This window comes from Arvicola amphibius, chromosome 11 (assembly GCF_903992535.2).
Source record: "Arvicola amphibius chromosome 11, mArvAmp1.2, whole genome shotgun sequence".
In the NCBI taxonomy this organism is placed as follows: domain Eukaryota; kingdom Metazoa; phylum Chordata; class Mammalia; order Rodentia; family Cricetidae; genus Arvicola; species Arvicola amphibius.
In genome coordinates, this window is record NC_052057.2 from 67,383,716 (window position 1) to 67,455,804 (window position 72,089).

The 72,089-nt window shown below is 38.5% G+C and overlaps 1 protein-coding gene across 1 annotated transcript; it reads right to left on the reverse strand.

Moving 5' to 3' along the window:
• Nucleotides 1–4,987: 4,987 nt before the first annotated feature.
• On the reverse strand, nucleotides 4,988–36,328 carry Crispld1 (cysteine rich secretory protein LCCL domain containing 1). Its single transcript, XM_038348010.1, has 14 exons — nucleotides 36,071–36,328; nucleotides 20,175–20,293; nucleotides 19,745–19,877; nucleotides 18,859–18,974; nucleotides 18,076–18,176; nucleotides 16,774–16,914; nucleotides 16,327–16,387; nucleotides 16,159–16,225; nucleotides 15,832–15,962; nucleotides 13,895–13,938; nucleotides 13,733–13,805; nucleotides 10,508–10,583; nucleotides 7,250–7,380; nucleotides 4,988–5,098 (listed from the first exon to the last, which is right to left on the reverse strand). Exons 1-14 carry the CDS (start codon nucleotides 36,326–36,328, stop codon nucleotides 5,047–5,049), a joined length of 1,503 nt encoding a protein of 500 aa, XP_038203938.1. The 3' UTR covers nucleotides 4,988–5,046.
• Between the last annotated feature and the right edge of the window lie 35,761 nt (nucleotides 36,329–72,089).

Sequence of the window (72,089 nt, forward strand, 5' to 3'; positions counted from 1 at the left end):
GCATATTATACTATTGATTTGCTAGGCAATGTGCCTAATGGCATGACAGTGGTAACACTTACTATGGTAGTAAATAACTTCTCTCCTCATTTAATCAGGCATATTCCATAAAAGGAAATTCATCCTAGTTCTGTAGCATGGTCATCCTGGCTAGGGAAATTATCAGTCATAGGGAAGAATCTACTGATGTTGACTTTTCTGAGTATCTTTGTTGTTGTCAAACTGTTTTCTACTAAATATTTGTGTTTACATCTACAGACTTGTACTGCTCTCTGTAACATGAGGGCTAGCTTGCTTGTTGGGGTTTCTGTCCCACCCATTCCCCCAGCCATTTAGTCCCAGAGAAAATCACACAGAGTGCTCCATAAGTTATAAAACTGATTGGCCCATTAACTCATGCTACTTATTAGCTCTTGTAGCTTATATTAACCCATTGTTCTTATCTATGCTAGTCACACGGCTCAGTACTTTTCTCAGCCAGGCAGATTACATCTTGCTTCTCGGTGGTCTGGGCAGGAATGAGGGGAATAGGCTTCCTCTTTCCTAGCATTCTCCTGTTTTCATCACCCCACCTCTACTTCCTGTCTGGTTAACCCACCTATACTTCCTGCCCAACCAATCAGCATTTATTCAAAACATGATTGACAGAATACAGACAATTCTCCCGCACCAGCTCTCAACCTTGGTTGGCCAAGTTTCTTATTTTGGAGAGTAACAGTTAACACAAGACTTGTAACTATTCAAAGTGGTGCAAATAAGGGACGATGCTACTCCCCAGATGGAATCTGTGTGTCAATCCTGTCCCAGCCTCCCAGGCTTAGGGAACACTGTAGAAGATGGAAGGAGAAGAGCCAAAAGATGGGGAAGAGTGCTAGAACATGCTAGCCTCTGGATGTGACAAGACACAACAGTGGTTATGGGAACAGACCTTCATAAGATCAAGGAGGGGGCAATAGGTCCTTCATTTCCCAACCCTATTTGAGAAACTATTGGCAGGTGACAGCTGCTGATGAGAGGAAAGTCACTTTGCTTTGGTGTGCAGGTCGGGGGTGGGGATTGGTAGACTGTCCTGCCCCAGTGCATGACTCCACACCTATGCCTATGTGCAAAGTGCTAGCTGCATTTAGTGGGTTACGTAAAAAAGAAGATCTGAAATTAGAAAGATGTGTTGGAAAAGATGTGCCCAGGGGAGCTAGAGAAAGCGACTAGGGGTGGCTATGTCCAAAATGCACTGTGCGTGTACATGAAATTTTCATTGAATACAATATTGAAAGAAATAAATAGCCATCAGTATATGCAAATAACCTAATGAATTGGGAGAGTGATTTGCTTTCATTTAAAATACACAGGTTATTTTAGTAAATGAAGAAATATAAAGCAACATGCTGTCTAGTCAGATTTACAAGCTCCAACAGTGATATTAACACTATTCTATTAACATTGAAATCTAAATACAGAGAAATGGGCATATTAATTGCCATAATCCTTTATTTTTGTGTTGATGTCTAGCATGATGGTGGGAGACAATATGTACTTATGGTGCCGGAAAAAATGAGGAACCACTGGAATGTCCATGCAGTTGAAAGCAGTTTTTATCTGAATAAAAATCACCTGTAGAATTTTACTATTTGGCAGAAAATGAGTATGAAAACTGTCATTCTCAAAGCGTTCATTATTTAAAATGAATGTTATTAAAATTTTTCACACATATGCTGTACATACTAACACCTCTCAATCCCCTCCCTATGTCTCCCACTGCCCTAAAAGAATCTCTCATGTTCATGTCTATTTATTTTGTTTTGTGATCCATTGAGATTAAACCAGAGCCATTTGTGTGACAAATTTTTAGAGCTATTCACAGGAGTTTAGTGGGCTCACCAGTAGATACACAACTAAACATGGTGAGTCACCTCCTCCCAGAATCCATCAATAGCTAGCAGTGCAGAGCTGTGGGGGTTAATATTTTTCAATTTTATGTAAACTAGAGTCCCCTGGGAAAAGGTCATCTCATTTAAGGAATTACCTCTATAAAATTGGCTTGTACATATGTCTACAGGGCATTGACTAGCATCTCATCTTGGAAGACCCAACTCACTATGGGTGGTTCCACTCTTGGTAGGTGGTCCAGGATCATATAAGAAAGCAAACTGAACAAGCTTTGGAGGCAAGTTAGTCATGGTTTCTACCTCAGGTTCTTGCATTGGCTTTCCTCAACAACCTGTAAGACAATTAGCTCCTTTCCTTTCAAAGTCGCTGCTGGTCTCAGTAAAAGAATCCTAACTAATAGAAGAGGTAAAAGGTAAAGATTCATGAGCATGCCTCCTTTTCTTGACTGAGTTTTGATAAGGCATCCTTGTGTGGGCCCAGTGCAGGTAACTACAGTTTTTGTGAGCTGATGATTGCATGAGTTGGATGAGTATAAAGAATGGTGTTTCCTAGCCCAGGACCCCCTCCATCTTCCAGTACTTCCTGCTTCCTCTTTCACAATGTTTCCAGAGCCTTACAGGAATAAGTGACTTGTATAGAACTGGCCCACATCTACCGCTTATTCTAATGCATCCTGGACAGCCAAAAATCTCATTAAGTTTAAAGAACTATATATAATAGGAGGCAAATCTATAACACAGACAAATTAAAGGGTGCTATAGGAGACAGAATTTCAGGAAAATTTATGCAAGAATAGGACAAAAAAATTTCAGGAAAATTTATGTAAGAATTCCTGTTTAGTGAGGCATCCATCAGAGAGTCAGTGAAACGAGGACAGTGAATGCAATCTTCTGGATGTAATTAACTTTAACATGTTTCTGGGAAATTAATAAGTTCACCAGCAGAAAAAAAAAAGTAGTGTGATATGATAGGTGAAGAGTTTTCTAAAGGAAAATAAAATAAAAATAAGTTTGGTAAAACTAACATATGCTGGTGGCATATTGCAGGTTTGATATTCTCTTCTATCACATAATATATAATACCTCAATTCTTAGCATTATCATTGTATGTATTTATTTACAGGTAAAGTGACAGAGATACAACAGAGCTAAGTAGGCTACCAAAAGAAGCACCTTATGTATTAAATATCTTATGAAAAAGCAAATGCTTTTACAAGAGGTTTCAATTTCTCTAGGCGATGAAATTTTAAAGAAGAGAGCAATCCTATTTGAACATGGAGGATGCACTGAAGAGCAAAAGGCGTGAGGTCAGGAGCAGATACCTCCACAGTATGGAGGATCCATAGTGGAGCTATAGACTAGGGACAAGTCTGAAGAACCTAATGCCTGTCAAAAATGATGGGCATTCTCCAGGGAGAACTGTAATCAGAACACAAATGAGAGGAAAACCACACACACACATATATATATAATGAGGGAAATTATAATTACACACCTGTATAAAATGTCCTTATTAAATCTAGCTCTCAGAACAAGGAATACACCCCAGTAAGGAAAAAAAAAAAAGATAATGTGTATTTGGGGGTAAAATTACCAGAAGATTATGCTTTATAAGTCGTGACTGCACTTTGAACAATTTAACTGTCTTCCAATCCTCAACAAATGATCAAGCAATTTGACTTATTCACAAACTACTTTTCTGAAACAATCTTTAAGTCTCTGCGTTTTCATTTTTTTGTATTACCCAGTTTTCTTACTTGCTCTGATCCCTGCATGCAAATTACCCCCATTTTATCTAAGTCTAAACACCTACTCATTTAGAAATATTTGAAGTATTTACAGCCCATTCAGCTCTTTTGTAATTATAATCATTACCTTGCTGTCTGATACTTTTCTTCCCCTATATGAAATTCATAGCTCTCCTCTTATTCAAAGATTCTCTTGTTATAATATTTCTAAATAAATGATCATTTCCCAAAACAAATAGCTACATGATTAGGTGGACTCTGTGAGTTTCTGCTAATAACCACTTACTTAAACTGATATCAGAGAGTCAAATTTAGAAAACTAAGGTTGACCGTGCTCACTCATTTAGAAGAATCCCACAACAAAGCATGCACATAAAAGTGAAATGGTCTTTTAAAATTGATTGATTTTAATACGTTTATGGGAAACCAATAAGTTCACCAGCAGGAAAAAAACATACTAACAGTAACATTTTACAGAATTTAGGTTTCAAAGCACAGTACATTTTCACAGAAACAAATACATCACCACCGTAGGATGACACTAATGGAAAGTTTATACACAAAACCATTTGCCACCATGAACACCAGTGGTAATAAAATGTAACGCATCAGTTCATCCTCATTGGACTTTTTATTATACTTCCTGGCCTGCAGGAGTACTTGCCAGGATACAAGAGAAAGCCATGTGAGCTCAGTCCTAAGAATGCTAGCAAGCTCAGGCGGCCATGCTATCCTCTAGCTACTACATGGTCACCAGGCGTGTTCTCAACAACACACTTGGACTTTACCCCACATACGACTGAGGCCGTTCCCGGGGAACTAAATATTTTCACTTGGAAATTAAAAGATTGTTTGATACAAAATAACAAGTACAACTTCAGGACTTAATATTCTGCATAACACCAGTTAACAGAAGAGAAAAACTGCCCAGTCTTAAGGGAAAGACAGAGATTTCGAGTAGCTAAGAATGTACAGTGGACTGGCAGAAGAGTGACTTAAATGTTTCCTTCGGTTTTAGGGTTGTTTGCTTTCCAATGCACCAGATAATTCTCTAAGGCCATTCACATTCACTGTTTGGAGTCACTTTATTAGTGGCATATACAAGCACCATATAATATAATATATGAAATGTAGAACATTATGACTATGTAATAAACTGTAATAATAACTGCTAAGAAAATATAGCAATATTCAACACAGGATTTCTAAAACCATTAAATGTTCAATACTTTCCCCAAAGCTAATGTCCCATGTTTTATTTTATAAACTTTGCCTCTCAAGAGTGACACGCATTTGCACTCTGGGGGTGGGCTGGCAATACTGGCTTTCTTCTGTACAGTTACAGTTCTATATAAAACTCAGAATCATGGCATGTGACACAGTCTTTCCAATTCCTTTCCAAGAGTTTCCTGTCACACAACAGCAAAGACCCGGAATGCCTTTCCTCCTGTAGGGTTCTGTAAACTGCAAGAGCACAAAAGATACATTGAGGTCATCTGTGCATATAATCCTCCCCATCAATCATTCTCGCTGAGGACAGGCAAGCAAGTAGCCCCATGAATCCAGATGGCCCAATTGTGTCAGACTGCCCTAATTTACACTTACTGGGAAGCTCTGGGGAGGATGACATAATCCTCTAGATCTTGCTTGCTGACTGTACTGAAAGTTTACTAAAGAAACTTGAGATGCTTACAAGGAAGGAGAGCAGCCGCTATACAGTTCACAGGACCTGGGGCATGTTTTCATGCATCGCTACCTTAGACTCTAATACAGCAGAGTTAGGCTACTATTTCCTTCTGTTGTGTGAATATGGAGACCTGACTTACAATTACTTACTAGCTTATTATCACTTCCTTACTCTATGACAATTATAGATTCTAATGCCATCACACAGTTTAAATCATAGCATCGATAGTTCTCAAAAATTTTTTTCTAATGAAATTTAAAGTTCAAATCTGGAAAGCCCTAATATTTCCTCACTAAAATGGAAATAAAGTCTCTCTCTCTCTCTCTCTCTCTCTCTCTCTCTCTCTCTCTCTCTCTCTCTCTCTCTCTCTCCCCAGTGCCATTTTGAGCTACTTTTATTTTAAAGCATAGTAAAAGCAATACAGAACAAAATATTTTTATTCTAAATACATATCTTATTCGTATTTTACATGAAATTTTGTTTTGTAATAATTAAAATAAACTTAAAGATGAACACATTGAATATTGCTAAGGACAAATTACTCACACAATGAGGAGGGAGAGGACCTTAGCGGGAGAAAACGACAACACTCGCGCAGATGACCACACAGAACGCACCCACGTGCCATGCCAGGTGTTCAGACACACACAAAAGCAATCTAACACCACCGTTCCTTTCTCAGGACACAAGCTAGAAGCCCTGGGAAGTGTATGTGCCTGAAGTGTGTCTTTGTCGATAGTAATATCCTGAGCAAATCTGCATCTCTAAACTTACAGAGCAAGAGTTAATCGTAGGGATTGACTGTTACATGACCTTGGGTATAATAATTACTCAACCAATTTGAACCTCAGCAAACACATATATAAATTATGGTTCAGAAATATATTCTTCAGGTTAAATATCCAGCAGACACAGTGAAAGTGCTAGGATATTCACAGTAATTAAAAATCAAATGCTATCTTAGTTCGGGTAGGCTATCACGTTAAAACAACAGTTTTAAGTGTGAGGACTAAATGAAGTTCACTTAGACTGGAAAAGGTGTGTTGGATTTTATAAATTGGGGACCTGTTTTTTATGTTCCACCTGCTTAGGAAGGTCATGAGCCAAGCTGTAGAAAGTCACCTTCTCAAACATGGTCTCCTGGTATCATCCCATTGGAAAGCAGACGCTCAGTGTGTGTCTGAACTGGGGATGGCAATCTGGACTTTCCTGTCTTAGAGTTCTTAGAGAAACTACTCGAGACCTGAATCTTCTGCTATGATTTTAAAACATGATTCAGGAAATAGCTAAAATGTAGACTTCTGCACAAATAAATGGAACTTCACATTTGTTCCATAAATATTGATGATTTTAGAAATTCATCGAAAGCTCATTTCTTTTAACATTTATTAATAGTTCATAAAATGAATAGATACATTTTCTCAAGTTGTAAAAATATGTCACACTAATGAGCTGAACAGCAGAAAACAGCCTGAAAGAATTCATTTACATCACACTAAGTATTCAAGTTCTAATGAAAAAAAGGAATTTATTTCTAAGGAAAACAAGACTTATTGTTTTGGTCAAATACTTTGTCAGATAACTGGATTAGAGAAGTACTCAGTGCCTTGCACACCTAGAAAGAATTAAATATGAAAACTAATCTAGAAAATCTGAAAGAGGATGAAGGAAATTTCCCTTTTATAAGATCAATCAACAAAAGAGCAGTTCTCTAGGTAATCCGATTTTTATGTTGCTCTTTCATAAGCCTGCAGGAGACAGCCACGTCTGGTACCTCATCCCAGAAGGACCAGCAACCATGCCAAGATTCAAAGGAAACACGCTGTTTAGCCACTCAGACACCCCTCGAAGAAGAACTATAAACAAGCAACAAACAAGACAGACCACCAACTGAAATGTAAAGTGATCCTTATCTTGCTTGACCTTACCTTTCTGAGAAGATTCCATTTTGAAAAGAAGCAGTGTACATCTTTCTCTTGTCCACAGGCATGACGTCCACATAACCGCCATGGTTTCGAACCACCCCAGCATGCACTGCTGCTCTGCAGATACTTGAGAGCTGCAGAAGCAAAGACAATACAGCATTAGGAAGAAATCCTCTGCTGGACTTGCCTAGCCCATGCTTCTAGTCTGAGGTCTCCAACATCTATGTGTGCAGCCAGTGAGCAGCTGATGCGTAATGTTTCACACACAAAGGAGCGTTTGGGAAGTCACACATCAAACCAATTCTCAGCAAGTCTGAATGCAGAGGCTAAAAGGAGCTGGCAAAGTAAAACCTCTCTACCACTTAATATTGGAAACACCTGCCCTGTCCCGGAAACAGAGTTTTATAACCAAGGCAACACAAAGCAAATTCACTCCTTTTCATTCTTTAAGTGCTATTTGCCATTCACAAGTCCCAGCCTTTGCTAGTGGTTATTGGGACATACATGATGAAATAATCACAGTATGCAGGAGATGACCTCACATTCAGATTTTACTTATACACAACTCAGTCATGGCTATGTCCATATCTAAGAGCCATTTGCCAGAATGGGTAAAATGGAGATGCATTTGCCCCAACGAAAATAATCTATGTCACAGCTATGTTACTGTGCCACACTCATACACTCAGCTACAAAATCCAAACTGAACAGAAAGTCTATGGAGAAGAAGTCTTATTTAATGTTTCAGGTCTAAATTTCCAGTGTTTAAAACTACCGTCTTCCAAAGTCAAAGTCAAATCCTTTTTGGGGGTCATGGAAGTCTTCCCTGGATCCAAGCATTAGCTTCAATCAAGTTGCTCTGTGGAAACATGTCAGTAGCTGGGAACTGAGGCAATGCAGCCTAGGATGCACATGAAGTATTTCAGCACCCCTGCACTCTTTCTGCACCCTGTGGCAGGTCTCCATTGGTTATCTCATGGATAGTTTTATAAGAATTTAAAAGTTCACACAAGTGTGTGTGTCTGACCTGACCTTGCTTTATCATGGTGCTCTGGACTCTGTGGCATCAATCAGTACTGATTAGCTCCCAGAGCCTGAAGGCCAGGGTTTCTAATCCTTATGTGTTTTCTCTGTTACAAACTGCTGTCTGTCAAACACTGTGTATCCCCTCTCTGAGGAGGAGGCATCTCACTCAGCAGGGTAAAGTCCAGACTGCATTGCTCACTGTATTCAGGACAGACACTGCTCAGAATAGATTATATTAAAAGTGATTCTCTGTAGATTTCAGTAATTCCTCTTGTTTTATTAAAATAGTATAATCAGCACTTTCTGCTCCTCGAGGCAATGAAAAAGCTTGCATATGACATTCATGGAAACCCACGTTCTGTAGAGTACTGTTTTGCTTGCTGCTCGTATGGACTCCAAAGATAATTTTTTATCCATATTTTAAATGACTATATTATTGAAATAATACTTTTCATCTGTGAATACAGTGGATTTTGAACACATGCAGAATTAATATGGTTTGTGATAAGCTACAAAAGATGTCCATAGTAGCAAAATATACACTATACTTACAGCTCTGTAGGCAGAAAGAGAGCAACATGGAGGGGAAGCCAAAGCGACAGGAGGAAGCTGGCTGAGCCCTCCACACCTTTCCACATCAACTTTAACTGAGAAACAACACACTTTATGGGAGCTGAGAAGATTGGCAGGTGTCATTTACAGATCTGCTCTTCCTGTGTGATAGGAGACTTTCTACTTCCAACTCACTCCAGCTAACAACACACATTGCCCACACACTTCACAGACAGAAGACTGAGATCCTCTTAGGGTAAAAGTTCTAGCAATACCCTAACCAGCAAGAGATGCCTTAAAGACAGAATAGTAGGGGGTATATTTTGAAAGACTTTCATCAGACATGACTAAAATGAGAAATTTTGGAAATTAAGGAGAAAAGGCTGCAAGGAATGACTCCTTTTGCATGTTCTGTGTCCTGACTGATCATAGCTTGGCAGACAAATGCAATGCAGCCCCTGCCTTCAAAGAGCCTGCTGATGAATCAGAACAGAGGTCTAAGGTCTGCTACATAGGCTGCTGTGAGAAGAGTCATAGGGGGAAGAAGGATGGCATTGATTAGAGGAGGGGCTCACTGTGGACCTCACAAAGACAGTGATGATGATTGAGATATAAATCATACTATCATGACAAAACTTCTTCAGAAAGGACTGTGAGGATAGGCAAATTCCTGGTACCCACAGGACATCTAAAGAAGAACCAAACCCGAGACTGGAGGCTTAGCAAGGACATCAAAAGCAGAGTTGAACTAGGGAGAATTTGGGCTGCACAGAATGTGGTAAGAGAAGTGAGGTGAAGTCCATAATCCAACCTCCTTACACAGCCAGTGTTCTAGAATATTCCGCTGGCCACGTACATCAAGAGGAAACTTTCCGCATTTGTTTTTGTAACTCTAGTTTTGAAATCTTCAATGCCTTCCAAATATCCACTGAATAAAACCTGAGTTCATCAACACACACACACACACACACACACACACACACACACACACACACAGAGAGAGAATCTCCATCTCCCTCCCTCCTGGTTCTCACTAGCATCTGTTCTCTTCTGCCCACAGCTCACCGGTGCTGTCTCTTGTGCACACTGCATCTACTCTTACCACATATCTTGCTAGATTTCATTCCTACCGCAGAACAATTTCCCTACGGCCCCCTAGCGACCTGTGCTGCAAAACCCACTTTCAATGTGTGAGGCCATCGCTGCTGGGGTTTCTTTTCTGACCACTCTAAATTCACACGTTATAATGTGCTGGCAGATAGCTCCCTTCCATGCGCATTTTAATACGTTATCTAGTTTTGGCCCTTAATTATTTGTCAAATGCCTCTTTGGCAGTGAGCATATGATGCATATATTTGACAAATATTAACATTTAAGACATAGAAGAACAAAAAAGAAAGACTGAAGAGAAGCAAACTGCATTTTACATCCCAAGAAGGCCTCCAGGTTCTCTTGCTAAATGTCTGAAAGGTGGGCAAGACACAAGTGAAACCTAGCCAAATAATTATTATATGCTTATTTTTATATCTTTGTTTTCAGTGACATTGATGATTAGCTCTTCTGAAAATATGTGTACCAGGTCAGAACCAGCCCTGACTCTGTGTAGAGCAGGTATGCACATCTAAATGTGTATGCACTTATACACATGAAGACACTGGGAGTGGTACAAAGTAGCATGCTTACATCAGAATAAACTCTGGATCCAATTACACGAGCATAGTGTGGATTTGCCTGCATACAGTTGCGAGGACAGTACACTCTGAAAGAAATAAAGACATAAAGTAAGCTGGTGAATTCAGTGTTTCTTAGTAAGAAAACCAAAATCCTATATCAAAATAAATTCAACAATGCAAGCCCTGCTTACCCTAATCTCCTGACATAGATCAATTATGCAAACCAGCAGCTGGCACAGTGCCTTCTACTTACTTCCAGGTTTGAACAAAGATATGTATTTTGTTTTTGTTTTGTTTTTTAATTTACGCAGAAGCCTTCTGCCTTGGTGACTCAGAGGAGAAAGAAACTTGAACAAAAGCCTGTGGATCTGAGTTTGGAGCTCAGTGTGAGCAGAATTCAGTGAGCTGACAGCGTGGGAAATCCCAGGGACTGTCGGATGACACAGCGTGCCTCCTAACACGCTGCTCTTCTCTGCACTTATACCTTTGGTGTCTTGTTCAGGTTCATGGGCTTAGTTTCATCTACAGTTAATGTCCAAATTTCCATCTCTAGCTGGAACTTCTCTTCATTTACACTGTGAATCCCTACACTTTCTCAGCACTAAGCTTACATCTAACAAATAGCTCAAACTTATCTGAGATGGAATAAAAATATATCTCATTAAGTCCTTTCCTTGTGTGGGCTTCCCATCACAACACAGTGCAATTCCATTGTTGCATAACCTCTGCAGAAGCCTCTATTGTGCCTCGGCTCCTCTTTCTCTTTTACCTTATATTCAATTGGGCAGTAATTCTTATCATTCATACTTAATACAACCAAGATCAAGGCTTCCCGAAAGAACTTAAACCACGGTAAGTACAGATATGATCAGCCGCTGTGTAACTTAAAGCGACACCCTCTCCCACGACCTCACCTGACTTGGTCCTCTCCAATCAGTTTACACATATTTAAACTAAAAGATGCAAGTCCAAATATGCCATTCATCTCTGAATGTTCCAAAGACTTTCCTCATCACTGAAAATAAGGGAGCAGATCCTTGCAATATGTTCTACATGTTTGATAAATGAATATGTGGCTCTCTTCGACCTGCTTTCCCCATTCCAGTTAGCGGTGGTTATTCCTCAGACACACAAAACATGCTCTGTGCTCATGCCTCAGGGTTTTTACAATTCTCCCCTCTCAGCATGAGATGTTCTTTCTTCAGACAGCCTACTACCATAGAGATATCTGATTGGCTAGGCTCACTTTTTAAAAAGCTTCCAAAAGCTTTCTGTTTTTAAATTGAAACATCCCAGTCCATAATAATTAAATCCATCTCTGGAGTTGAAGAAACCGTCAACTGATAATTTAAAAGAAAATACCCAGTTGCTTCTTATCCAGTGATATTCTGTTGCTGTCGCTGTCGCTGTGTGTGTGTGTGTGTGTGTGTGTGTGTGTGTGTGTGTGTGTCCCTCACAGCCCAAACAGACAAAGGAAATATAAACTAAAACTGAGAAAACATCATTTTATATAGTACATGAGACTTCCAACATGATAACCATATGAAAGTCCCTTATACATAATCACATCCATGAATTTTCTATTAGTATTAATAAAAAGAAAAAAAAAGATCTGAATTTACCCTCACCAATTTAGATAGATCTTCCTCAAGAAACAGATGTAGTTGTTACTTCTAAAATTCACATAGTATCATACAATACTCTATACTGTGTACACAGCATAGTATATGTAGGTCTGAACCATTTAAACATAATAACAAATGACAAATTTTTGGAGGGTTGATTATTATAAAAGGACCTCTCTGGAGTTTCTGAGAACTGAAACATGTCCCTACTGACAAGAAAGGTTCTCATTAGATGTGAAAACTGCTGGGCATTCATTCTGCTCCCATGGCTGTCAAACCCTCGCCCTAGGCTCAGGCTATGTGTACAAACTGCATCTTATTCTTAGCTGGCATTTAGCCTACAGAAGGTCAGAGGCCACACTTCCAACTTGATCTCCTTTCTACTTGGATAAGTTCATGGGAAAGACAGATTGGGAGGGCTGCTTGCTCGGCTACTTCAGTATCATTACCAAGAAGCAGTGATCTAACAACCAGTCCTTCACTCACACTTGCCTGTATGCTCTGAACTAAAGTGCTACTGACTCATGTCAGGATTAAACTTGCATTTACAGATCTGTTTCCATTTAAGGCAGATAAGGTTTCCATTAGTATTGAGTAATAATTACTTATTATCCATTTAATAATTATTTATTTCATCAATTTCTTTGGGTTTCCCTGCCAGATATGGAATCCCTGAGGACATATTTCCTCATATTCCTTTTGGGGTAATTTCTTTGAAAGGATACAGGATTGTTATGTCTATATGCAGGCTCAACTGTCCATACCACATCTCAAAGTGGGAGACTTCCCACAGATAAAAAATGAAGAATCTTAGTGGCATTATTTTCATTTACCAATTGCAATTATATTCTGCAAATTTAGGAGCTAGGTAGCAATATTAAAATATGAACTGTGTTGGTTTCTGTGGAAGAACTTGTCACAGAATGAATGTTATTGTTAGCCCCACATGTATCTGTTGAAGTCCTAACCCACACTGCTATTTGGAGTTGGCAGGGCCATTATGGGGGTAATTTGGCAAAATGAGTTATTAAGTAAAGAGTCCTTATCCAACTGGATTTTGCATTAATGGCCTTGCAAAAAAGGTAAATGAGAAAAAGTTCTTCCCACCGCATAAAGCTGCAAAGGAGGTGGCCGTCTACGATCTAGAATTACAACCGTATCAGTGACCAAGTCAGCAGCACCTTGGTCTTAGGCTTCTAATCTTCAGCAATGTGAGAAATAAACGTCTGATGTTTATACCACCCAGTGTGACATATTATCATACTAGTTCATGGGAACTAATAAAACCTCTTTGTAGCTCAAATGAGCACATGATCGCATGTGTAAGTTCTGAGACCAGGGAATGACCAAAACTTGGAGAAGGTACAGTAGGGTACTCGGGTACATGTAGTGTGTGATGTCTTGCTGCTCCCTCTAGGAAGCAATTCTAGATCATACAAAATTCTAAATGATAAAAGAATCAGAATTTCGGATAAAAACAAGACCAAGGTCATACCCATTAAGTGACTATGTAGGTACATGCACAAATCTTTTTTATATATGTTTATTTTATATATAAAATGCACATACCTATTCTTATTGCATGGATGAGAGAACATGAAAAGCCTTACCTTGGGCAGTGTGAGGCAGGCTTCTGAAATGGACAGAGCTGCTCCACTGTAGTCTCACACGTCACAGCTTGAACTGAACAATTAAAGCACAAAACAAATGAATCCATTTGAAGTGAAGCGTCCCATACATGGTAAGTACACAAATATGAAAGGAGCACTAACCTGTTACTTTGGAGACAGTGAAGGAATTAGCAGAATGATATTTGCTGCAGAAGAAAAAGAAATGTCAGTCATTTGCTTATGGATATTCACAGCAACGTAACTCCTGATACTGCTCAGGTCTTTGTCTTCTAAACATCTTTGTTAAAGTGCCTGAACAAATAGTATAAGTCCACATCACTAACTTCACAATTAACCTATACACTAATAGCGTTTGTTTCCAGAATGAGCCGAGCCTTTACAATCATGAGTATAGGAGAAGAAGGACTGAAAAATGACACCTGCCTTTAAGAGGCAATGGTTATTCAATTATTAACCATTGTTAAAGGGCCTACTGGAAATGAGTGGACCCCTTTGTATTGTATGAATCATGCAGAAAAGAAGGAACATAACACTAGGGATATCATTATATGTTAAAATTTTAACTTATTTACATACACTCGCATTTTGAAACCATCATTTGTTATTGAGAGATAACTAATTTGCAACATTATTTCAACATGGCTCATGCTTTAAACTGGTTGCTTAGTATTAAAGATGTAAAACCTTAACGTTCTTTTGTTTCTACTAGGTTCAAATTCAATATTTATTATTGTTCATTTATAATGTGATCCTACAAAGCAACAACTTCCCTCTTCACAAAACCAACAACCTGGATCACACTTCATATTTCATTAGCATTTCTATAGCGGACAAACAAAAATGAAGTTGAAGATAGAAAAACTGCCCCTCAATGCATCATCAACCAGCGTCTGTTTCACTAATGACTATTATTTATTTATGATGATTTATAAATTTTGCTAAGTGAATAAGCCAACAGCATTGTACTAAAAAGAGACAAAGCCAATGACTACAAGCACACAACTGTACACATATCAAGTCAGAACACTGATTTGCAAGGAACACTCTACCAGATTACTTTTTATAATTATAAAATCCATTTTTTGTTGTTTTCTTTTTTCAAGACAGGATCTTACTATGTAGCTCTGTCTGTTGTGAAACTCATGGTGTAGACCTGGTTGGCCTTAAACTCAGAAAGATCCAATTGCTTCTGCCTCCCAAATGCTCGGATTAAAAATATACACCTCTACACCCACCAGTGAATTCCAATTTAATCTGTGAAAATTCACACAAGTGTATAATTACAAGGAAAGTCTACAGTATGATACCTAAAGAAAGTCTTCTTTCTGGAGTTCAATGCTCTTTAACTTAGGAGGAAAGGGACCACACGAAGATGTTTCAAAAGACTACACTGTCTATTTTAAATCACATTTAAAACATTTCATGTTTCAGAATGACATACATTATACTAAATTTGAGAAACATTTAAAAAGTAAATCAAAGCTGTTCATGTGTTTAAATTCCACTTGCATGAAAGAACATGCAGCCAATTAGCCTTCTTCAGGGTATTTCTGACATAGCTGAACAATGTATGGCTTAATCTCAAAAAATTGGCTATAGTTAAAAATCTTTTTGCTTGTTATGTATAAAAGTTTTGCCTCCTTGTATGTATATTCTTTGTATGTGTGCCTGGTTCCTGCTAATTCCACAAGATGGACTCAAATCCCTGCCACTGGAGTTACAGACAGTTGTGAGCTACCACGTGGGTGCTGCGAACCAAACCTGCATCTGCTGAAAGAGCTAAAAACAGTGCTTTTCACCTCTGAGACATCTGTCCAACCCTGCGAACTAACTGTAAATTTGGATGCGTTTATGGAATTCCTGACAATTCAGAATTTTACCATTCTTAAGCAAAATGATTTAGCTTTGAATTTGTAGGCTTTCCCCATCTTTTTATATGTGGAAAATCTAAGATAAAATGAACTTTGAAAATTAGCAACTGCTCTCCCATAAATTCTTCTATAGTTGGGTCAAAAGATATGTTAGCCCATTATTACAACTTCATTTCATCTGACAGAAAAGATCATTCGGGTTCTTACCCAACTGTTTGAACGCCGTTTCTGTTGGATTTGATGAAGTAATGCTTTCTTCCTTGTCTAGTGATATCGACCCACCCGCCTTCGTTGTCTATTATCCCATAGTGGATGGCAGCTCGACAGATACTGGATTGCTTTCAGAGAAGGAAAAGGCACAGGGTGTTAAAGAATTTAAGCCGTCTGAAAGAGCAAATTACTCTGTCTACGACTTTAACATAAATAAGCTTTTCTGAGAAAACAATCTACATTTAGTATAAGTTGTGTGTTCATCCTTGAAAAGAGATGCCATATGAAAAGACTGTATTCCCGGATGATTCTCACTCCACTCACCATTTCATAGTGTACACTCCCAATGACTTTAGCTTTACTGTCCAAGCAGCCTGCCGGGCACTCATACCTACGTGACAGGCAGAAGAAAGCAACGTCAGTTTCTCTACACAGAACGCAAACGCTTCCTTTATCTTTTCAGCTGATGCTGAGACTCACAGGGATGCCTACCTGTTACAGGTGGTCCCTTTACACTGGTCCCGCAACCTTACTTCACAAGAAACAATCTGAGCTAAAAAATAAACAAAAACGCCAAATTAGTTTTAATAACTCTAAAGCTTCTAAAATGGGTTTTATGCAGTATTAAAGCTCACAGGGGTTTTGTTTCAGATTTTGTTTGCTTGGTTTTGTTTATTGCTTTTGTTTTTTTCCCCCTGAGGCAGGGATTCTCTATGTAGCTTTGGTGCCTGTCCTGGAACTCACTCTGTAGGCCAGGCTGACCTCGAACTCACAGAGATCCTCCTGAATCTGCTTCCTGAGTGCTGGGTTTAAAGGCATGTGTCACCACCACCCAGATAAAACGTGCTTTTTATATTCTTAAAACACGCGGGTAAAATGCGGGCAGTTATCACCCATGCAGAGCATGAGCAGCTGACACTCGTTGAGGGCCTTTCTTACACATCTGCTGTGTGCTGATGACTTCATTCCTGTTACTATCGTCTGATCTCGTCCGAACGTGCGTGTCGTGGACCTGAGCCTGTTGCCGTTCAATTTCATTTGTTTCTTCTTCACGAGGCGTGTAATACCTGTCTGACCCTTCTGTCAGAGAGAAAAGATTAAAAAATATGGATTTTACTTATATGAGCACAAATTATTAATCAATGCTTCTCTATATTTATTAAGTAATTTAAAACTAAAAGCTCAGTACTCTTTGGGCACAGGCTTTGACACAAGTTTATGGTTTTGTGTACCACACTGAAGTGAAGTACACATGATAGCTTTCAAGCCGTTGATTTGTTTTTTTTTCTATTTGTGTGTGTGTATGTTAGTATCTAGCTAACATCCAGAGGACTCAGCTCTAATCTTTTTTTCCAGTATGGTATCCATGTTTTCTTTTTTATTAAAATGCCTTGAAGCTGACCTTGTTATATAGTAACATCAGGGGTTAGGAAGTGCACATTTCTCTCCCACAGGGAGTGCACATTTCTTGCTGAACAGTTGAGGATGTTTGAACTCCACATTCCTAGTGCTGAGATTAAAGGTGAATACTACCGCTCCTGGTTAACATGGTGCTAGGGCTGCACCTAGGCAAGCAGTCTAGTACCTGAGCCCTATATTTACATGTTAAGACTTCAAATATACTTGAGGACACAGATTTTATAAGTTGTACAGTATGGCTGCACTTTTAAAATTGTTTTGGCATACGAAATATAGTCTATGGTGAGAAATGGGGATGCATTCTGACTCATGGTTCATGGATCAGTACAATACACAGAGACAAACTCTCAAAGCACTAAAAATGAATTAAGTTAAATTGCCAGATTCTTAAAAATGGCAGTTATGGAGATAACTCTCAAAGACACATTAAGATGGTTCTTAAGAAATACATTCTTACTCAGAAGTTAGGAGGTAGTGCTAGAAGCAGTTGTCTAAAACCCTTGCTACTATCCTGTAGGCACATGACCCAGTCATAAGTAGTTAACCACAATAATCTTTTTAAAATAGTTTGAAAATAATTATTCATACTTAAAATTATTCCCTCAAATTACTTGAATTAGCACTCTATAAAGCATTCATGTGATACCCAGTGTGGGTTTAGACTTCTTTTCAATTTCTTGACACTGGAGATTCTACTGAAAGCCTCCCGCACCGACATGAGCCAAACACTAGCCTTTGACCACACCCCCAAGAACAGGCACAACGATGCAAAGCTAGATAAACAGAGCTTTAAAGTGAGAACTACAGCCACACAACACTGACCTTTGTAGCACAAGTTTTCTCTACAGCCTCCTCCGAAACTGGGTGGGCAAGCAGAGCAAGGCCGGCCATGTTTGTAAGGGGCGTGGCCCCACCAGTTTCCCCTGAAGAAATGATAGAGATGATCCACTTCATTAAAACATCTTATAGCATTATTAAGATAATACAAACATCACTACATAAGCATTAGGTGAGTAATAGTGCAGACATCTTAGGATAAAGACCTTTATATATTTTAGTTATAAAATTCTTTGGGTCTAGGTTTACATACAGTTAAATGTCTCATTATTATTAAAGCTTTCAAAGTAACTTGAATTCTATTAAAATTTAAAAATTAAACATTTACAGAAAAATTAATTCAAATGGATATTCCCCTATCTCGTGTATATCAATAATTTAAATCTGAGTCTCAGAATTATTTTGTGAAATTTTAACATAATCATTCAAGTTTTCTTTACACAGGAAATATATTTGTTTCTCAACTACTGCATAGCTGAAAAAAATCTCTCATCAAAATTACTAAATATGAACTATATTGGTATAACATGTGAGGTTGAAAAACATAAATGTGTTTTATGACTTTAAGGAAGATGGTGGTTTCAAATCTCCCATTCCCTTTGAGCAGTGAAGAATGCACTGAGCAACTACAATCACTGCCATGGGAGATGAACAGAACTAAGCAATACACTCTATGAATATACCTTGACAATGAGAAAAATCAGCCTTGGAAAACTATTTTCATATTCAGAAAACTTTCCATGAGACACCCATGCCTTGCCCACTCACTTGGGAGAGTAATTGCACACCAAGTAGACGGCCTTAGGCCATATCTGTCCCCAGATGTTCATGTTGTGGCACAGATTGATGGCACAGCCTATCCTGCTGCTAGTCGCCCACACCACCTGTGATAGAGAAGAGAGGCTCAGGCAGGGCGGAAGTAAAAGGAGACAGCAGTGCATCAAAGAGACAAAGACAAAACAGAGCTGCGGCAGCCAAGACTGATCATCCACACCGGAGTGAGAGCTGTCAATCCAGTAACTCGCCGGAGATCTGGGTTTGGGCTCGTTATTCCATTCATAAAAGACATTTGCAGGTCAATAGCTCTCTCTGAAATACAATGTCAGCATTTTCAAAGCACAAACGTACTAAATAATTCAAAACTCTACCTCCAGCTTATGCTATGAACGTTTCTATGAAGAAGTTTACTATCCAAAGTAAAAGAACTCTGTATCTCAAATCAGAAGTAAAAGTGGAGCTCTCAGAGGCTCTCCACTCCAGAATTCAGGGCAGCAGTGACCTCTATCTGTTTGAGCCTGCCTTCCTTCGTTTTATTTAGAGATTAGAAATATACCCAATACTAAAACTGAACATAAAATTTTATATATATATATATATAATAAATCTCGCACATATGTAAGTAGTAAATGTCAATGTAAAGTATATTTTGGATCAAATTGATTAAGAAGATGGCAAACTGTTCCTCTGCCATATCTATTAGAGACATAGTAAAATATTTCACATGTAAAGTCATTAAAATAATCTTTTTAAGGAAGTATTTGGACTTCTGTGATGATAATCACATTAAATAATACAAGAAAGACACATGGTTGGTGTTCTTCTCTAGTTCAGTACCTGAATTGGAGGAGGCGACTGTAGCTCACACAAAGCATACCTGAGTGTAGTGTGTGCACACGGGGCCAGAGCATCTGAAAGGACAATACGGGTTGCACTCGTGTTCATATGGGTAGCTAAAGTCTCTCACTTCATCATACCACGCTTGCACATGAAATGTGGGGGGTCTATATCTGTTAGAAGAAAAGAAATCACAAGAAACAAGAAAAGTTGGGGAAAATATAAGAACCGATTTAGATTGGCAAATCTTGACAGAAAGTTCCTTCTGTGTAAGTTTACATATACAAATGATGCAAAAATAAGCCAGGAAGTCAGTGACTATGCCAGTAGGATATTGACCTTCCTTTGTTTTGAGATTTGCTTTTTTACTCTTAGGTACTAAAGACTAGAAAATTTGCAGTGGTAGATTAATAAACATTTCATTCATGACATTTGTGTTTCCAGAAACAAAAGGCTGTGCTTTCCACTACCTTCCCCAGTGTGCTCCCAAATTCTGTCCAATGGAGGGCAGCAGGCTTGCAGGTCCATGTTCCCACAAACATGTTTCAGCCCAGGATTCTGCAGATCTTTCCAGCTCCACATCCCATGTCTACAGGGTACACAGAAGAAAACACAGGCATACAATATGCACGTTGGACATTTCTTCAAATACAAACTACTGTGTTCTTATTTTCTTTCTTCCTTTTTAAGAAAATACATTAGTCTGGCTTTTTCCTCATCTACCACCCTGAATTTTTCCTTCATGCTCAACTTCCTTGACTACATATTTTCCTCTTCTAATGAGTCTACACATTTTTAGAATTGTCAGAGTGATCGCAAAGGCATTTACCTGACTCCTCTGCCTAAAATGTGGCCAACAAAATCCCACAGGTATCTACTGTAAGGGCTTCTTATCTAAAGCATGCTATACCTGCAGGGCTTGTCCTGGTCTAAACATCCTTTGGTTATTTGCCAGGCAGACCTCAATTCTTGGCTTTCTATCCTCTATTACCTAACATGGTCTCCCGTTACCTCTCCAACTCTCTCAGAGAGCCTTCCCTTGGCTCTCAAAGCTCTGTTACATTCCTTTCTTTGGCACTATTACCCTGCATGGCAATGTTTATTTATATGTCTACCTCTCCCAAGAGACGATAAGGTGCCTGGAGGTAGTCATGCAACTCCTCTTGGTACCTTTAGCCTATTTTCTGTGTCTGTAATATAGACACAGTGACAAATAAGTACACATTACATACATTTAAAAAATAAGGAAACTGCTACAACAAATTATATGTGATCCTTATTTATGAAATTCAATGAAGGTGACTGGCTCATTTAGAAAATAATTTATAAAGAATCAAACTACAAATTGATAGCTTAGTAAGTTTTCTAAGTTCTGGGTTTTGTGTTCAAGTTGTTACTGATTCAAAACATGGGCTGTTGTATTAGACAAAATATTAAAATCACAAACCATGTAGAACTCAGTTCTCTGGCCCTATCAGAACAGAACTCCACAAGATAAATGGACAGGAAAACAGGCCCAGGAATGGAAGATTTGAACAGTTTCAGGGATAGGGTTGCAGAAGAGCAGACAGAACAAAACAATATCTATAGGTATTTAGACACCTCGAAGTCAATTGTTGACTGCAAGTGAGCTGTCAGGGAAAAGACATGGTGGAGCCATAGAGCTATCACAAAGTCTTAAGGGAAATGACAATCATGTGTCTGTATATTCCTTTGGAAGAATGTCACAAGGTTGCAACTTGCACAGTAATAGTGGTATGCACACCAATTAGAGTGTAAAAACATACAGAGGCAGTTAGATCTAAAGGAAAATACACAGCTTAGTAACTTCAGAAAATGATACAAAACAGTGAGAATGATAATGAATTCTAGAATTATTAAAACCGGGAGGGACAGAAACAATGAGATGGCATTTCTTTAAAGCCATGAATCATAAAGGCTGAAGGAAAGAGAATGGAGATTTCAACTACAGCAAGACCAAAGAGATTTCAGGAGTACATGGGTAATGAGGCCACAAAGAGATCAAGACAAGAGACTGGCTAAGGAACAATACATGAATAAGAGCAACAGCAGATCAGGGATGGAGAAATCTGGCCATACAGGTCAGAAAGTGAACGGAAGCCAAAGTCAATCATGCTGACTCTCCCAGCATTTAGGAGGGAGGTGTTGGAGAAGCTAAGAAAGGGGAGAGTCAGGGTCTAAGGAAACCTGTTTGCTTTCTGTGATTTTAGAAGCTGAAAGAACCCTAATGTGACCACAGACTGAAAGATGCCATGAAGAGATCCTCAGCCCTCCCACACACACACCACACACACACACACACACACACACACATAGAGGTGTGTGTGCACACACATGAGCACAAACATGCACACTCTTGCAACACACTCACATATACACATACATATTCATACACACTCAAATACACAAATGCACAAGCATATACAGGGATGGAAATCTTTCTTCCTCATCATATAATTTTTCATAAATGAGTATTTCTTCTCTTTCAATTGTGGATTTGAAATATGGAAAATGCATTCCCAGTCACAAAGTAAAATCTTGTATTAAGTAAGTATATTCTTAATATAGTTAGTATACTTTTATTATGTACCAGGAACACAAAAACATCTTTACATTCAACTAAAAACTAAAGTGAGGTAAACAATAGTTGGTTTTTACTAAAAACTTTATTTTACTCTGGATTAATATCAAATATTCCAAATTACCATCGACATCAGAAGTATATGCTGCCAAACTATTAATCAGGTAAGTACTTGATTTGCAGATATAAGCAAACTATTAACTAATTTCATTATTTGTTTAAGTTAAATCACACATTTTAATTTATAATACAAAATATTCAACTCATTGTCGTTATCTATTTAACAAAAATTTACACAATATATATAAATTTGGATGAAGTCCTAGAGAATGGGCAAAATGCTGTCTTCTTTGTATCCAGAAAATTTGAAAAAATAATCACTTTCCCAAAACAATCCGGTTTTCAGGCAGAGTAGAGTGTCCTTAAAAGGCAAAAGTTTTATTTTCAATCTTAAAACAGTGCTTTAAATAATATTACAAAACCACACCAGTAGGCCAACCTCATGCTAAAGGAGATCCAGAAACAAGAGAAAAATCACAGGTAGAACTTACTTGGCTAAAACATAAAGTATTTAGAGAGCATTGTGTTGATATTTAAACACATCCTACGCAAAGGCATTGTAGAATTCCTGTCTCCCCCTTCCAAGCAGAGCTGCAGCGACTCACTACTTACAAATGGAATGAGACCCTGAGAACACTGGAGTTGGTTATGAAACAGAGCTTCTATTTGGTTCTCTTTTCAGATACATCTTGACTAACTTGAGCCAACACATTATGCAGCCAACCACAGAGGAAAATTGGCGGGAAGGCCACTGTGGAGGGACCACACAGAGGGAGCAGCAGCTGTGTGATTTCTTGGCCCAGGCTTGAGACCGGAGAGCATACAGACCCTCAGGTGATAGTGGCTCAGATCCAGTAAATAAGTGAGCGCTGCACACCCACTACCCTCTCCTAAGGACCACCCAGGGGGCCCACAGAGAAGACCTGGAGACTACCTAAAGCCAATTTCGTCTTACTTTGCACTTGACTGTAAACTCTGGGTCCCGAGGTTTTCCGTAGAAACTGGAACATTTGAGAAAGGATATACAACTGCTTCTAAACTCACAAATCTGTGTTTTCCAAAACAGTGTTTATATCTGTTACAGCAAAAATGAAATAAACTTTAAAACGTGTTCAAACATGTTAGATTAACCTTCCTTAACTATAAAAATCTGTCAGATGAAATACAAGGTAACTCAGAAAGATGTTGTTAAAGACTAAAATGCATTCATCCAGTACATACTATGTATAACTCATATATAATCATATATGCATATATACATAAATATATATTTATTTATTAACAACAATTAGTGGAAAAAGAGGCAATGAATTTAAAAAGGAGCAAGGAGGAGTGAGTATATGGGAGAGCTTGGAAATAGGGAAGTAAGGTGGGGAATGATGTGATTACATCATAATATCAAAAAGAAGAAATAACATTTTAAATGCATCTAACTACTTTTTAACCAAAAATATGAGAAGAAAGTCAACAAACTTCATTTATAATCATGTTTATGCAAATAAAGTCATAAAATAATATTTGAATATAAGGACTACAGCAAAGAATCGCGTAACTAAATTTAATTTTAAATAAATATTCAAAAATATTAATTTGTTATCATTTAAAGTGATTGCTTGTTTAATTATATCTAACCATCTAGATCATGACCAACAATGTAAATTTTAAAAAATATCTGAATAAAGTGTTGAAAACATGGCTGTCCTGGAAGAATTACTACAAAAGACTAATAACAGCATAGCACATGTACGGGTGCTTTTGGGTCCATGGGTATTTTCATTCTCCAACATATTTCAGTCTTTAAGATTACAATAATTCATACCCATACTAGTTAAATGTAGGTTGGACTCTACTCATTTCTATTTAAATTATGGTTGTAAATCAAACCAAGATGTCTTAAGAGGTCTTTTTTTCTCCCTCTGAACTATTCACCCAGCAGTAATTTGAAGTCAACTTACACAAAATTATCATTTCTTCATAAAATGGGTGCATGAGGTATGTTGAAGAGAAAACATGGTTGTTTTTTTTTCCCAGCTACATATATAACACACACCCTATGGGAAAGAACTGCTACATATTCCTTCCAATTTAGAGATGACTTCAGGTTTTAAGGACTCTGCCTCACTTGTTCTGAAAGACTCTGTCACAAGACAGAGCACACAGTAGGCTCAGAGATGGCAGAGATGGAGAAAGCAGCATTGCCCTGAAGCAATGAATGTTCTTAGTAGGGTTTTCTGGAAACCACTGAGATGAGATTTCTCTCAGAAATCTTTCAAACAAATCCTTGGTGATCTTTCAGAAAGCAGAAAACTAACCATTTAGAACAGTAGCTTCTCGTTTTAATTTCTGAAATAGAAGCTTAGTATGCAGACAAACTCAACAGACAATTTCAGTGGTCTAATATTACATAAATACCTTGTTCAACACCAAAGAGTTGTTCAAGACAGGAAAGACTGTCCTTGTGAGGTAGAGCAGACATTAATCTGACACTATTCATACATTTTTCTACAGAATTTGTGTGCATTAATCTCATGTCACTGTCAAGGCCTTTATACCAACTTTCCAACCTGATGGCCCTCTACAGTTTGCACTGTCAAATGTTCACACATTTAAAGGGCTTCTTGTCAAAATGCAAATGACATCTTAGTTGTACAGGAGAGCAGTTATGACATGTCCAAGACCTGGATCTGGGACCCCTAAGAACACAAAGCAGAGGGTCTACACTTGTCCGTTCATCTTTCTTGGATGCTGAATTCATTAGTGTTTCTACAACAGGACTGGTCATTCATTTTTCTTCTCCTTCATTATTCAATTGGCCCAAAGAAAGGTTGCTTCAAGACTCTGTTTACTATACCATCCTCTCTATAAGTTTAAACACACAGTTTATCAATTGTTATATTTTCTTCTTTCTCTTTCTCTTTCTCTTTCTCCATTGTTCTGAATCTAATTTCCAGAGGAGAATTTGAAAAACAGAATCCTGCTGTGTATGTCTTCTGAGTTTTCTATGTCTCCTAATCTATAACTGATTATTCTGTAAGGGACCTGACTGTCAAAGGATGCTTTCTGATTCCTATCACACCAGATGCCCAAGGTGGGCAGCCACTTAGTTCAGAGACAGAAAGTCCAGGGCTCATGTCTCAAAAATACTTGGGGTTAAGCATAGTGGTGAAGTAACCATAATGCACCTGTGCTACACAAAAACAACGCCTGCAAACTTGAATTCTTTTTGTGAATGCTATTACTTCTATATAGTAAACCACAGAATACAATGCCTCCATTATTTTTACTGACATTTAACTAAGAGGGAAAGCGTTTGGATGGGAGATATAGCCTGGTAGTTAAAACCATTGGCTGCTCTTTCACAGGACCTGGGTTCGATTCCCAGCACTTCATGGCAGTGAACAACTATCTGTAGCTTCAGTTCCAAGAAGTTGAGCACCCTCTCTGGTCTCTGGAGGTACTACATGCAGGTGGTGCACAGATATACATATAGGCAAAACACACACACACACACACACACACACATAAAATTTTTTCAAAAGTCTTTTTTAAAATGAAGTTTGGTTTAGTCTTTAAAAGTGCCTTCTAGATATTTTAGGAGACCATAGTAATTAGGAAAATCTTTGAGTAACTGAAAAGGCACAATCTGGGAGAAAGCTTGTATGAGAGTAAAGCACAGATGGCGTAAGTATGAGGATTTTTCATTCAGATTCCCATAACCTACATGAAAATCTGGAAGCAAGGCACATGGGATCCCAGTGCTGGGAAGGCAGAAACAGAAGATTCCTGCAGCTTGCTGGCCAGCCATTCTAGGTGAAGCAGTGAGTTCAAGGCACATTAAGACTTTATCTCAAAATAAAATGCATAGGGATAGACGAAGACACCCAATGCTGGCCTCCAGCTTCCACATGCATTTATATACGTATGTGTATATAAACACAAATATTACACATGTAAAACAAACAAAAACAACAGTCTAACTGATTATCCCTTTACATCTTGATCTGTGGGTATGGGATCAATTTGTGACAATGAGTTTCTTCATTAGGTTTATTTATAGCCCAATAAATTTTATAAAATCAAACCTAGAAAAAGTAGGATTGGAAAAGATTATTCTCACAATAAATTACAGTATCTCCTTACATATTAAGCTTTTATATTTACATGCTGTATTAGTTACTTTGTTCACCATTGGGACCGAAGAATCTGCAAGAAACAATGTCAAGAAGGACAGCCTTGTTTGGGGTCATGTTTCTGAGAATCATAGTCCACCATAACAGGGTAGAACAGTGGTGGAACGGCTTGGTCTGTGGCAGGGTGACCACAAAGCAGTAGCTTGTTACCTGACAGAAATTAGAAGGCAATGAACCAGACAGGAACTAAAGTTGGCATGGCCTTCAAGTACCATTCCTATTGGCTTCTCTTTACCAACTGCCCTCCTTGTTTCAAAGATCCTATAACCTACAAGAACAGCACCATCAACTGATGGCCAAGTGTTCAAATACAGGATCCTGGGGTGGCATTTCACAATCAAACTGTAAGAACTACCAATATCTTAGATTTTGAAGGTCAATGAGAAACTAATTGTTTGTATTTGCTCTACTTGGAAGTGCCTTGTCTATTTTTTAAAAAGACTAAAAATTAAAAAAAAAATTCTTTTTGGATAAGTTAGTGAAAGAAAGTTTATAGAAATAAAGAAACTGAAACTACAATTTACCCCAAAAAAACTTTCATTTAAATCAATATTAGATATTAGAATCATTCAAATGCAAGTTTATATGTTTTCAACAAAACTTCTATCTTCACATTCTATGATATCTGTATTTATAATTCTTTCAGAAAAGTGATAAATTAGTATCTTTCCAGCTAGCACATAAATCCTATATTCCCAGTTTCCCTTGATTTCTAGGACAATTAAAACCAGTTTGATAAGCAGAACATTTTCTATGAGACTTCTAAGGACTATTGAAGTAATAAATGATGAAAATAAACAAGGACTATGATACTTTCTATGTATGTATGAATGTACACACATACACATGAATATATAGTTTATATTTATATAATGTGGGTATGTGTAGAATGGCTTTCAAGTATTTCTATTTGAGAACAATTATGTCAAGCTGTGTTCCTTTATCTATGCGTAGCCATCTCAGATCCTGTTATGCTCGGCACTCCAAAGGCCCAACTCACACTTAACTGTTACCAGAGCTCACTTGTCCCTTGGATTCTGGCTGTATTTAATCAATGAAAGACAGGGGTTAGTCAGAGAATATATATATTCTCTCTCCCAAACCAACTCCTTGTCCATGGTGTCCTCCAACACAGCTCTGTATCTCCAACACAGGCCACACCATGGTGCAGTCCCACTTCAGAACTCCTAGCAGCGTGGAGCAAGTGAGCTTGCAGTAACTCAAATCCCACTTACGTTCAAGTCCAAGACCCTTGCATAGAAGCATCAAAGATGCTATTTCTCAGTGAGCCCCCCACCATGCCCTCTTCAGTCTTGTGTGCTCAACTCAGCTGATGTATTTTGCTCTAGAGCTCACTAGGAAAACCAAAAGCATTTACACAAAAGATAATCTCTTCTCTTTATCAAATAAATCCAACTGCTTGCACGCTTGTGGCCTCTGATTTGAGACTGGAATAAATGAACTGATGTTGTGGTGGCGATGCTTCCACAGTGATGAAACCATTGCTCATTTGTCTTCACCTTATGAGCTTTTCAACAACACTGACAGACTGTTGACTTCTGTGTCTTCTCCTCCTGCCTCAAGGGATAGCTGTGTTTGCCCATCTGTATCTCTACCCATGGCTGAGTCTTTGCATTCAGCTACTTTGCTGCCCTTTCCTTAGGTTTAACACCCATTGGCTGTGTTTCAGGCTCAATCCAAAGCATTCAATGGACAAAGGTGTCCATAGCAATATTCTCTTTGATTCGAGCTGTTTTGTACTGTGCGACTCCTGACAATATCGACAACCATCCTCTAACTTTTATCCCAAGCCCCATCTCTTCACTGGACATTAAATGGAATCAAGGATGACATGGCATGTCAAACTCAGTCTTGTCCTAAAAGACCTTATGACTTCATTCTCACCTTGTCCTCTTTCTCCTTATGCCACAGGAAGGGCAATGAGCCATCAAGAGGCTTTAAACCCTGAACATCATCTCAAACTCTTCCTTAGCCTTTGCCCTTCAACATAAAGTGAGTCACCCATATCAATGAAGCTTATGCTGAAACTACCTGCATCACCCCCTCTTTAGCAGTCTCATGCTGGTCTAAACTATCACTCCTAAGATGAAAGGAAGTCTTCCTAAGTTAAGTCTTCACCTTCTATCAGACCATGGTCTATCAGACAATAGGAGTAATTTTATGATATTACACAATACTTTAAATAAAGAACACACCAGTCTCCTAGAAGAAGCTGCCCAATGGGTTTACATTTTACTCAGAATAAAATAATCTGATTTGAGACACAAAATGTTTCGAACCCATGCTTACATGTCTATATCATGTTTTTACTGCCATGGTGGTTGAAGAAGATTCAGTCACCTTGAACTACTTTGTAAAACTCCAGTTATACTCCATCTTATTCTGGAGTGGAAGGCTTTGTGCATGTTGTTTCTTCTGCCTAGTATGATGGCCTCTGCATCGATGTTTAACTGAAGCATTATATCCAGCTGTTAATGAAAGGCTTTTCTCTGCTGTAATAATAATTCATTGTAACTTACTTTCATGTCTATCATTTATTTTGCACCTCATTCACCTTATGTTTGTGAACTTGTTGATTTTCTGAACATTAATACTTTTCTGAAACTCAAGTACAATGTCTGGAGCAAAAAATAGTGTTAAGCCAATGTCTACTGAATATAATGCATTCCTGAAACACAAACTTATTGATACAAATAAATTGTTTCAACAATTTTAAAAACCATGTTACCTATTTTTAAAATTATAAAGACAACAAATACTCGGAAAAAGTAGACAGATACAGCAGATCAGTGATTTTCAGTCTATCGGTAGAAACCCCTTTGATGATTGCATATCAGATCTCCTGCATATCAGATATGTACATTACTATTGATAAAAGTAGAAAAATTACAGTTATGAAATAGCAATAAAATAATTTGATGACTAGGGGTCACCACAACATAAGGAACTGTGTTAGGGTCACAGCAGTAGGAAGCTTGAGAACTGCTGCTTTAGCCAGCCTTGATATAATATATTGTCAATAAAATACTGGGAATGTTTTGAGTATATAAACTCATAACAGCACCGAATAAGCAAATCCAAACAACAAAGAGAGAATGGTCCTGAATTACCATCATTCTTGCTGTGATTATATTTGTATAAATGAATATTTTCAATTTTTCATGAAGGTACACAATAAAGACAACTGAATATGCAAAGAAATTGCATTTTCATATAAGCTATGACTAAGTTTGAAATGTTATCTCTAACTGAAGTTGAAAACTTTCACCTTGAAAAGATTTAGCACTGTGAGCACTATCAGCCCATACAAAATGCTACTTAATTGGAAAGAAAATAATAATAATAATAATAATAATAATAATAATAATAATAATAATAATAATAATAAAAGACATGTTACTTTCTTCTATCTAATTCTTCTTTGAACCAGCCTTGGAACACCTCGGATTTCTAGTGGTTCCCACTCAATCAAGAACACCATAGAGCCTTCTTGTTCTCATTGGCTTTTAGTTATGAAAGCATCATTTACAAGTTACTTACCTTCCTGCTTTTCTCTGTTCAGTATTCTGTCCAACTCGTTAGTTCCTCCTCTCCGTTTTCTCTGCAGTTCCTTCCCACTGTCCACACCTCTAGTTTTCAGAAGGTGTCAAGAGCTCATGTCTTTAATGTCTCTATCCATAGAGATATTAGCTCTCTTTATGACTTTAATGTCTGTATGCTCATGAGCCATACCTACATGGTACAACCTATACATCATTAACCTATTGATGCACATCTTAACCACATCCTAATAAATTCGCATGGATATCTACGCAATGTCCAACGCTGAACTCTAGCTTCCTCTAACAACAAATGTTCTATACTAACTATTCCACATTTTTAAAAATGACATCACGTGCGAAGCATAACAATACTACTTCAAAAAAATGAACTCGAATGATTCACTCCTGATAACACAATGATGATCTGAACAGAAACTGGCCTCCATGCTGAACTGTCTCATGCTAAATTTTCATCTTCGGTTACAGAGGAAGTAAGAGACAACTTTGGGTTTAGAGAAAGGAGGTCAGACCAGGTAGGCAAACAACTAGCCACTCTGTTCTGAAAGAAGAGAGAGTGTGGTTCGGCTTCCTTTAATCTCTTGGGCTTGTATTGAATAGAATGCAATCAGTGATTTCTAGAATCTTCACAACATTCTGAAAGTCTTTTCAAGTTTGTAGGATGCATAATGTTTTCCATTCATGGGTAAACCAGAGTGGTAACTACCACTAATTTTCAAAATTCTCCATGATGGATTGGATAGACAGGTCTTTCACCAGGAAAGGGAATTCTGTCTGCGGGCTGCCTGCTAGTCAACTCTATGTATCTTGGAACAAGGCTTCTTTGAATTTTTCAGGATAAATGAATTGCAACAAGGTAATACTCATATTCCTTCCACTTCTCACCACCTTGACACTGTAACCCACTCCTGGTCACGATCAACTTGCCAACTGCTGCCACAACATCGTATTGTTGTACACAGCTGAGTTTCAGGCATCTACAGCCCATTTCCAGGGAAGTCTGGAACAATCCTAAAACCACTCTCTCTTCTATTCAAATGCTCAAATAGCTAAAAATCATACTGCTTAAAGGTGACCCATAACATCTCCCCAATTAAATATCTTTCTTCATTTTCTACTCCACTCCCCAGGAGTACGTTCTCAGCAATATGGGGTAATTTGATGATAGTAGTAAAATCTCCAAACCTCTGAACCTTTTCTTGCTAAAGGCATAAATAAGTAGATTCTATATGAGAGAACATTTAATTTCTTTCTTATATGTATTCTTTACAGTTGTCTCAGATATTATCTTATGCATTCTTCCTCCTATAACTTCATTTAAATATATTTTAGAATTTAATAATATTCAAGTACAAACATTTACTGAATAAATAATTCTTTTACAGATGTGGGCACTAAGTTATAAAGATAAATATGGTATAATCTTAACCCATCTATGAATTCAAAGTCTTTGAAAGGAAATAAGACAAGTATATATTTCACTGAAACTTTAATATAAATAGGATACAATAAAGTACTCTAGAATGGGGCAGAAGAACTGGCACATGGGAAAATGCTTTAGAAGAAGGATGACATCTGAGCTCAATTTTGAGGGGTAAACTGGAAAAGGTGGAACACAGGGATCCAGATTTAGATGATACCAGCAGGGAAAGCAGCTACAGGAGCATGTCCTTCATTCGGAACAGCTTCATTAAGTGTGGCAGCGTGAAAACAGGTAGCTGAGGGTCCTGGTGCAGACTGCAGGTGTTCCCTTGCTTAGTTACTTCTAGATACTTCTAAACCATGGAGGACTCCAAAGAACTTTTGTTCAACTGAGTGACCAACACAGACAAGCTGAGGGGAATTTCAGCAATACCAGTCGAGAAAGAATGTGACTTAAGCTATACAACAGGGAGGAATTCGTGCAGCCTGCTAAAGGGGAAGCTGTGGTGCCAAGACAGGTTTGCATCCAGCAATGGAGGTGACAATGGAATAGAAGAGATGGGCTGAAAGGCATCAGTGAGACAAATGTTATGAATGGATTAGCAGATGTGTCTCCATGGGCATGGGTGTGCAAATCAGATTTGTGGACTTGAAGATGAATGCAATTCCTTGTCTGTTTCCGGGAGAGGATTGAACAGATGTCATAAGGCCCTAAGCTTTCTTTTGAAGTTACTGTGGAATGGCTCTACATGGAAACCACCCCATGCATACTAGGAAACACATGAAGAGCTGCCAGATGGAAGTATGGGAGATGGAGCCAGGCAAGTCTGATGGTATTTAAATAGAATTGATAAAGCAAAACCTAAAGAAGACCATTTTCAAAGTTGAAGAAAAGAAGATGACCAAACTATACAAATAAGACATTATAAATGTTAAACAAAAGAATACAGAAGACCAAACACTATCACGAAGTCATAAACTCGCATGATGGCAGGCTAGAAGAAGTATGTCCATTCCACAGAATCAAATATCAACTTCAATGCAACCTCTGGGCTTTGTATTTTTCCACCAGCTTTACCACTGAAGCAGCCAGGGCCCAGAAGGGTAGCAGGCTATCAGATTTCACATTCCAGTAAGCAAGAGGGACAAAATGTGAGCCTGCTGCTGTATACATCCAAAGCCAGTGTTTTTACTTGGTAATCCCCTGTGCCTTCATTTGGTGCCCTAAGGCTCAATTCTCAACTCACCCTAAACCAAATGCAGGAAATCATGATTGACACCACTAATTGAATGAGTCACAAACAGCACTCACCTCACAGTTACCCATGAAAAGCTCTCACAAGAACATTCATTACTCTCAGTTCCCTTGGCATCACTCAAGGCATGATCAAAGAATATTGTGTGCCCATGATGTGAGGACTTCAAGTCTATCTAGTCTTTTTCCTCTGTCAAACTATAAGCTCTTCAATAAAAAACATAGCTTTCAACAATAATGTTTGAACTCTGCAAGTTGAGTGGGAATAAGGGCAGGAGTGTCAGTGTATGGCTTGGATATCGTAGGACTGAAATAGAAAACAATTATAAGCAAGGAGATTTGTTATTTCAACAGTTGATCTGAAAAGACATATAGAGTACAAGCAGACATAGGAAGTTACCCAGAGTCTATGGCCAACTTTTAGATGTGAGCTTTATTTCTTAAATTAATTTTAAATTATGGAGCTAACTATACTCTGAAAGGCTGATCAGTATCTGTACTTTCATTCCTATGAAATTCATAAAATCAAAATTTTTCCCAATAGTCATTTTTAATATCTCTTCAGTGTGTATTCTAAAATTAATATCTCCCAATATTACAGTGGGGCACAGAGCTCTGCAGTCTGGTTAAAGCCAGCACACAGTTCCAGTGTTAGTAGTATCTAGGGCAACACAACATAAACCCTGGCTGCTTTCTCAACCTACATTTCAAGGATAGAAAGAAACCAATGAAACAAAAATAAAACTCAAATAAGCATCTCAGACTAGACCTCATAATACTCTGTGTAGTTGTTGTTGGATTTTTGTTTTTATTTTGTAAGTAGACATGAGGAAAAAAAATCACAGAATATTTCTTCTGATTTGCATATCAAATCACACACAGAGGCCCTCACATTCCCTTTTATGAGACTGGACTCCTAATTTCTTCCTTATTTTAAATAAGGAAGGACTGGAGGGACTGGAGAAACAGTTCAACAGACATGGCACCTTGTTCAAATCCTCATGAGTGCATGCGCCGGGCAAGGGGGTGTACGTCTGTAATGTGACCACAGGACAAGCACAGGAGGAACCATGGATCACATTGGCCACCTAGTTAATTTAGAGATTCCCAGGTTCAAGGAGAGACCCTATCTCAAAAAAATAAGACGAGGAGTAATAGATCTCTACATGCATGCACACAACAATTGCAAGTGCTCCCACAAACACACATGTGCACACACACATGAACATGTACACAAACATATTCCACATACACACAACCACACACACGTGAGGTCATCCAGGGCTATCCATTATGGAATAAATGTACAGTGGTCAACATAAGCTCCACAGTTTGCTTTCATTGAAGGCTCAGTAACGAAGGAAGGTAGAGAATTTTTCATCTTAAACTCTCCGAAATAAACATGATCTGTCACATTTTGCATGGAATTTTGAGAAGAGTGAGCAATTGTTTCAGATGTCAAATGTAAACAGTGTAAGGAAGCCTAAAATTCCATTACTTTATTCTGCAATGGTATATTGTCAGCTTGTCAGATGTATCTTAAAAATTTAACTACAGGGTATCTCAATGAATCAAGAGAAGCCCTCCTAGCATGGCATTGAAGGAACATGAAGCAGAGCCACATTAGCAAGTGGCCATTCACACGCCTGTCGTGATGATGCCAGAATTTCCACTTTCTACATGAGCCCTAATTTCCAGTTTCTGATGAAGTGTCTTGAATGCTGCCTGCTTTCTTTAGGGTAAAGTAGTTTTCACGTAAGAGTTAAAATAATGTAATGTACTATTTTGTAATGGGACATGGAATGTTAGAACTGCCATGTGTCTAGAAATGTATGTGAAGGACTATCCCCCAGGACTGATGTAAATACAGGGAGAAAAGGGACAGCTGGGGTGCACTGAAACTATGTCACCCTACAATGTGTCTAAAGGAGAATTATGCTGTTGAACACTCATTAAATAAGCTTTGCTGACTAGAAAAAGGCAGCATGAGTGAGGTAAGCCAGACCCAGAAAGACAAATACAGTATGTACTCACTCATAAGCGGATAATAGACATAAAGCAAAGCGCAACCAGCCTGGCTACAACCCCAGAGAACCTAAGGTAACAATGAGGACCCTAGGAGAGACATGCATGGATCTGCCTAGGAAGCGGACAAAAAAAAGACAAGATCTCCTATGTAAACTGGGAGTGTAGAGGGCAGGGGGGAGGGCAGAGGGAGAGAGAAGTTGGGGGAAAATGTATAGCACATTCGTATTCAAACAATTAAAATGAGAAGGATTTAATAACAACAACACAAAAGGCTGAAAAATATGCCATAATACGCTGTCATCAAAGTATTTGCTGTCAGACCGCTAGCAGGGTGCATTCTGGGTTCACAGGAGTCATACAACACTGTTTGAAAGCCTGCGTAAATACACAAGTTATGCTAAATATGTTAAAGAACTAATTTGTTTCCCAAACAAGTTTATTTATATGAGGTGATTAGGGACAAAGTGATTCTTTGGAATTTAATTAATTGCCAAAATTTATATTTCTACTTTGAAGCTTACAAACAATGAATGCATGGAGGTATCCCAGGGCTATGACATTCTAACATAAAATATCTATAAAGTGAGTTGCATATTTGCAAGAAACAAAAGTCCACTTGGGAACATACCTGTGCTCCAACAATACAGAACTCTTCACAAAGTTCAACTCCATTGTGTACAGAGAGATTCTACTGAGCAAGAGGGAATACACTTTCTACTAAGCAAATCGAAAGTCAATATGGAGGTTGGCCAGAAGGCTCAGCCAATAAGCACCAAGCCTGATAATTTGAGCTTGATGACCTGGATTCACATGCCAAAACAGAGCTCTGCCTCCTGAAAGTTGACCTATGACTGCCACCTCTTTATCATGGCATATGTGGACGCCCTGCACAAAAATAAATATATGTAATAAAAGACATCTGAAGTCAATATGGAGGCCATTTAGGAGGGTGGTAACCTTCCATCAGGTGAGAGCAGAGGATTTTAGAATGCTTAGTCGGAAGAGTGGATTTGAAGGTGCTCAGTGTTATGCTGAAATTGAAAGAGTTTTTAACAACAGGGACATGAAAATAAGAGTGTGCAGATAAGAGTATACTGGAAGAAAACTTTAAAAAATGAAAACAGAGCAAGTGGTGAAAAATTCAAGAACGGCACAAAGCAATTTACCTACAGCGTTGAATGCATCAATAACCATTTCCTTGGCATATAGCACGTGAACAGTGTCTTACCATATACTCCATATTAGAGGCGGTTGGATACACCTGACTTCGCAGTTTATTATGGAGATCCAAGATGCTCTGCATGTCATTGTCCGTGATGGCTCTTTTCCCTCTTTGCTTGGCTGTCCACCATTCACCATCCTCATCCATGTACTTTTCCAAAAGTTTCTCCAACAAAGTGGCGTTAGGAACCACCATAGCTGGAACCGCTCTAGCCACGAAGAGCAGTGTGGTCACTCGGAGCCACTCCCGTGCAGTACACATCATAATGAATGGCCTCGGGGTTTCCCCGGGAAAATCTCCAAGATAGGCTCTTCCACGCCTTTTGGCTATAAGACACGTCATGTGATTAAGATGGATTTATTTTCTAATAGCAAACTTCAACAAGTAAGCACTCAGTTTTTGAGAACACCTTTTCTATAGCCCTCATTCCCCCACAGAGAATTTTCAACAACACACTGTTTGCACAAAATATTTTTCCAAGCTACCCATGAAGCCAAAAGTCAAGGGCGAAAGTAGCCAGGAAGCAAAGCTCAAGGTTTGAGAATAATTTCTGAATTTCAAGGTTTTAAAGAACACAGATTACATTTAGCCTTCAGAGAATACAATTAGTACAGTGTTTTATTTCTATCCAGAGGTTCTTTTCTTCCTGTAGAAACTTTCAAAAGTTTTTTTGTTGTTGTTTTTAATTTAAAACACAATAAACCAATATCTCATTTGTGGTTCATAGCTATTCATAATGTTCATAATGTCCATAATGGTCTGAAATTGCGAGTGAATGTATACACTATCCATGCCTGTGCCCACGGGTACCCAGAGAGGGCCTGGTGGAACACTGCGAATGAATACCCAGGTCCCTGAAGCAACTTCTCTTTGATCCGCGCGCAGATAAAGAAATCAATTACATTCCTTGCAAAGTTTGTGCCCAACTTGCGAACCATACCCTACCAAGAGCTCTCCTGGAGAACTTCAGAACAAGTTCCCTCGCACACAGCAGGCGCCCACAGTTCACTGAACCAGGCAAAGAGGGCGAGCCCAGGACAACGTGAAACCAAAGAAGTCACTTGCAGAAACTAAGCCAGGCTCATCTCAGTAGCCACGGGTTCCTGCCCCATAACCCACCTACCCTGTCTGGGCCAGACCTTTCTCTACAAGTTGGTGTTTTCCCTAGATCCTGTTTCCAAACGGGAAGCTAGGAAAACCTGGCAGCTGGACCGCTCTGTATGCATCTTGTGAATCGCCCTTACCTCTCCAGTGTGATGTTCCCCAGGAGAGCTGAGCCGAGCAGGGCGGTGGGTCCCAGCAGCTGCCCCCAGCCTCCACACAGAACTGTACAGAAGCGGCGACGGGAAAGGACCGGACCACCGCGGGACTCTGAAGTCCCTACCTCTGTGACTCCTCGCAATCCTTGGAGAAGAAGCAGATGCAGGCTCCGAAGTTAGATAGCTGAGTGGCCGCGGAAAGCAGCTTGCTCTGAACAGTGGGCTCCCCTGTGTTCCTGAGCCTTCGGTGCTGGAGGAGGGGTGGGGCAAGGGGGAAGGCTCCTAGGCGACCAGCGACCTCGAGCTCCAGCCCGGTGCAGTCCCAGCTTGCAGAGCCCAGACGCCAGGCGCTTCCGCCGCTCCCCAGGGCTCGCGGGCATTTATTGAGGTCCCTGCGCAGGCACGTGACACCAGAGCCCTCCTTGCCCACCCCCACCTCCACCTCCACCCATTCCTGGCCCGAGGCCCACGAGAGTTGACTAGCAGCAAGCCAGGAGATTTCGTGGGCGTGCTCCGGGCCTCTGCGACAGGGGCGGGGATCCTTTGGACCTTAGGAGGAGGAGAGCCCCTAACTTCCTCCTCTCTCAGCTCTTCTGCTATCAGGCACCTTCCCCTAGTTTCTCTCTGATGAAGAGCTAAGATTCCTTGATATTTTGGCTGCAGTGGAGCTGGCCCCAGTACTTGAGGTGGGTGGGCGTGGAGGTGTCCTCAGAACCTTCAGTGTTGCACACACAAAAGGAGATCTAGGGGGCGGGATGAAGAGAGAAATTTGAAACTTTATTATTTGTTTTAATGTCGTCTTATGGGGACCCATAGGGCTCTAGGACCTAGTTTCTGGAAAGAAGTCATTCTTTTGCTTCTAAGCCTTAACGAGGACCAGATGGAGAAGGGGTTTCAGACTATTGAGATGGCTATTGCCGGACAGACCTCCACTTCATTCAGTCATAAAACATGCAACATTGACTTCTCAAATGAGATTACAGCACTTGGCATTCGTGAAAATAAGAGAGGGTCCTTTAACTAATTTATCTTTCATTGATTCTCAGGAGTTCAGTTCTCAGTCTCGGGATAGACAGTGAGAAGTGGAGCTCCCTCATTGCCCACGTTGCAACCTGAAGTAGAAATTTAGTAATTTTAAATTTATTACCTGTCGCCCTACTGAGTGCAGCGTTTTACGTGCACATTTTTATTTTGAAGTGGGTTGTTTAATTCTACCTTGCATCTCTTGTTTAGTGAGTCCTCATCTCAATTTTTTAGATAGATAGATAGATAGATAGATAGATAGATAGATAGATAGATAGATAATAGATAGATAGATAGATAGATAGATAGATAGATAGATATCTGGAGTATTGCACAAGACCAAATAAAAACCTTGTGAGGGGGGTTCTCAGATCATTCCAACCTCTACCTGCGTCTTTCCACTACCCTGTGTCTCTGTGTTGCCTGGCACGGGGAAGAATGGGAAACAGACCGATCAGGAGGAGTAAATTGTGAACCATATAGAACATTCTTAGGTGTAGACTCACAGTTTTTATCTTTGGGCTCCGAAACACAAAATGACTGTAAATTTGTAGGCTTGAAATAATTCATGATTCCCATGCCTGGCATTCAGAAAACTGGCTTTTGCATCCACAAATGATAGGCGACTTAATGGTATAAGTTCATCATCATAAAGGAATGGTGGTATTACTGAAGATGGAGTCGGTGTCTGTTGTATGTATCACTGAAACCCATAAAGGGAATTGAGTTAAACCTGTTGAAAGTAGTTGCATATTCTTGAAATATTTTTAAAAAGACTTTAGTTGGAATTAAAGAAATTAAAATGGTGAGAAATTTGGTAAGGAAATCATTACATTTTAATAAAAGAATGCCTTAAATATTCCCCATGTTAAACATTAACCTTTCAATAAGCTTTTCATTCTCAATTTAACATATAAATTTTCTTGAATACCCACAAAGCATACTTTTTGTTTATTGTTGCAAAGTTTATCTGTAAATTGTAGTTGTAAAAAAACATCATGTCAAAGTGGAACTACTTTTTGGTGGCAGACATTGTTGGGTACCAGGCCAACATGGGGTCTCCCACCTCTTTATGCCTTCCCAATCTACACACAGCCTCTGGTTTTACTAGAGGTGTCTTCCTTCTTATGTGAGACGGAAACCTTAGGAGGTGACTGTCTCTCATTCTAAGTGAGTCATCACAATAGATTGGTGGAGCCATGATTAACTTCGTCAAGAGATGGTTTAAGAAATATTCGCTCGTACTGCAAGGAAGGCAGGCCTATAGTTAAGGTTGAAGAAAAGGGATAGAAACGTTTTCCTTTGTGATAAAAGAAGGTCCATAAAAATGTATCTTTAAGTACCAGTTTGTGAAATTTGTAAATACAGCTGACATTGTGTGAAGAAGACAGACAAACTAAAGACAACGACCTCTTTACCAGCAAAAGGAAAATTGCGTCTCTCTTACCCTGCTATTGACACATCACGAGACCACTTCCCCTGTGCTTTCTTGTGTGAGATTATAATGCATGTGTGAGCCACAACAGACTGGTTTGAGTGTTGAGCTACTTGTAGTGCTTTGGCACTATAAACTACATATTTCTGCAAGATGATTCTTCCTTGGCCAGTATCATATATATTTTCCATGCTGTAATTTTCTGTATATGTTCTGAGAAAGGAATTACCTTAATGTGTTCTAGCTAACCGTGAATTTCCAAAAGTGAGTATGTGTGCTAGGGATGGTAGTCACTCCCTCTGTTATGACTCCATTTCTCATCTATCACAGCAGCTTTACATTTCTCCTGGGGTTTTCTTGTGTTTGGTATATTTAGAAACAGAACTGGTGTTTATTTATTTATTTTAAAGATTTATTTGCTTTTCTCTTATGTATATGAATAGGTGCCTGCATGTTTGTGTGTGTGTGTGTGTGTGTGTGTGTGTGTGAGAGAGAGAGAGAGAGAGAGAGAGAGAGAGAGAGAGAGAGAGAGAGAGAGAGAGAGAGAGAGAGAGAGAGAGAGATCCACAGGCATGCCTGGTACCCTAGGAAGACCTGAAGATTATGTCAGATTCTCTGCAACAGGAGTTACAGGAGGGCGCGAGCCACCACCTCAGGGCTGAGAACCAAATCCATGTCGTCTCCTACAGCAGCAGTGTTCTTAACTCCCAAGCCATTTCACCAGCCCTGGACCCTGCAGGAAAAAGGCTTGCCTAACCAAAAGTCATGAGGAAAACCCTGCTATGTTACCTCTTAACCATATTGTTTGCCATTTTTCCTGTCACATCTTTATTCCACACGAGATGGACTTTTTAGTATACTGCAAAGAAGAAACAGTTTAAATGGAAGTATTTTTATAAAGAGTCACAATGATTGTCATCATCACTGGGCTCGTCCAGCATAACATTCAAATTTAAAAACTAAGAGGAAAAATAAATGCCATTGCAGAGGCCAGGCCTATTATGGTGCTTTATTTGGATTAGTAAAGACTCTAACTGTGCAGACCCATATTTGAGTCACAAGTTGGAAACTCCTTGAAGTGTGTCTCGATGTCTCGGAATGAAATCAGCCTGTTTTTAGGTTCGAATGAGACCCTTGATCATTATTTTGCAGTCTGGCTGCTCTTCCCTCACTAACTTCAGTAGCTCACTGGAAATTATCTTCTCTCACGGTTGTGGCAGTCTCTGTGTATTTCAAAAGCATTTAGTAATTTCTGTGTGCTTCTCTGCCTTTCTTAATACTCTTGCCTGTGCATCGAATCCGCACAGATAGTCTCATGATCTACACCCTCTTCCTCACCGGTTCTCACAGTTTAGCCGTCCTCTCTGCCCCTTCACTGCCCTCTTTCTATTTTTCAATTGATAGCTGCTTCTATACTTGTCCTATTTCCTAGTAATGCAAAAAAAAATTCTTGGCAGAGTAAGTTTTGTGTGTGCCCTGTTGTTTATGACACACAACTTGGAGTTTGTGGAACACAACACATGATCTTGGGAAAGTGCATTTGTTAGTTGCTTTTCCAGTTGCTTTAACAAAATACCAGACATATGCAACTCAGGGGGAAAGGATTTATTTGGGTTTACAGGACAGGGTGTATATAGTCTTTGGTATGACTGGAGAGTAGTTTAAACACAAAATGTCTGGTCACAGATGTGAGGTGACAGGAAGCAGACTGCTCTGGCCAGAAGGGAAGTCCAGCAATGTCCCTCAAGGTCCAGCTCCAGTGACCTCCATGTATCAGCGAGGCCTAATATCCCAAAGGCTGCACAACCTCTACATACAGCACGAGCAGCCAAGGACCCAGCATGTAAACACATTCAAACCTAACAGTCCATGTGCTCCAAGATGTGCATGGCAGACAGACTGGAATCCATAAAGTAAACAGAGATCATCGTGCTTGAGATGATTGTCACCTAAGATATTTCCTTTGGGGGAGACATCTACGACTGATGTAAGTATGCGGGAGACAAATTCCTACAGATTGAGGAGCAAGTCAGCTGGTTTGAAATGGAAAAAGTGGACAGGACGTACCAACTCTGGGAAGTGTCTGCAGACCAGCTGGCATTAACAGGGTTCCGGTGCTCTCTGGTTAAGGAGTACAGCCCTAAGCCATTCGTTTAAATTCAAATACATGGACACAACCTCCCCTTTAAATAAATAAATGCAATGCATATCTAAACCATTTATTATTTTCCATATAGCCTTCCCATTAGACAAGCCACATTGCATCTCAGGAGGGTGCTGCATTTGCCTTATGAATATCATCTCCACTGGCAGATTATGTTTCTGCATATCATTGCATAGCCAATATGCATAATTATATCATCAGCAGATTTTTTTTATCTATAGCATGTCCATCTGTCTGTTTTGAGCAATGTGTTTTCCCTTCTTGAAATGAACATAAATACAAAACTATTTTCAAATCAAAGGAGTTTCAGAAGCACATTCGAGATGACCGTTCACTATCTAGCCGGGCAGATGTACTCCTCAGTGTGTTTGGGGTCGAGTCTTCCAGGCTCAGGGGAGGAGCTGTTGAAGGAGGAGCACTATGACAGGGCAAGTCTCCAGCCTTTCATTAGCAGAATTCATGGCTCAGGCAAATTTCCATTCCAGCCTAAAGGGAAGCCTCCTCAGCCATCTTTAGCCATCCTGTGGAGAAATAGCTGGCGAAAGCCCAGTGCTCCGCTTCAAATGACAATTTGGCCAAATAATAACTAAGACAGCAGAATATCCCGGTGTTTCACAGAGAGATGAATTCTACGATTAAGAAATTTTGTATGAGCGAGGTGTGTGTGTGTGTGTGTGTGTGTGTGTGTGTGTGTGTGTGTGTCTGTTTAGTGCCTAAGTATTAAACATTCTTTCACTACATATCAAGGGAGTTATTAATGAAATTTTATTATAAATCGATGAATTATACATAAAACACCAGGGATAGGGAAGAAATGAGCAACATTTTATTTGTAATACATAACCTCCACCTATTCTTCTGAGAATCAGCCCAAGAATTGGTATGGATCTTATCAATGTTTTTTAATCTAAAAATTGTCAGGCAGGTGGTGGTGGTGCACGCCTTTAATCCCAGCACTTGGGAGGCAGAGGCAGGCGGATCTCTGAGTTCGAGGCCAGCCTGCTCTACAAGAACTAGTTCCAGGACAGGCTCTAGAAACTACAGGGAAACCCTGTCTCAAAAAAAAAAAAAAAAAAAAAAAAACCAAAAAAATTGTCATTGAGAAAATGGCTCAGTCAATAACACATTTGTCATATAAACACAAGGACCTGGGTGTGGACCCCTAGAACCCTGGACAAGACAGCACAAGAACTGGATAGCAGAGACAGGAGGATCCTTGACACTTACTTGCCATACAGCTTAGTTAATTCAGTGAACTCCAGGCTCAGTGAGAGACTGCCTCAAAAAATACAGCAGAAAATGAATTAGGTATATAACTGACATCAACCGTTAGCATGTACTCACAAACACATACATACTGAGTGAACACATAATAACCCCCCACACAAAGAGAATTACTATAAAATAAAATATGAGGTGGCTAATGGCTTTATAAGCAATAAGAAAAACATAAAAACAAATAGAGAATATGCTTAAATAACCTCCTTTTGTAAACAAATCTGAAGCATCTACAGCTTTAATATTAAAAACTGCATCTTTGTCAGGAGGTGCCTGTTTCTGCACCAGACTAGATTCATTCAATGGTCTGAATTTCAGTACCAATTTTGGTATCTTCTGATTCTAAATATTTCTTTCTTGGTGCCATTTGTTCAAATTTTTTACTAAATTATAGTATATCTTAATTGCTACAGGTATCCTATCTCTTTCCTTTCCTTTCCTTTTATTTCAAATTTTAATTCTTCCAAAAAAATTTTCATGGTTGTCCAACTATAAGCATATTTTACCTATACTCTAAAATCTGCGTATAGCCTAAAATTCTCAATGCAAGTCCAGAGTAATAGTTTAACTGTAATTTCTTTTAGATCTAGAGAGACAGGTAAGATTAAATTACAATGGGGATCTATATTTGAGAATCTTTACAATATGTTGTGTACATGTATGTGAATGTGTTTGTGTATGCATGAGCATGTGTGCTATATGTATAGACACCAGAGGCTGGCATTGGGTTCAATCCTCACTTACTTTTGTAAGGTTTATTTTCACTATATTTAAATTGTTTTTATATGTGAGAGTGTGGGGGGTTGGTATGAGCACATGAGTCCACATTTCTGCAGGGACCAGGGCTCTCAGACTCCCCTGGAGCGGGAGTTACAAATGGTTCTGAACGTCCAGTCATTAGTGTTGGGTTGGGAACCAAACTCAGGCTTTCTGAAAAGGCAATATGTACTCTTAATCACTGAGAAATCTCTCCAGCCAAGATCACCATATTTTTTTTTTTTTTGAGACTGAGTTTCTCACTGAACCTGAAATTCAATTCTGCTGAAATGTCTGGGCAGCTAGAGCCTCCAGAGGGCCCTCTGTCTCTCCCTCTCTGGTGCTGGAATTACAGGCACATACCACAAAACCTGACTGTGTATGTGTGAGGGATCCAAACTTAGGTCCTTATCCTTGTGTAACAAACATTTTACTGACTGATTCACCTTTCCAGCCTCTAAATATAATCCATTTTATCTGAAATAAGTATATACTTATAATAAGCACAATTATGTTTGTTTTATTTATATATATATATATATATTTGTAATGATTTGAAAATGTGTTTTTATGGAAATTTTCTTCTTTCTTTCTTTGAATATTCATTTTAAACTAAACATTCCTCATGTAGAAAAAGACTGAATTGTGGGGGGGCACAAATCTTTTTTTTTTTTTTTTTTTTGCCTTGACTTTGGACTTGGCCACATCACTGCCATTGCCCATCTGAATACAGCTAGAAGTGACAGAGTATTTAAACCAAACTAACACTAAGACACAGCAACTTGTATCTGCCATCTCGGAATTCCCCACCCAACGTCATGAAGCAGTATACCACACTAGCAACTGTTCTTACATGATAGGCCTGAATTAGACCATAAACCACAGAATTCAGCTGATTCTACCAGAGGCTGTCCAAGACCACTCAGTCCACCTACCTGATTCATGAATGTTACTCTAAGCTCCTGAAATCGTACTGTTGTAGGCTGTTCAAAAATCATCAGAGAAAAATCCCAGCTAGTCAACAAACACTGAAAGTAGTGGAATAGCCATGTAGAATAAATGTTGTTGAGGTTCGGAGGGATTAAGTAAATCATATTTGGTGACCCATTTTTCCTTAAAATTCATGAACTTGCCAGTGCATTCTCATTGACGAAACTGCCCCACCCACTGCTGTTTTCTTAGAAAGGCAAAAGAAAATCTTTGTCCAACGCAAAACTGGTATGTATTGGAGGTAGGAGGTGGGGGGCACGCTCACAGAGAGTATCTGCACTAACCATTTTTTTCAGTGTCTAACATTTAATTCTGACTTCACTAGTAGCTTGTCTTTTTTTAATTTTTACTTTTCTATGAATCTTGCCAATATCCCAGTTAGTGTGTCTCTTAGCAGAATGACAAGTGAGTACAAGAATAATTGCACCTGGGTGATTCGATTTTAAAATAAAGCAGGGAAATGGAGGGTAAAATGTTGCACCAAGTGTGCTCCACAGCTATCCCTCCCAAGAGATCCTTCCACTCAGAAGAGCTGAATTGCTTTTCTAAAGAATTTCTGGATTTAAAAAAATGTAGGTTTCTAATCAATCAAACTCTATTGTTATATAATAGTTTAATAAATGAGTTGCTTGAGAAAAATATATCCATGAAAGAAAGAATGGTTCAAATCAAACAAGACTTTTTTTTTTACTTTAGAAAGAGCTAGTTTTGCAAAAAGAACACTCATTTGACTGAAAAAGAAAAAAAGAAAGAAAAACGTGAATGGCAGGAAGCATGTAGGGTCAGATCCAAGGTGGGACACATTTCTTGATATGGAAAAAATAAAAATGAAGTACAAAGACTTTCTGCCCTCAGCATCATTATATAAAGGAAGCAATGTTCTGCAGAGTCAGGTTAAGGCTGTGCCAGGAAGGAAGAAGTAGGTGTGTGTTTTGAGACATGAACACTGGCTAAACTCCAGATGGCCAACAGAATGGCTGCGCGTGGAATCAGAAAAATTTCAGACACGTTTCTCCACTTGCCAAGGCAGCAGTCTATCCACGTTCATTCAAGATTTCATAGAATAAACCGAGGTGAAACTATAATTTTTAATTACACATTTTGAATATGGAAAATTTAACATTGCCTGTAGTTTAAAAAGATTATTCTAAAAGGAATATGTAAGAAAAACTATCCACTTAATCAAATACCAAAAGGTGGATTCAATTTCTACTTTAATAGCTTATCTGTTGATAACAATTCAGCACACAGACTATCCATTAGCAAGATGAACATTGCTCCCACACATTGAGCAAATTGCCTTGCTCTATCTAACCAGATTTCCTGTTCTACTTCTGGATTCTCAAGATTTGTTTAAAGTCTGCCCTCAGTTCAGTTTGCTAATTCCAGGGACAGGGATAGAATTAAAGGAATGCAAACCAAGGAGAAAACCATCTAAAGATGTACAGACCCGCTGTGTTTCCCCTTGCCAGTTCACTATTGTATCCACAATTTCCCTTTTCTTTCTTTGTCCTTTTCAAAAGACAACTTTTTTTGTTTCTAGCACTCAGTGCTACTTTGAACATTAGCAACTTTATATGCTTTAAATATACACTCAGCTATGAACTGTTTTCGTAACTTTTCTAAGGCTATTTAATTTGGTAAAACATGCCTTGCCATTGATCTTCAGTTTGTGGCATAAGCCTGGCATCATTCTGTTTCTGTAGCCATCCAAGGTGAATATAATTTCCTTAGACAGAAGTGGCTCTGTCTTGGCATTTCATGAATAGTTAGTGATCATGACTTCCTGCTTCTTAAGTCCTGCGACTGGTTGCTTTCCACTGGTCATCAACACCCCGAAAATACCTACCAAGGATGTAAGCAGCCCTGGGGAAAACTATATTCCTCATCATGTAGTTGTTACTTAGTTATTTCTTTTATAATATCATGGTAAATACCTTTAATTGATTTTAAAACTGAGCTGCTCCCTATCATTATTGACATAATCATAGATGACAAAGTATATGAAAAAAATTCTTTATTAACTTTTTTTTACTACAAAGCAAGTTCAAGTCAAAGAAATGGTCATCCCTGTGCTGTAGATTTATGCATGTAGAGTTACTCTCAGCCAAATTATCATTTAATTAAAGAATTGAAATTATACAAATGTGAGGCTTGGGAGATGGGTTAGTCTGTAATATGTGTACTGAGCTTAAGCATGAGAACCCAAGCTCAGATTCCCAGCATCCACAGAGAAAGCCAACATAGTAGACCAAGCCTGTATCCCAGCACTAGAGAGACAGAAAGATGAGGGTCTCTGGGGTTTTCTGGCCAGCAAATTTAGCCAATTTGGTAAGACAGAGGATCATTGAGACATCCAGTCTCAAATAATAATATAGGAAGTGGTTGAGAAAAACACCTGAATCCAAACTCCACCCTCCACATACACATGCACACCTCACAAAAATCCAGTCTGATGTTCACAATTTCCTACTGAGAAAGCGTCAAAATGTGGTTTGTTGTGAAAAGCAAGAATCCTGTTCTTCATGACTATTGGAAAAAGCAAAAGCCAAAGGTCAGTCTCCTTTTGAAGCTTAACCCAAAAGATAATATCTCGAAACCCAAAATGTGTTCAAGGTACCACATTCATTATATTGCCTTATTAAATGTTACATGCAAAGGCCATAGTATCTCCTAAGGACACAACCTCGGGTCGATATTCTGAGAAAATATTTCCACTTATTTTTCCAACTTCACCAACACTACTTTATTTTAGTTCATTGCTATTTCCAGATTTCCAATAAAAGAAATCACTTTGCTTCTAGATTCAAGTCTGATAGAATTATACTTCAATCATTACAATTTGAATTCAAAATACTGAGCACACCTGGACACTTTTTCTATGGCCTTTCTTGTGTTTTTTTTTTTTTGAACTTTTCTAAAAACTATTCCAGTTTATTACTTTTATAAATAGAAGACTAAGTTGATAAACAAAGCCCAGTCTAAGCCTATGAACATTGTACCAAGCTGGATCTCAAAGCTCATTGTTTACAAGTCTAGTCAAATAATCTTCCACTTGACAGGGCTTTCAACAAAACTGACTGTTTGGGGTGAAATCTGAGATAGGCCCTTGAGGCTGTGGCAGACGAGGGTCTCAGACATGTCTTGACAGTGAAGCAGCCTTCCCCTACTATCCAGACCAGGTGGTGTAAGTACCTCAGGTTCTCCTAGCAAACAAGGGAGGGAGGGAGCAACACATGGAAAACACATCTTTTGACGGAGTGAATGGGTAAACACTCTAATCATGAAGCTAGAAGCAATGAATCTTCTCCACTATTCTATGTAGGCACAAGGTTTTCAGATACATTTTAATTATTTTTCATAGTTTGGGAAGCTAAAATTTTCATAATGTGTAAGAAGATTTTAATTTTTTCAAATATAAAGAATCATAATTTTTATGTTCAGAGGCCCAAACAAAGTAAATCCAGGTTTACACATAAAGTCTGTCTACACATTAATCCTTTGCTAAGACTGACCTGGACAGACCTCAGCAAAATCCAGTGATCCCAGGTGAATGTTAAGGAAATTTCATAATTTCAGTTTTGGAGAAAGTAGGAAGCCAAGGCATGAGCAACAGATGCTGTTAGAAACATGCTGACAATGTTCAACAAGGTAGTATTTCCCAAGAAAATCCACTGGATTTTCAAGGGTGCAGATTCCTCCGACTCCACCCTTCTGCAGATCCCATCTATTAAGAGCACCATGATGACGAGATGGTAGCTCACCCAGGTATTTCTTGTGCGTTGAGCTTTATTATGTACCAAAGTGTTCACCAGGTCACCTCTAACCTTATTGCTGAGGTCCTTTTTGTAGAGAGCATCACATGGTGACTTCTGCATAATCACAGCGAAGCAATCAAAATCCTTCAGTGTGGAAAGAAGCAGTAACCAAGGCTGTCCCTGTGTGCTGTCACAGAGCCTTTTTACCTGCTATTGACAAAGTTTTATCTGGTGGTCATTAGAAAGCTTCCTTTAGGCTTTGGAACTGAAAACCAGCAAACAGCAAGCCTCTCTCCCTGTTCTCTCTCTCTCTCCCCTCTGTGTGTGTTTGAAAGTTTAGTGTATAACAAGTCTGACACTTTTTGTAAAAGAGTCACATTAGATCATTCGAGAAATTGTCTTACAAGAAATTTCCTTCAATATACAAAGATTAATGAATTTGCCTCCATAAATAAATATGAGTGATTCCTTTAGACTCTTAAAGTGAATCTAAGTGATTATATAAGAGAGTAAGTATTATTTGCCTTGTCTTTTAGGGACAGGGATCCACTGTGTAGCCCATGGTGGCCTTGAACTTAAAACCATTTAGTCTCAGCTTCCACAGTGCTGAGATTGCAGGCATGTGCCATCACACCCACCCAAGAGGGATCTTTCCATTATCAAGTAAGGAAAGAATTTCTCATACAAAATAAAACACTCACAAAGAAAGTAAACTTGTTATGTTTGACTATGATGAAGAAGATTATGAATTAGAAAGTGTGTGTGTGTGTGTGTGTGTGTGTGTGTGTGTGTGTGTGGTGGGAGGGTGACAGGGAAGAAGTAGAAAGGGGTGTAGAAATCATATAAATACAGTACTCATTTATAAATTTTCAAAAAGCAACTTGTTATAACAATTGTAATAGTGATAAATTTGAGTTCAGAATAAACAAGCAACCTCAAAAATCATTCAGTAAAACATAAGCAAGTCAATTAAGGACAATGCTAAAAGAAATAGAAGGAAAAATGGTTATCTAAAGGTTGAAGAGAATTACACTATCTTGTTATTTATTAGGTTAATTTGGGTTTTAAAACAAATAACCACCCCCCTTCTCATAATTTCAATTTTCACAACAAAGCACAGAAAAGTGGATTTTTATACTAAGAACCTACGATGCATATTCTATTATTGATTTAAATATTTTATGAATAAATAGAGGACACACATAGGAAGGACACACTAGCATAACTACCACACTGATAGAGCAGTAGAAAAATGTCTTCGAGCAAAATATTGAACGCTGCAATCTTTAAAGGAGAGGGGAGAAAGAAGAGAGGAGGAAGAGGGAGAAAGAAAGAGAGAGACAGAGAAAGAGAGAGACAGAGACAGAGAGATTCAGAGAAGAGATAAAAGAGATAATCTTTATTTTCTGAATTTATACAGGCTTCTTACCCCCAACCCTCAAATAACTTTTGCAATCCACTGTTAATACGGATGAAACTATTTATAGTAAGTTTAGGAAGTGATGTTTCCCTACAAACATACAATGAAACAGACATCGTGAGACTATCGGAGAATTCCTCAAAACTGGCCATACAAGAGTGTCAGCCAAGCAGGCTGTGGTGCTCCAAGAATGTTTCCTATCAAGGCTTCCTACTGGCTGTATCAGGAGACAGGAGTATGGAGTTGGGATGGAGGTCTAATCCACGCCCTCTCCTTTTCAGCATTCTAAACTCAGGGAAGTCATAAACACTCTGTGCTCTCCACAGTTTCATTTAGTCAACTCTTAAAAAGGTGTAAACAACTTCAGAGGAAACCTGTTGTGAAATACCATGTTCTCTATCAATGTACAGATTCAGGAGATTCTTTTAGAAGAAGAAACAATAAATCAATGCTGATGCCGCCATTTCTTTCCTAATAAAGATGTTGTCATTGCCTCAATAGAAAACCAGAAGTTAAGTTGTTAGAGCTCTTTACCAAAGTCCCCCACAAATGCATCTCCAGTGATGTGTTTCAGATGCACTCTAACCCCAACAAAGTCCACGTGTTAAATGTTTGGTCCCCAAGATCGTGTGACGGGGAGTTGCAGAGCCTCAAGAGATAGGGCCCAGTGAGAGTTCCGAGGTTCTCTGGGGTATTCTTTCACAGGGTAGGTCTCACACAACCCTTTGAGTTCTCCTTGGAAAGAGAAGCAAGCAGAAGTCAGCTTTGCTTGTCCTATTCTCTTGCTTTCTCTCTGCTCCTAAATGAGGACAGGAGCTCCTGCCCTGAACCACCTTGTCTGCACTGTTGATCACACCCCACCTGGTCCCTCACCAGAGCTGGCTAGATGAAGAATCTACGTTTATGAATCTTCCAAATTGTGAGCTGAAAATCTCATTTCTTCCTAAGACCATGGGTCAGGAGTTACTTACAGAGATGAGAAGCAGACAGAGATGCTCTGCAGCCAGTATCCTAAGCAGATTTTGAGAAATGATAAAATATATTTCAACTTTCTGTTACTATATGAAACACTTTCATATTCCTTGATCATTTATTCCTTCTTTGCATGACAACAGTTTGTACTGTTTCTAAGATACGATTGAAAGATTTTATTTTTTACCTCTAGTATAGTTCACCAAAGAAGCTATTTCTAATATAGACATTTAGCAATAATTTAGACTTAGAACAAATGCAAATAAAACAATCCTATTCATCCCATTCTAAATGATGGATAAGAACCTAACTTACCTCCCATGACCCAGAAATCTCTGGGTGCTTCTACATCATTGAATAAGAGAAGTGTCATTAAGGAAACCAATGGAATGAGAGAATCTTAATGTTTCTCATCAAAATATAGTGTCTTAAAAATTTTACAAACATGTATGAACTGTGGCTAGTGCTTTCCCTGGGGTTCCGGAAGGTAAATCATTGGTACTGAATGTTGCTCTCCATCACTTTATGGTGGGCAGCTTCTCATTGTCACCTCTACTGAGTCTTCTATTCAACATGTCTCCCAAGAGCCCAGAGGTATGGAGAGAAAGGCAAGGTCAGTTATCTGAAAGGTCAGCAGCCAAGGGGGACAGTAGCCCTCCCACTCAGCCTATGAGTTCCCACTGGCCATGGACTACTCTTAGTTGCCAAGCCAAGTTGAAAGCTGGAAGAAAACTGGGGAATTTCAAGTCATTCTCCAGTGGAAACTGCCGAAGAGAACATCACCTTCCTGCCAAAGCTCATACTCACTCTCGCTGTTAAAGAAATTAAAACCCTAATGCCCCTTCATTGATGTTTATAATCATATACTCTGGCAAAAAAAAATAGCTTCTGTTATCTTTGGGAAGAACGTGATTGCATTAGGCATTTAAGAAGATGTTTCAGCACTGACATTAACCATGACGGGCTGGCATTGCTAAAAGTGCACTGAAGGGCAGAAGGGAACGTAATACATGAAATGATACTGTCTATCACATCAGTGTTAACAGATGACTCCATGGGCTGCATGGAGCCCCAGCAGCTTAAACATAGTTGTGCATACTGGGTCACCACCATGGAGCAACGCAACATGTATGTTACTGTAACTAGGGATGCTACCTGCTGCAGGAGAAAGCATGCTCACTGTGAAATGCAGCCCTCCTTGCCCTTTTGATTTAGGTCACAGGGGAGGAGGAACTGGAAGTTCAAATACGGACAGTTTCACAAAGAAGGCAACTTCACACAACACACACACACACACACACACACACACACACACACCCTTGAAACCACACCACAGCCATCTTCACACTGACCTGGCCCTGTGGAGCCCTAATTCCGGTAACAGCCTTGGCTCACATCCCACCCTGCCCAACCCGGTCTCCCAAGACGGAGTGAGCTGAGAAGTATCTGTGGCTTAAAAGACACCGAGAAAGAGTCGTCAGCAGCACAGCAGAGCATTCACCTATGTGGGCTTTGAAGGGAGGTAAGTCAGGCCACAGAGAGAAAGAAGTCTTCCCAGTCCACAGGTTTCATGCTGAGAGGCCTTCCGTGCCTCTTTCTTCACCATAGCCCTGACAAAAATATTAGCTCTGCATTTAATATTAACAGGTGTACCACATGTTTACCTGTGTGTCCAGTTTCTTAGTTCATATATGTTCACAGTTTAATATTTCACATAGGCAAGTTATTACATAAAATTATTTTTAAGAATAAAAGCAGTAATTTCAATGTGTGGGATACTATACTCTGGGCATTGTCCTTGTCCTTTTGAGGGCAATTATAATTACCTAAAAATAACCTATACAGAATTAGGCATTACTTTTTGCCATAGACAGAGAGAGGGACTCATAGGTGTCCCACCACAGGGTTTATAGGCATTTAATAGATATTATTCCTTAAGTGCTATTATCAGCTATTAGTTGCCCATGCCATTATTGCAATTAATCCCAATTAAACTCATTGACTGACCAAAGTACACTTGAATGGAACTAGTTTTTTGTTTCTGGCATGAGGGCCCTATCTTGGGTGAGTAGACTTTTGTTCATGTCCCCTCAGGAAGGTTAACAGGAAACTAAGCCAGTCTAGTATCAGCCATAGGCACAGTCTAATCATGACACAAGCTAAATCAAAGTCAATATTTTCCATATTGTTTAGGCTGTAAAATAAATGACCACATATTTTTTGGTGGGGTCATTTAAGGTAATGTATTGTATACTATAATTAATAGTAATAATGGATGAATAAATCGTCAAGTAGCTTCATGAAAATAATTTTACGTTGTCCATTGGTCAACATACACATTCCATTAATTAAAATAGTGTAAATAAGACATATAACAGGAAAAAATCACCCAACAACACTTGATCTTTTCTTGTATGAAAATCAAAATCATTTTGGTAAAATGGAAGAAAGCAGTTGATAATCATTACTGTGCTGACTTCATACCTTCTAATTATGTTTCTATTTCCTCCAGGATTCCACTCTAATTATACCAAAGGCTCATTTAATTCTTTCAGGCAAAGTAATTGAAAGTAGTTCAGTCATAAACAATCACTGCGCTTTACTTACTATAAGTTAGAATTATTACTTTCCTTTACATTTTGTTTTGATAAACACAAAATAAAACTTGAAAGTGCCAAATGTCACGTAAAACTGTAGCTAGTGTTTAAAGGGTTGAGGTAAGGAAGATAGATCAGGCACCCAGAGACTAGATGGACTGCTCCCTCTTCTGGTAGACACATATAAAAGGTCTCTTCAGTGTACACTTAGGTTTAATCAATCAAAAATATAACTGTACTATTATATTTACAACAGAATATAATTAAGTAACCAAGCCTCCAAACTGAGACCTTAGGGGAGAGATTTGAAGGTGGGTAACTGGACATAGATTTCCTTGCTTCTAGTAAGTGGTGTTATTGTTCAAGCCTAGGAAAACTTGAGGGGACCCCTGACCACTGACTTCTTTTGCAGAAAATTTCAATCAGGTGACATTTTAGGTGGCTTAGAAGTGCTATATGCATTGAGGGAATTTGCTTAAATACAATCAATATTTTTTCTTTTCTAATCATTTGTGAGATACTAATCATTTGTGAGAAGATAAAGTTCACTTCCCCTCAGGTTTTGTTTAGTTAATTTTTTGCTTATCACCAAATACGGCTGATGAGAAGCCAAGATAATGGCCCATGGTGCAAATGGACTCATAAACCACTGATTTGGAATTTTAATTATTTTTTCAGAGAACTGAGTTGTAAATTCATATTTGTTTCTTAAAAGTTAGATGAACACTGTGTGGGGCAGAAGGGGGAATGGTCATGTTACTATGCAGAATGCCTTGCCAGGCCAAAGCTGAGGAAAAATTGCACAGTTGCAGATACTGTCTGCAAAGAAGTCACTTCCTTTATCAACGGGAAGTGTGCTGTGTGCTATAATTATGAGAACCATAGGAGAAAGCCCTAAAATGTGAAAGAGCAGAAGGAAGGCGAGCTAACTAATCTACTGCCTCAGTATTAGAGGAGTGGAGAACTTCTACGAGCACTGTCTTAGATGGGGTGGTGGAGAGAAGGTGGACAAACTTCCCCACCTTCTCTCCACCCCCCACCATCTAGAAACAGTGAGCACGTTGGTGCCCTCTAGAGGATCTTCTTTGAAATCGGTGAGGTTTGAAGGCTGGGAGTTTTTTCATTTCATGGTTTAGTCAAGGGGAAAGGAAAATATCCCGCCTGGTGGGGTCAGTGAGCAGAGAGGTGTCAGACAACAGCGAACGCCATATTCAAAGGGGGCGTGCAAAGCAATTTTTCTAAACAAATCAAGTCCTTCTTTCCAGGTGTGAAAATATCTGTTTTGGTCAGCTGACTTACTGGTTCACTTCTTAGTCATAGGAGTCTGCTTTAAGACCTCTAACACTCTTTGTGGTCTTACTTCTCAAAAACGAAAATGTTGAACAAGGAATACATAAATGCCAAGTAATATGACTTGTTTGTGAGAATATCCAAGGAAATGCTGAGCACAGATTTCAGAGCATCACCCATAAAGGAACAGTTCATAGGGCTCCACTTCCACCGGTAAATATTCCTGCCTGCGAAGCAAGGGAGCCGTCAAAATGAAATAGCCATTTTACAGCAAAACACAATTTTACTACTAGGAATGTGTGCCCTACTTCTATGACTTTCAGCAAAAGCCTGGGATTACAAATTTACTAAAGCATTCTCAAAATATCTCATTAAGATAATAAAATTCCAGATGATAGTTAAATAATAGGACAGACAGCAAATTATAGTGAATTATACAATGACAAAAAAGAGTGTCATAGCTATAACAGTGGTCACTATGACAATATTGAAAAGAAATGTTGATGATGTAAAAAATCATTTTGACAACATTTTGTTCAATATTTGACATTACATTAGAGTTTGTTTAGGTAAACAGTAAACATAAAAATTAAAATGCAAAATAATATGACAAAATACCGTCAATTTCTTTTAGATTTGTAATGGTGATGCCCATTTGATTTCTATATAGTGAAAAAAATTATCATTGATTTATTGGCAAGACTTCTTTGCTGACCTGAATTTTTCAGTTGATTATTTTAGGCAGATCTGACAAGTTTATAAGTATTTATGAATAAATAATATATACTCTTTGAAGACTTTTTAAAACTTAAAAAGATGCTCAGACTTTTCAATAAACGAAGTATTAAATTGATATTTGGCAGAGAGATGAAACATGACAGACAATTTCATAAGAATAATAACTTTGACACAAAATTGAATTGCTGCACACTCATAATATAGAAGATGCTTCCAAAATACAGCTTCGATAAAATGGCAATTTATTGTAACATTCCAATTTTATTACAACTGAAAGTGTATAATAGAAGTGTTGCTAATGAGACAATGATTTAAAATTTCACTTTATGTGAATGAAATATTACCTTGTCAGAGGGGAAATGTGGCATTTCATACCAGTTTATTAATGAAGACACCAAAGGACATAGCACACATTATAACCAATTAGACATCTAACATAATGGAAACTATTCTGTCAAACTTCATATTTAAAGCATTTATGTATTTATTATTATCATTAAAAAACTTTCTCTGAGTTGAACTTCAGTTTTCCATTGTCACTTTGGACAATCTTTGTTTTTGTTTTTTACCTTTTGTTTCTTTGTTGACACAGGGATGTCATGTAGTACAGGTTTATTCTGTAGCTATGGCTGGCTTTGAACTTCTGATTCTCTTGCCTGTGCCTATGTTTTAGAGTTACAGGTATAAACCAACACTTCCAGAGTGGATAGATAATTATAACATTTTATCTTTGTTTCAACTGTTAGGGCTTGGGTAATTCATCCCTAAAGGTTCTGGGATCATTGGAAAGTGATAACAACTTTTCTGGGGCTGAGTGGGAGTTCCCTGACACTGGAACCGGCCTGAAGTGAGGTATTGAAACCACAGGTGATCCTATCTCTACTCTCTACTTTGCTCACTCAGCATGCGATGAGTAGGACTTCTTTTTTTTTCTAAACCATGAACTGAAACTTCCAAATTGTGAGCACAAATAAGCAATTTTCTTAGTAAATTGATAATTTCAATTATTTTAAATTCCTAGCTAATATAAAATTTATTATTTATAACAAATTGAGCTATTTTATTTCTCTTCAATATTGTAAAGAGGATTCCATATTAAACTTTTTGTGAGGTATTAATCACCAATAAAACAATCATAAATAGTATTCACTTGAACATTTCCCTTAAATATTCCACTACCCTTCTCATTCCTCAGGATGAGGCAATAATGAACAAACTTAACATTTTCCCTAATCACCATAGGAGAACAAAATCTGAGTATAAAGGGTCCAGTTCATGCAGAAGTATGATTGAAAAGTAAAGTCTTTTACTATTTTCTAATAACTTTTTCTTATTTAACATAGAAATTGTATGCTGAAATTATTAGTATAAATAAAAACTACACATTTTTTTTTACTTTTATGAAAAAGAAAGAACTTAAACCATATCATAGTTTTTCACCAAAGAAGAATTCTAACAAACTATTGAAAGATTTTTCTGTCCTGATATTTTTTATCAAGGCCGATGCCCCACATGGGATAGTAACTTAATTATATAAAAATTAAATATTTATTTTCGATTAATTTTTATCTTCATCATATTGCCAAGTCTTACATTTGATGTAGCTTACCATGACACAGCAGTTTATAATTATATTTTGTTTTGCTTTTTTGAGATGGGGTTTCTCTAAATTACAGTTCTAGCTGTCTTGGGACTAACTCTTGTAGACCAGGTTGGCTTCGCAATCCTCTTGCTCTGCCTCTCAAGTTCTAGGACTAAAGGCATGTGCCACCACCACCTGGCTCAATTTATAAATTTTATAAAACTTTATTCAGGAATGACAACAACCTTGATACACAATACTTCAGCTGTTACTTTGTCTTTGTGCCTCAAATAACATAAAATATCTTGGTGTAACATTTACCAAAGAGGTGAAAGACCTGTTCGACAAGAACTTTGAAGAAGGAATTTAAAGAAGATACCAGAAAATGGAAAGATCTCCCACACTGTTGGATAGGTAGGTTTAACGTAATAGAAATGGCAATTCTACCAAAAGCAATCTATAGTTTTAATGCAATCCCCCATCAAAGACAAATCTTCACAGACCTTGAAAAAACAATACTCAACTTCATATGGAAAAAAAACAACAGGATAGCCAAAACAATCCTGAACAATAAATGAAATTTCGGAGGCATCACCATCCCTGGCATCAAGCTCTATTATAGAGCTACAGTAATGAAAACAGCATGGTATCGGCATAAAAACAGACAGGCTAAAAAGTAGAATCAAATCAAAGACCTGGATAATAATCTACACATTTATGAACTCCTGATTTTTGACAAAGAAGATAAAATTATACAAAGAAAAAAGAAAGCATCTTTAACAAATTTTGCTGGCATAACTGAATGTCAACATGTTAAAGAAAACAAATAGATTAATATCTATCTCATGACAAAACTCAAGTCCAAATGGATTAAAGACCTTAATATAAATCCAACCACACTGAACCTGATAGAAGAGAAAGTAGGAAGTAGCCTTCAATGCATGGGCACATGAGACCACTTCCTAAATATAACATCACTAGCACAGACTCTGAAAGCAACAATAAGTAAATGGGACTTCCTGAAACTGAGAAGCTTCTGTAAAGCTAAGGACACAGTCAATAAGACAAAAAGGTAGCCTCCTGAATGGGAAAAGATCTTCACCATCAGACAGAGGACTTGTCTCCAAAGCATATAAAGAACTCAGGAAATTAAACATTAAAATTCCAAATAATCCAATTAAAACATGGGGTACAGATCTAAACAGAACATTCTCAACAGAAGAATATCAAATGGCTGAAAGACACATAAGGAAATGTTTAACATCCTTAGCCATCAGGGAAATGCAAATCAAAGTGACTCTGAGATACCTTCTTACATCTGTCAGAATGGCTAAGATCAAAACACCAATGACAGCTTATGCTAGAGAGGATAATGAATGTAAGGGGAACATTCATCCATTGTTGATGGGAATGCAAACTTGTATAGCCACCCTGGAAATCACTATGTCAGTTTCTCAAAAAATTTGGAGTCAACCTATTTCAGGACCCAGCAATATCGCTCTTGAGCAAATACCCAAAGGAGGCTCAATCATACTACAAGGACATTGTTTAACTGTGTTCATAGCAACATTATTTGTAATATCCAAAACCTGGAAACAACCTAGATGCCCCTCAACCAAGGAATGGATAAAGAAAATGTGGTAGTTACACAATAGAGTACTACTCAATGGTAAAAAAAAAAAAAAACAAAAAAAAAAACAATGACACCTTGAAATTTTCATACAAATGGATGGAACTATAAATAAAAACCATTCTGAGTGAGGTAAACCAAACCCAGGAAGATGAACATGGTATGTACTCACCCATAAGTGGATACTAGCTGTAAAGCAAAGAATAATGAGCCTATAGTCCACAACCCTAGATAAGCTAAGTAACAAGGTGAACCCTAAGAGAAACATGTATAGATCCCTCTGGGAAGGGAAAATAGACAAGATCGCCTGACAAAATTGGGAGCATGAATATGGGAGAAGAAAGGAGGACAGAAGGAGTGGAGGCAGAGGGAAGGAGGAGGAGAATTTGAAGGAACGTGAATAGTCTAGATGAGGGAAGGACAGAGACGAAGAGCAAGGAAAGAGATACTTTGGTTAAGGGAGTCATTATGGGGCTAGCAAGAAACCTGACACTAGAAAAATTTCCAGGAATCCACAAGGATGACCCCAGCTAAGACTCTAAACAATAGTGAAGAGGGTGCCTGAACTTGCCTTGTAGTCAGAATGATGACTACCTTAAATGTTACCATAGAAACTTCATCCAGCAACTGATGGAAACAGAGGAAGAGACCTGTAGCAGAGTAGTGGGTTGAGCTCCCAAAGTCCAACTGATGTGTGAGAGGAATAAGAATATGAGCAAAGAGGTAAAGACCATGATGGGGACACCCACTGAAACAGCTTACCTGAGATAATGGGAGCTCACCAACTCCGGAAGAACAGGGAAGGAACCAGCATAGGACCAAACTAGACCCACTGAATGTGAGGGACGGCTGTATAGCTGGGGCAGACTGCAGGGCCACTGGCAGTAGCATCAGGATATATCTCTACTGTTTGTACAGGTTTTCCAGGAACCCATTATCTTAGATGGATACCTTGCTCAGCCTAGATGTAGTAGGGAGGGCCTTTGACCTTCCCCAAATTAATGTGCCTTACCCTCTCTGAGAAGTGGATGAGGGTGAGATGCAAGGGAAAGTCAAGGAAATGGGAGGAGGGGAAGAAGTGAGAACTGGGATTGGTATGTAAAATGAAAAAAGATAGTTTGTTTTCTTTTTTGAAAAAAATTGAAAGAGAAACTTATAACAACTAATAAATTGTTTTCTTCTGCCTGTCTAGTAACAAAAATTAGAAGAGAAACTAAAAAATTCATAGCAAGAAATTAAATATATGTTCAAAATGACAGAGACCAGGTACAAGAAACTATTTGTGAATTATCATTAAAATTGGCCATGAACTAGACATGTATACAATGTTCTATGCTCTGTCCTCTCCTGTGCTCTAGGTTCTGCTTTGGTCTCCTTTCTTATCATCTCTCCCTGTCCACTAGCACTCTCTCTCTCTCTCTCTCTCTCTCTCTCTCTCTCTCTCTCTCTCTCTCTCTCTCTCTCTCTCTCTCTCTCTCTCCTTTTCCTGTTTTCACTTCTCCCTTCTTTCACAGAAGGGAACTGTTGTTTTATTGCTGTGAATAACCTCTTCCACAATGCCAGCTGGGAATTGGCTTTAATCACGTGTAAGAAAGACAAGTCAGTCTTGGTGTGCTCTTACCAATACAAGGCACACCTTGCTGTTCCAGGTTGAGAGGTGGTGAGAAGCACATTCGGAATGAAGCCGCACCACTGTGCCTGAACAATTACGCTTTTGCCACTGCTATCGCAATCAGAGTTGTTACATTCATTTGATGTATTACAAATGTCTGCCCTTGGAAGGAAAAGCTGACATGTCTCTCTATGCTATGAATATTATACTTTCCTACATAAAATTGCTACCATCTGCCTACCTTACCATTTTTAAATGTAGAATGGGGTGAATGAAAAGCCCGCTGTAAAAGGCTTTGAGACCTGAGCGATACTCTTCAAGTTCTTATTGTTAACCATTCAGCTCCTGAAGCTGTGCTTCAAGGTTTCGCTTTTCCAAAAGGACAGCTAGTTTCAGATTTTAGGGTACACTTTGTTAAGAAAAGCACCCCAGTGAAAACTGTTTCTAATTGTATTACTTAAGGAAGAGCAATTCAAACATAATTTGCTTTGAACTATTATTTATAATATTTTCATGTGTGTCACTGAGACCCAGCTATATGATAGTTTTAATCTCTGTTCATTAATTCAGAAATAATAAAAGGTAGAAGAAAAGTATAATTTTCAGTAAATTTTTCTAACTTTAAGTAAATATGTTAATTATAAAAAACAATTTCCAGAGATGTCAGAAATTTTGAGGTTGACTGAAGAAATAAAATATTGATATTCAAATGGCCAAGTGACCATAGAAAACCTGAGATGCTTACTACAGCCCATCGCAGTCATACAGAAAATGCCAACTGGCTGAATGTTGATTTTACAATACTCTCAAACATTAAAGGAGTAAAAAATTACCTTATTTTAAATAGATAATGGCTTGTGGATATAGAAGGAAACTTTCTCTGAAGATATATACAAAGAAAACAAACAAAAATAGAAAATGGAAAAACTAAAGATCATTGATAAAAATATTGATAATTTGAGACTCAAAATTTAAGAAAGTAAATTTAGCAGCTCATTAAAACATTAAAATAGCTGTCTAGAACAGCCAAGAAAGTTGTGTTTTAATTACCCCGTAGAACTGAACATTAGGTCACCTTTGAATTAAAAGCCATTAATGCAATAAAAATTAATCAATGACTTAAAAATCATATTTAAATTAGTCAAGATTGTGTTAAGGAATTCTGAATAATAGCATGTACTTTAAAGTAAATTTAATAGTCAGGATATCATACTTGTAGTAAACATTCACCCCCCCTTCTGGTTCAAGAAATTAATAGTTATATTACTGTTCTTCTCTGCTTTATGTTTTTCTGAGATGTCACCAAAATTAACTATTAAGTTCTGGTTACAGCACTCTATAGTTTCTTCAAGACACATCTCAAAAGTCTTCCAAATTCTTCCCATCCATCAGTTCCGAAGGGCTCAGGTCTTCACATACTGTCCTGCTTCTCTGGTGTCAGCTCTGTGCTGGTTGCTCCTTTCACTACTATAAGACATACATGACAGAGACAACACAAGGGAAGGAAACTCAAATTGACCTATGGTTTCAGAGGAATAAGCCCTTTGTGGTGGGGCAGTCATGGAGAAGTAGCATTGACACCAGGATGCAGAGAAAGAGAACGTGGAAAGGACCCATAGCAAAAAGAAAAATATTAAATTGCTAGTGATCTCCAGCTAGGCCCTGCTTCCTCTCTCTAAATGCCCTCATAGACATAACCAGAGTGAACAGCATCCTAGGCATCTCTACATTCTATAATGTTGACAATGAAAATCAACCATCATAAAGAATATGCTCTCATTTATTTTCTCTTTGTCAGATCCCCCTCGTTTGTGTACATAAATGAACATACTAGCCTAATAACATCACCACGGAAACACATGTCCTGCATTTCCAGTTTTCTCCATATCTATTCCACCTATTCTGAGGTCATGGCGGTCATGATGCAGCTTTCCTGCTCAGAACCAAGAGAATATTTTTCCTTTGCCTTGTTACTCGTTAAATAAATTTTCCTGTCATGCCAGGATTTTCAGGGTTTCAGGGTTTAAAATTTCAACACAAGAGGTTTCCTTCATTAAGCACCATAGTTTTCAGTGATTATCATCTTTCAGGACTTCAGCATTTAGGATTGGCTTTTGGCAATCTTTGCTCAGAATTACACTAAGCATTAGCTACTTTATTGTGTCTTTATTCAATTTATTTTGTTTACTTTTATCTGAGATGAGGTCTTGTTATGTAGCCAAGGGTAGACTCAAACTGCAAATGCATTTGCCTTGGCTTCCCAGGTGCTGAAGTCACAGCAGCACACCTATCTCACTTTTTTCAATGCATTATAATTTTATTAAGAAGGGTCAACCTTGACTCTTACTATAGCTCTGCTCTCTGATCCTCCCTGATCTACCACCAAAATCTTTGCAAATCAAAACAAACAAAAAGCCACATATTTATCACAAGCAATAGCTCTGCCTTGTGTAAGCACGGCTTTGAGGGTGACAGGAAGATGTTTTTACTTCATTGCTGGATGCCTCTGCCTCCAGAGTGTCCTGGAGAGCATGCGGCAGGACTCCTATGTGGCATATGAAACTCAAAGCAAGTGGGACTAGCCCTGAAGTACCCCTTCATGATGGAATTGTCACCATCTGGGACAGAATAACAGAGATTTGATGAAGACAGGAAGATGTCTTTGGCCTCTGTGAGTAAGGCATAGTGCTGACAGTGGTTTTTTTTGATGGGAGGTAATGAGTTCAGGGTATATTACTATATTGGAGCCAACAGATTTTCCCAGGAGTTGGAATATGGAATTTGCAAGCAAGAGAAACTCAGAAGAACACTCTGGTTAGGATCCTCAGCAACTTTCATAGTGGATTTCACTGAGATTGGGGAAGTAAAAAGCAGTAAAGTTTGTTGGGCAGTATTGGTGGTTTACAGGAATTCTAAATATTAGATCCAAATGAAAGAGTTATATAAATAAATTCAAAGTACAGAAGAAAGCTGTAGATTGGATAAATAAATGTTGAGTTTATTTGAGATGCAGTTAGCACTATACATATTTGATGAGACCAACACGACTTAAGTAGAAAGATAACTACAAGACCCCTGAGTCCTTTGAACACACTGTACTAAGGGATCTTAAAAAATTCAGTGCTACCAAGATCATGGTTTGGTAAACAATTGTGTTCACAATCTTTTTTCACAATGGAAAATTTTACATAACTCTAGGTATATAAGTGTATAAAGTAGGCATGCAGATTAAATTTTTGGTGATTGTATATCATAAATTATTTTAAATTAAGTCTTTGGCCAGAATGTAGCTTCATTGTGCATTAAAGACAAAACAAATTTTCATTTTCATTTATAAAAATAGGTCTCAGCTGAATATTTGTAAAGTACATAGAGTGTCTTCAAAGTTTTTCATGGTTGATCCAAATATTGATTTTCTAATCCTCAGTGCTGCAAATGGTGTTTCACAAAAGCGGATAGTATGAACAATCAAGAAATTCTTTCTTAATCTCTAAACCGAAATCCATATAAATACTTCTCTATAAAATACAGCACTTTTACAACAAATGTCTTAAAACAGCAGAAGACAGTAATGTGTTAATTGAGGAAACATGGAAGTAAATATGAAGAAGCCCTTGCTTTTCATAGTTAAGCTATGACGTTTTTCTAAGTGCAGTGACGTGCATATGGACAGCGGAACACTGAATTCCTAACACACAGCAGTCCTGAATCCGAGCTGAGGCTGGGAGGCAGATTGCTGGTATTACACAGTGCAAGAGCTGAGGGGTGTGAGGCAGATTGCTGGTATAACACAGTGCAAGAGCATGCCCAGCATAAACTGCAAATGCTGCCTCTTAGAACCAAGGCTGCAGTGAACAAGTGTACGATGCACCATGCTTGCCAAAGCACCTCATGACTATGCATTTGATTCGGAATGAAGTTTTGGTTTATGTGTGCTGAGGAACTGTTCAGTGCTGTCAAATTTACCCCTAACTGCCACACTCCATAATGAAGTCACAAACGGCAGTTAAGGGTGGAGACGGCACATCTCCTCTCCGCATGACGTAAGTGGTGGCTCCAGTGAGTACCGAAAATATGAAAAGTCCCCAGTCTGAACGTCTCCATCCAAGGTCAGTGCCAAGGAAGACATCATTACTAGGTAACGGCTCTATGAATTAACTGGGTCTTGGCTTTTGACAAGATGTGAGAATAATAGTGACCTGATGTTTTAGTTAATTCTAGTCAAATGGAGATAATTTCCAACAGTCCTCGAGACACTGACTTGTTTTGTGTGACTGCAAGCATGTCATAGCTCATTGAGTCCCATAGTATCTTAAAAAGACTTTGTAATCTGAAAAATTACAGCAGAATGTCTGTTTACTCAATGTCAAGGTATAAATACATCATTTATGACAATGTATTTTTTGGCAAAAAAAAGGCTGCATTCAAATTTAAACTTTAAAACGACAAAAGGGTGTGTGTGGAACATCACATGGTATTTATTCTTCACCTGCATTCAGTAGTCATGATAGCCAAGTTAAACTGCTTTAGGAGAGTCTCTGCATACATGCAAATGCACCACATGTGCCCGGTGCCTGCACAGACCAGCAGGAAGCATCACATCCCCTGATGCTGGAGTTACAGGCAGTGATAAGTTACCAAATCTATGTCCTCTGAGAGAGCAGCAATTGTTCCTATGTTGAGCTATTTCTCCAGGTCCTGAGGTAAACTTATTAAAGTTAAAACTTCCTTCGTGGATTGTAAGTTGTTATCCTTTATTCTTATTACCCACTTATAAGTGAGTAAATACCAAGTTTGTCTTTCTGGAGCTGGGTTACCTAACTCAGAATGACTTCTTTTTTCTAGATCCATCCATTTGCCTGCAAATTTCATGAGGTCATTGTTTTTTGCAGCCAAGTGACACTCCATTCTTTAAATGGACCACATTTTCCCACCTTGATGTTCCATGCTTTGTTCAAGCCCATGGGTGGCTGTCCCTTTATGAATGGAGACAGAGGAGGAGGGGATCAGGAGGAGGGTAAATGGGAAGAGGGGGAAGGGAACAGGAGGGGAGGAGAGAGGGGGAACTGTGGTCAGTACGCAAAATAAATTAAAAAATGTTAATTAAATAAAATTAAAAGAAACTTTCTTAGTGAGCATGTAAATTCTGGAAAATCTGCCTTTTTATTTTACAAAATTTCAAGAAATTTTGATGATTATTTCAATAGGGTGGGAAGAGAAAGGGAAAGAGGGTAGAAGGGAAAGAAGAAGGGGGAGGATGCAGGCAAGGAAAGAGGAAGGGAGAGAGAAAAATAGAGGAGAGAGGGAGGGAGGGAGGGAAAGAGGGAGCAAGGGAGATGGAATACTAGCCAGTCTATGCAGTGACTTTCCGTGTTTCTCCATCCGTTTTCATGCAATGTTTACTACAGTCACATCACCTGGTTTCTGAAAGGAATTCTTGCCACACAGAGTTAGTAAAAAACAATATGTTTTGAGTCTCATGCCCACCTCTTCCGCTGCCTTCAGTAACAAAACCAAGAAAAATCTAAGACACAGCACACTTTAGAAAGACCTGGGATAGGTTTTTAAAGACCCTATTCTGATAAAAGATTTAGAATTACGCATTGGGGAATTAGACATTTTTGAAATAAACTTTCATTTTGAAAATCAAAAAAGGTTCATTTTTTCACTCTCTTCCTAAATTTGTTCACTTGTCCTTAGGCATATTCTGTTGATTCAAGTCACAGGGATGTCTCAGTCCTTCCAGGTTCTCACCTCTGTCTTTGCCTTGGCCACATGGGGACTCTTCATCGACTTCCAGGACTCAAGTTACTGAAAGACATGACTTTAATTTGCTAGGCCGGGAGCTTCTTATTAACTGCAAACATATGTTTCTCTTTTTAATTTCAGTTTGCTCAAGGGTGAAATAAAACAGTAGTGTTTCACAATGCAATTAAAACTGACTTTTCTTCCCTTTCCCCCTCCCCTCCCTTCTTCACTTCATAAAAAATATACAAAGATTATGAAATTCTCTTTCTGAGTCCACCAACAGTATTCCAACCTTTCATTTCTCAGGAATTCCTTAATTCTAGCAAGTAGCTCCCAAATTCATGACCTTTTGTTTGTTTGTTTATTTCTGAGATTGTAATTTAATTACATTTCTCCCTTCTTTCTTTCCTGCCTCTAAACCTTTCCGTATGCCCTTCCTTGTTCCCCTTCAAGTTTAAGGCTTCTTTATTCATCAATTATTATTGCACACACACACACACACACACACATATTGTGCATACATGTCCTAAATATAACCTGTTGAGCCCATATCATGTTACTTTGCATGTGTGTCTCCAAGGCTAACCATTTGGCACTGGACAACCATGAGCTTCCATAGGGAGGATACTTCTCCCGCTCTCAGTTTTACTCATCTGCCTTCTTGCAGTTCTTTGTGAAGAGCTGAGACTGTTTTTCATTTATTTCTTACAGTGTTGTCACTGCTGTGCTGGTGGTATTGCTACATCACAGAAAATTCTCCATGCATGGTCCTGTACTGCAATGTCTATCAGCAACAAGCCCTGCTTATATACTGTATATGGCAACTTTCCACACTGAAGTTTCCATGCTAATACATGTAAACATATATGCTTAATGCACACTGATGGGGTACTGTTCTAGGCTTAGAACAAGTTAGCTCTCCCGGCAATAATGTATGGTGATTCCCAGAAACTGTCTTTGTCAGTACTGCTGGTCTTTTCATGTACCCATTCTTATATGAGTTCAGTAATATGCATTCTGGTTATAATTTGCATTCATCTGATTTTTATTTATTTAGTACCTTTCAAAAGTGGACGCAAAATTCACAAACACAAAATTGGCTACTTTAAAATATAGAGTTACTATACCCATGGGGTTGTGCAATTGCTGTCAGTATTTAATTTCAGAAAATGTGTGACACTCCACAAAGAAAATCCATGGGAAGAATTATCATCAACCACCAGACTTCCCTTTCCTTACCTTCTAATGATTGTTGATGTGTGTGCATGTCTATAGATTTGCATCCTTCACACATGTTACATGTAATCATTCAATGTGTGTTCTTTTTTTCCATGACTGTTTCACTTGATAGAATGTTCGAGGTTTATTTTCAATGTAGATTTTGCATTCTATTTTTATAATACCTTAATAATAGTTTTCCCACTGTTTGGGTTATATACTTCGACCAGATGAGGTCTTACCAGGTAGACCAGGTTTGTCTTACATTCTCACATACCTATCTCAGCTTAAAATGTCCTCATTCAAAATGTTTTATAAGATGAAGTTTGATTTTATTAGGGTTAATATCACTTGATGAAATTCTAGGCATTTGAGGAGTTATTTCAGTTTTATAACTAATAGCCAAATCTTCCCAAAGTTGTTTTGTTTTGGCTTTTTGATACAGGGTTTTTCTGTGTAGTGCTTGCTATCCTGGAGCTCTGTATCTGTATCTGTATCTGTATCTGTATCTGTATCTGTATCTGTATCTGTATCTGTATCTGTATCTGTATCTGTATCTGTAGACGAGGCTGCAATCAAACCCAGAATTTGAACTGCCTGGGTCTCTTGAGTGTCCAGATTAAAGGGGTGTGCCACCACTACCACCCAGCAGTGGTTTTAATTTTTTAGATTCATGCCAACAGTAGTGCATGAGAATTCAGTAGCTCTAAAATACTTTGTGTGTTTAATCTCACTGACCTTTGTAGCTTCAGCCTCTCATTGAGGTGCAGTGGCATCTAGTAAGTCTCCCAGTTTATCTTCTGGAAGTGTATAATGACACAGAGCACTTACACTTTGTTGGTTATTAATGTCTTTTCCTGTGAAGCGTGGTTGCAGCTCTAGCAAAATAGAAAAACACTGGAAACAGCCTGAGTTTCAATCCATAGAAACCTATTTAAAAAAAAAACTGATATAGTCATATATTGGAATTACATGCACCAATGAATGAAGACTCAGACACTAATATAGAAAATGGTGTAAATATTTCCTCAACGTCATGCTGAGTGACCGCAGTATATAAAGAGCACTGACTGCCACTACTCTAAAATTTACGGAAAAAAAAAGTCCTGGTCAAAAGATTTTCTCTGGGTTAAAATCAACAAAAATTTCCTGGAGAGGAAAAGAAATGTGCCTGCACTTTCAGGTAGTCCTGTATCTCAGTGAAAAAAGGATTGCTGATATGTCAGCAATTCATAAACACTGCTCTTATTGCCACAAATGTACAACTTAGTCAGTAAATCAAATTAAACTAAGCTTATATTGCAATTAATATTATGAGTGTCAGATCAATTAGAGAGAGGCACATTGATGTCTGCATTAATCAAATGAGAAAAATATGGTGAGAAAACAATAGATGGAGGGATTTTACAAAGCAGATAAGGTAAAACAAACTCAATTCAGAATAGATTATAAATAGATGTTCCTTATAAAGCACTTTCACTAGATATCAGAAATATTTTTTTTTTTGGTGGAGTTGTTTTATTTAATTTATTTATTTATTTTTCTCATGGTTTATTTTTTTATATTTAAAAATTTCCATCTCCTCCCCCCCTTCTTCCCCTTCCCTCCCCTCCTTCTCCCCCTTCCCTCCCTTTTATTAGATGCTGAGGAAAGTTCATACATTTTCAACTAAGGGCAAATTCTCCACCTTTCTAAGGATGTAGTTTAATTTTATAAAATGTTGAAAAAGATAATAAAGCAATATGTTCTGTGTTCTGTGACTCTGGGTTACTGCTCTATGATTCCCCTCAAGGTATTTAAGATATTATTGAAATTCTAACATATGTGAAGATATATTTAGTGCTTCATGAAATAACATCTCTAGACCCTAGAGTTCAAATTTCTAGTTCATATTCATAAAAGTAAAATCCTTTTACCAATATTGGTAAGTCTGACTATATTATTAGTAAGAGAAAGTGTTTCAGTTTAGCCTTCATTCACAATGGTTTAATCTGACAGAACCTGGAGGAACACACATGTAATCTTAGTATTATGGAGGTGAAGGCAGAAGAATGAGGATTTCAAGGTCATATTCAACTACAAAGCAGGCAGCCTGGTCTATAAGAGATAACTGTCCTAATTAGCCCTTCAAGGGATGAGCATCCTAATTGGCTGACCACTTTAGATGAAAACCTTCAACAAAAAATAAAACTGTACTCAGTAGCAGCTGCACAAATATTAATGTACATATATGTACATTCATATGTACATATGTGTATGTATGTTTGCGTATGTTTGTGTATGAAGACTCTCAGTGTGCAAGTGCGGGAAGACATGAGAGGAGTTGGAGGGAGGACGCTTGTGAGTGGCTGATGAGAAAAAATATAGGAGAAAAGTAATATAATTATATTTTGATTTAAAATTTTAGCAAATAATGAAATACATTATAAATAATGTGTGTGATTTTATAATTGTATACTTTATGTCTAATTTTTCATGGCCAATGAATATTAATAATTATAGTCAGAATTGATGTCCATACACATAAATTTTTGATTATCTAATAGATTTACTATTAAATTTTAGCAGAGGGAATTTTCATTCTGCATAAAGAGCAGAGTACTAGTGTGAATCGGTCTGCATGTAAGAAACTGAAACATTTTGGGTGCAGCTAAAATCCAATAGATGGCAGTGAAATGCAGAGCATGTGCTGATTGCTGAATCCGCATGATTGCTTTCCCTGGTAAACTACTAATGTCAATGAAAAACTCAACTAAACTGTAAAAATATCTTTAGAATCATACATTTTAACATATAGCAAATTTCTGATTAAGAAATGCTCTAAATTATGTTCATGAAGGTAATGTGGGTAAAGACTTCCCTGGGGTTACATGAGCAAGCTTGTGCTGCTCCATTCCAGTGTGGAATCCACATGACTCCACAGTGCTTGTGTGGAATGTCCACCCATCTCACAACTGGAACTTTCTGGAGAGACTGTGCCTATTTTCAAACAACCCATGAAAAAGTAAAGGAGTGGAAAGGAGATGAAACTAGAGATGGCAAGGGAACGGTTAGTCACTTAGACCCCACTGTTATAGACCTGTGGTGAGGCAGAATACCACAGAAGGCAAAGGTATATCAGAGTGCAGCTGATCACATGTGGCAGCTGAAAATCACAGTAAGAAGAGAGACAATACTGGGTGACAAGTGGTATCTCCCCAGCGTTCTTGACCATGGGACTATTCATTTCAATGAGATCGCACCTCTAAGTTTTCACCACCCACTAATATTCCATCAGAAAATTGGATCAGTCCATTGACAAAGGAAAGTGTCCTGATACAAGTGTCTTCTTGAAGTCTCACTGCTAAACTGGTGCACTGGGAATCAAGCCTTCAAAACATGAGTCTTTGGGAGACATTTCAGATCCAAATCATAATAAGGGGGATTGAAATATTAACTGCTTTGCAATGAGAAGATACCAGAGGAATTCAGACTCTGGTAGGTGTAATGATCAGAATTATTTCTGTTATCTATCATAGTTTTTATTGAGACCTCTCATGAAATGATAACTCCAGCCATTTATAGAGAGATAGTTGCCCATGTATCTGAAAACAAAGCAGAACATTTGAGGTTATGGGTTTCCATTAAGCAGCATAGACCAGATGCTACTATGCACATACCATACAGTCACTGTGTAGGAGGTGTGATATGTGGCTACTGACATGGTATTTGACTTACAATATTTGGGTTTTTTGCTTTTCCACTGATCTTTTTTAATTCATTTTTATTTTTTATTTCTTTATTAAAAATTTCCATCTCCTCCCATCCTCCCACTTCCCTCCCCTCCCCTCCACCCATACCCCCACTCCCTCCCTCTCCAGGCCAAAGAACAGTCAGGGTTCCCTACACTATGGGAAGTCCAAGGTCCTCCCAACTCCCCCCAGGGCCAGGAAGGTGAGCATCCAAACTGACAAGGCTTCCACAGAGCCCATCCATGTAGTAGAATCAAAGCCCAGTGCCATTGTCTTTGGCTTCTCAGTCAGCCTCCACTGTCAGCCACATTCAAAGAGTCCAGCTTGATCGCATGCTCTATCAGTCCTATTCCAACTGGCCTTGGTGATCTCCCATTAGATCTGTCCCACTGTCTCAGTGGGTGAATGCACCCCTTGCTGTCCTGACTTCATTGCTCATGTTCTCCCTCCTTCTGCTCCTCATTAGGACCTTAGGAGCTCAGTCTGGTGCTCCAATGTGGGTCTCTGTCTCTATCTCCATCCATCAACAGAAGAAGGTTCTATAGTAATATGCAAGATAATCATCAGTGTGGCTATAGGACAAGGCCAGTTCAGGCACCCTTTCCTCTGCTGCCCAAGGAACAAGCTGGGGACATCTCCTTGGACACCTGGGAACCCCTCTAGAGTCAAGTCTCTTGCCAACCCTAATATGGCTCCCATAATTAAGATATATACTTCCTGATCCCACATCCACCCCTCCTCCATCCCAGTTATCCCATTCCCTCAAGTTCTCCCCATCCTCTCCTTCTCCCTTCTCTCCCCCCATCTCCCCCTATCTCCACCTT

What these genes read in the sequence shown, in the direction of transcription:
- Crispld1 (XM_038348010.1), bottom strand. Translation starts at nt 36,328, where the DNA reads ATGATGTGTACTGCACGGGAGTGGCTCCGAGTGACCACACTGCTCTTC. An exon ending in TGTGCACACACTACACTCAG is followed by an intron (nt 18,975 to 19,744) that starts GTATGCTTTGTG and finishes TCTCTATCACAG; the next exon opens with GTGGTGTGGGCGACTAGCAG. An exon ending in GATCCAGAGTTTATTCTGAT is followed by an intron (nt 7,381 to 10,507) that starts GTAAGCATGCTA and finishes TTGCTTCTGCAG; the next exon opens with CTCTCAAGTATCTGCAGAGC.